This window comes from Nerophis ophidion, linkage group LG21 (assembly GCF_033978795.1).
Source record: "Nerophis ophidion isolate RoL-2023_Sa linkage group LG21, RoL_Noph_v1.0, whole genome shotgun sequence".
NCBI classification, from domain to species: Eukaryota; Metazoa; Chordata; class Actinopteri; order Syngnathiformes; family Syngnathidae; genus Nerophis; species Nerophis ophidion.
Genome location: NC_084631.1, coordinates 22,864,755 through 22,931,166, shown reverse-complemented (window position 1 = coordinate 22,931,166; position 66,412 = coordinate 22,864,755). Strand labels below are relative to the sequence as shown.

Here is a 66,412-nt window from a genome sequence, read left to right as displayed (position 1 = left end):
ACGGCGCAAGCTCTGCTGATCTCCGGTAAGAGGCGACTTTTTACCACAATTTTCTCACCGAAACCTGCCGGTTGACAAGTGGTCGGTAACCAAAAGGCGATTGCATTGGGAGCGATTCAGATGTTTTTAGACACTTTTACTAGGATAATTCTGGGAAATCCCTTATCTTTCTATTGTGTTGCTAGTGTTTTAGTGAGTTAAATAGTACCTGATAGTCAGAGGGGTGTGTCCACGGACGGCGCAAGCTCTGCTGATCTCCGGTAAGACGCGACTTTTTACCACAATTTTCTCACCGAAACCTGCCGGTTGACAAGTGGTCGGTAACCATGTTCGCTTGACCGCTCTGATCCATAGTAAAGCTTCACCTCCGGGAATTGTAAACAATAAAACACAGTGTGTTTGTGTGGCTAAAGGCTAAAGCTTCCCACCTCCATCTTTCTACTTTGACTTCTCTATTATTAATTGAACAAATTGCAAAAGATTCAGCAACACAGATGTCCAAAATACTGTGTAATTATGCGATGAAAAGAGACAACTTTTAGCCGCAAGTGGTGCTGGCTAATACTGTATGTCCCCTCCAACCAATAACGTCACAAACAGGAAACTCCGCGGGAAATTTGAAATTGTAATTTAGTAAACTAAACCGGCCGTATTGGCATGTGTTGCAATGTTAATATTTCATTATTGATATATAAACTATAAGACTGCGTGGTCAGTAGTAGCGGGTTTCAGTAGGCCTTTAACACTGATTAGAAATATTACCGTGTAAAATAGCAGACAGCATTAAAAAAAAAAAAAGATCTTAAATTGAGCTTTGAACATGAACTAGTACCAAAAAGGTCTTGGAGTTGCTGAATTAGATGCGGGTCCGGGGCAAACACTGATAGGAGAGTGGTTTTGAAGAAATTATGTGAAAATGGAAGAACAACTTTTGAATGTCTCGAAGTTCAATCAATAAGCTCCGTGGATGGATGGAGGGAGTTTTGAGACCCTTCGTTCATTCCCCAAGACCGCTTGGGATGAGTGTTGCTATTGTTCTGGAAAACATTGCCAGTTATGTGGAATATAAAGTTATTGTTAATCAGTTTGGAGTGCAGCATGAAGAGGTTTGAGTATGCTTTCTTCTCGGCCTGATACAGTAAACCTGCTTCTCTTCCGTCTCACCCGTTTTTGTTACGCAGTCCGGATGATTTTCTTAGTTACATTTTTAAATAAAGCCCGACTTTTCAAAAGCCAAACAAGATCAGATTAAGGTGTTTCCATGGCCTGTAAAATACTTACTATTCAAGGAATTTGACTAATTTAGTGCATGGATTGGTAGTCCTTGACGTACCATTGCTGCACCAATTAAACTGATTTAAATTCCTTTCAATGGGGAGCGTTGATTTGAGATACAACTGTTTTGAGCTCTGTACTGTGTACAAACCCCGTTTCCATATGAGTTGGGAAATTATGTTAGATGTAAATATAAACAGAATACAATGATTTGCAAAACATTTTCAACCTATTTTCAGTTGAATATGCTACAAAGACAACATGTTTTTTTTTAACAAATAATCATTAACTTTAGAATTTGATGCCGGCAACACGTGACAAAGAAGTTGGGAAAGGTGGAAATAAATACTGATAAATTTGAGGAATGCTCATCAAACACTTATTTGGAACATCCCACAGGTGTGCAAGCTAATTGGGAACAGATGGGTGCCATGATTGGGTATGAAAACAGCTTCCCAAAAAATGCTCAGTCTTTCCCAAGAAAGGATAGGGTGAGGTATACCCCTTTGTCCACAACTGTGTGAACAAATAGTCAAACAGTTTAAGAACAATGTTTCTCAAAGTGCAATTGCAAGAAATTTAGGGATTTCAACATCTACGGTCCATAATATCATCAAAAGGTTTAGAGAATCTGGAGAATTCACTCCACGTGAGCGACATGGCCGGAAACCAACATTGAACGACCGTGACCTTCGATCCCTCAGACGGCACTGTATCAAAAACCGACATCAATCTCTAAAGGATATTACCACATGGGCTCAGAAACACTTCAGAAAACCACTGTCACTAAATACAGTTGGTCGCTACATCTGTAAGTGCAAGTTAAAACTCCACTATGCAAAGCGAAAACATTTATCAACAACATCCAGAAACGCCGCCGGCTTCTCTGGCTCTGAGATCATCTAAGATGGACTGATGCAAAGTGGAAAAGTGTTCTGCGGTCTGATGAGTCCACATTTCAAATTGTTTTGGGAAATATTCGACATTGCTTTTGTTTCCAGACGAAAAAACACACATCTATTCCAAGAAGTCAGAAGTATGTTGCTAGGCAAACAAAAATAAATGCGCTAAGGAAAGATGTTCCCGTATTGCTTAAATTAATTAAAATACAGTAAATATAGTACATATTACATATTGTTATGATCGTGTTTGTTACTACATTATATGTACTCTATATTATATACAGTACAGGCGAAAAGTTTGTACACATCTTCTCCTTATTCAATGAGTTTTCTTTCTTTTCATGACTATTTACATTATGAATTATTACACTATGAAAGAACACATGTGGAGTTATGTACTTAACAAAAAAGGTGAAATAACTCAAAACATGTTTTATATTCTAGTTTCTTCAAAATAGCCACCCTCTGCTCTGATTACTGCTTTGCACACTCTTGGCATTCTCTCGAGGAGCTTCAAGCACACCTGTGAAGTGAAAACCATTTCAGGTGACTACCTCTTGAAGCTCATCGGGAGAATGCCAAGAATGTGCGAAAAAGTAACCAGCGCAAAGGGTGCCTAATTTGAAGAAACTAGAATATAAAACATGTTTTCAGTTATTTCCCCCTTTTTTGGTCAAGAACATACAGTCGTGGTCAAAAGTTTACATACACTTATAAAGAATATAATGTCATGCCTGTCTTGAGTTTCCAATACTGATAATGAAAATACTAAAAATATGACCAAATGGTCACATTTTCAGTAGACCCATAATAAATTCATAAAAGAACCAAAATTCATAAATGTTTTTTGTGACCAAGTATGTGCTCCAATCACTCTACCACAAAAAATAAGAGTTGTAGAAAGTATTGAGAACTCAAGACAGCCATGATATTATGTTCTTTACAAGCGTATGTCAACTTTTGATCGCGACTGTATATATACATCCATCCATCCATTTTCTACCGCTTATTCCTTTTTGGGGTCACGGGGGGCGCTGGCGCCTATCTCAGCTACAATCGAGGGGAAGGCAGGGTACACCCTGGACAAGTCGCCACCTCATCGCAGGGCCACCACTATATACAGTGTGTATATAAAAGGTTGTTTTCGAGGGCTTTGAAGGCGACAACGGCGACTCACATTAGCTGCCTTTTTGCAAGCACTTTTATAATCTTTAGAATCCGAAAAAAAGACAACTAAAAAACTGTTCTTGTCCCTCATAATGATTGTGAACGATAGGCGGAATTCCACAAACCTGTGATTTCCAAAGCTCTTGGTTAAGATGAGAGCATTGAGCGTGTATCTTTTATACTCTGTCCTGAGTTACAGTTAGTGACAACTTTTTTTTCTTCCCCTTTTTATATGTCACCGTTCCATTTTATTTTCTTGCAACACACCAGGTATTGCAATCTTGCCCCTTTTTTTTAAATTGTTTTAAAAAATCAAACGTTCCCGTGTGCACAGGGCTTTATTCCTTCGTTCAACTACAGCAGGGGTCGGTACCCCAAAATGTTCAAAGAGCCATATTGGACCAAAAATACAAAAACATATCTGTCTGGAGCCGCAAAAAATTAAAAGCCATATTACATACAGGTAGTGTGTCATGAGATATAAATTGAATTATGAGAACTTAAAGGCCTACTGAAATGAGATTTTCTTATTTAAACGGGAATAGCAGGTCCATTCTATGTGTCATACTTGATCATTTCGCGATATTGCCATATTTTTGCTGAAAGGATTTAGTAGAGAAAATCGACGATAAAGTTCGCCACTTTTGGTACTTCCTGAAAAAGCCTCGCCTTTACCGGAAGTCGCAGACGATGACGTCGCATGTGTGGGGGCTCCTCACGTCCTCACATTGATTCTAATGGGAGCCTCCAACAAAAACAGTGATTCGGACCGAGAAAACGACAATTTCCCCATTAATTTGAGCGAGAAGGAAAGATTTGTGTTTGTGGATATTGACAGCGACGGACTAGAAAAAAAAAAAGAGTTAAAAAAAAAAAAACGCGATAGCATTAGGACGTATTCCGATGTTTTTAAACACATTTAGTAGGATAATTCTGGGAAATCCCTTATCTTTCTATTGTGTTGCTAGAATTTTAATGAGTTTAATATTACCTGCTAGTCGGAGGTGTACATCCACGGGTGTGTTGACGCCAATGTCTCACGGGTGTCGACGGCAGCTGTACGAACGACACATGCTCAGCTGATATCCAGTAAGTGGCGACTTTTTAACCACAATTTTCTCCCCGAAACCTGCTGGTTGACATTCGGTTGGGATCCATGTCTGCTTGACTGCGCTCTGATCCATAGTAAAGTTTCAGCTCCGGTAATTCTAAACAAGGAATCACCGTGTGTTTGTGTGGCTAAAGGCTAAAGTTTCCCAACTCCATCTTTCTACTGTGACTTCTCCAATATTAATTGAACAGATTGCAAAAGATTCAGCAACACAGATCTCCAAAATACTGTGTAATTATGCCGTTAAAGCAGACGACTTTTACCTGTGTGTGTGCGTAGCGCTCATACTTCCTAAAAACGCGTGACGTCCTGCGTATACGTCATCATTACACGACGTTTCCAAGACGAAACTCCCGGGAAATTTAAAATTGTAATTTTGTAAACTAAAAAAGCCGTATTGGCATGTGTTGCAATGTTAATATTTCATCATTGATGTATAAACTTTTAGACTGCGTGGTGGGTAGTAGTGGGTTTCAGTAGGCCTTTGAAGGAAACTATGAGCTCAAATATACCTAAAAATGAGGCATAATGATGCAATATGTACATACAGCTAGCCTAAATAGCATCGATTAGCTTGCAGTTATGCAGTGACCAAATATGTCTGATTAGCACACTCCACATAAGTCCGTAACATCAACAAGACTCACCGTTGTGCATTCATGCGCAACATTATAAGTTTGGTGGACAAAATGAGACAGAAAAAGAAGTGGCATAAATCACGTCTTAGAAAGTCGGAGAAAATAATGCATGTAAACAAACTAGGGTGAGTTCAAGGACCGCCAGAATTAGTAGGACAAAACAGTGCTCGCCAAATACTCGAATCAGTGAAGCATGTTTAATATAAACAGTGTGCTTTATAGCAATTAGAGAGGTTTGTGTCATGTTTGTCCTCCTACAGAAACCAAATTAAAACAAATAATATGTTTTTTTTCCCCTCATCCTTTCCATTTTTCATATATTTTTGAAAAAGCTCCAGAGAGCCACTAGGGCAGCGCTAAAGAGCCGAGGGTTGCCGACCCCTGAATTACAGGCTTTAGTCATTTCCGTTCGTTCAGGGCTGGGCTGAGTCCTGCCTACTGACATCATGAGCCGGGAGTCATTTTCATTTCAACAACAAATTAAACAAAAAGTGATCACAGGAGAATGCATACCTGCCCAGAAGGAACCATACAATCTAATAAGGCAAAAATGTGGAAGCTCTGCTGAGGATAATTGCAGCCAGGGAATCCCCAACCCTGCCCTACTGCCAGCTTTACTCGGAACCCCTTAAAAGTGTTGTGCTGATGAGTGAACAGCGGAGGGAGAAACATGAATTCCGGCCATTGCTCACCCTGATCCCTGCTGGATTTGCAGCCCGAGAAATACGGCGGAAAACCCAAGGGCTCCTTTAGAGTGAGGAATGGGTATGTCAATAGCCCGCCTCAAGAGTTGATTATGTGCCGCATGCGTTAACAACCCGGAGCCGCAACATTGGCTGTTAGGATAAATGAGACGCTGGCGCCCAGGTTTTGCTCAGCCTTTTATTTGCAACCCAGGCGTGGCAATGGTCTTAAATGCAGTGGTAGATGACAAAGGGGCGAGACGTGGCCATTGATTGTTCCGTCACGCCGCAAATATTGCTTGAGATACAGTCAGAACACACAACAGGCGTCAGGATCCCGCGCAGGAAGAACTGGAGAGAGGCGGTGAGGTCACCTCTGCACATGGATTTACGGAAGTGGGGAGGGGGGGTTACATGGATTGTGACTCATGCGAGCCTCCCCCCTGCTGCACTGATGACCTCACTAAATCTCGCTGAGGTTTTTGCAGAGTCTGCACAATCAAACTGGTTAGCTGGATCAAAGAGTGTGTGTGTGTGTGTGCATATTTAAGCCTGCATGTGTGTGTGTTTATCATGTGTGGGAGGAACCCTCCCATAAATACTGGGAGACAATCAACATGAGACCAGAGGGGGAAAAGTCTCCTTCCTTCCATGGCGAAGCTAATTCTGCTTGAACCACCAACAAAGATCTGTGTTACTGATAAACAAGGATTCCACTTTAATGCAACGTATGGTCTCCTGCCCGGGACTCGTTCTGGCTCCCACCTGAAGACCGTAGGCCAGGGGTGTCAAACTCAAATACAGAGTGGGCCAAAATTTAAAACTGAACAAAGCCGCGGGCCAAGGTTGAACAAATTAACCTTTTAATAGGGACCCAAACAAGTTTTGCATTGAATATTAAACGAGCAAGACTTATATAACTTTATAGTCACATACAAAATTGAGTTTCAAATTATAATAATGAGTAAAAAATATCAATGGCATATCAAATAAAATGTAAATAAAAATTGGGGGAGCGGGGATGTATATTGTATGGTCCCGGAAGAGTTAGTGCTGCAAGGGCTTCTGGGTATTTCTTCTGTTGAGTTTATGTTGTGCTACGGTGCGGATGTTCTCCCGAAATGTGTTTGTCATTCTTGTTTGGTGTGGCTTCACAGTGTGGCACATATTTGTAAAAGTGTTAAAGTTGTTTATACGGCCACCCTCAGTGTGACCCTTATGGCTGTTGATCAAGTATGCCTTGCATTCACTTGTGTGTGTTAAAGCAGCATATATTATGTGACTGGACCGGCACGTTGTTTGTATGGCAGAAAAGCGGACGTGACGACAGGATGTAGAGGACACTAAAAGCAGTGCCTTTAGCGTCCCCGAATATTGTTGTCCGGGTTGAAATCGGGAGAAATTCGGAAGAATGGTTGTCCCGGGAGATTTTCGGGAGGGGCACTGAACTTTGGGAGTCTCCCAGGAAAATTGTGAGGGTTGGCAAGTATTAGTATCAGCGGTGAATGCAGTGTTACAGAGGCATCGCCGCTGTATAACACCGGCGGGCCAGCTCTAATCTTAATTTGATATTACCTCAAGGGCCAAATGAAATTACACGGCGGGCCAAATTTGGCCCGCGGGCCAGAATTTCACACCCATGCCGTAGGCCAAGAGTTTTCAATTCGAGTTCAGTTTAAAACTGGGGAGACTAACATTTTTGCAGAAAAATTCCTAAAAAACACTGTAGTGCTCCTGTTTGTACAGAGCAGTGTTTTTCAACACTTGTGTACCGTGAGATATTGTTTGCTGTGCCGTGGGAAATAATGTAATTTCACCTCATTGGGTTAAAAATATGTTTTGCAAACCAGTAATTATAGTCTGTGCTGTCAAGAGTTTGGCAGAGTAACGGTGTAATACTCTTCCATATCAGTAGATGGCAGCAAGTACCGTATTTTTCGGAGTATAAATCGCTCCGGAGTATAAATCGCACCTGCCGAAAATGCTTAATAAAGAAGGAAAAAAACATATATAAGTCGCACTGGAGTTAGGGTTGGGTATTGTTTGAATTCGAACGATTCCGATTCTTTGTTTCGATTCCGATTCCTGACGGTCTAACATTTCCTGTCAAAGTGGACCATCTTTGCAGATTATGTCCTCATCCCTTTACTGCAGAGGTGAGAGGCATGATTAAGCATTTAGAATTAACTTTCAGGAGCTCCGAGGCCAGGGAGCAGCTCTCCAGCTGATGACGTCAATATAGCAGCATAAAGAAGTTGGCTTTCTGTGACAATGGTCCGCTAATAATAGGTCCTTAATGTTAGCGCTTATAATAAAAAATATCACTAATACTCGGTTAATATTCAGGTCACAAAATGTAAATGGAGTATTATTGGCGGTTTTTAGTAGGACCTCCCACTGACTCCGCTGGAAGCAGAATTTTATTTACGTTTATTTACGATTTAGAATGCATTAAAAAAAAATGTGTGGTCTTGTTCCTCATAAAGATTGTGAATTATAGGCAAAATTCCAAACAAGTTAAAGGCCTACTGAAATGAGATTTTCCTATTTAAACGGGGATGGCAGGTCCATTCTATGTGTCATACTTGATCATTTCGCAATATTGCCATATTTTTGCTGAAAGGATTTAGTAGAGAACACAGACGATACATTTCGCAACTTTTGGTCGCTAATAAAAAAGCTTTGCCTTTATCGGAAGTAGCAGACGATGACGTCACCGGTGTGAGGGCTCCTCACATCCTCACATTGTTTCTAATGGGAGCCTCCAGCGGCAAGAGCTATTCGGACAGAGAAAACGACAATTTCCCTATTAATTTGAGCAAGGATGAAAGATTTGTGACTGAGGATATTGATAATGAAGGACTAAGAAAAAAAATTAATTAAAATAATAAAGTTTAAAAAAAAAGGCGATTGCATTGGGAGCGATTCAGATGTTTTTAGACACATTTACTAGGATAATTCCGGGAAATCCCTTATCGTTCTATTGTGTTGCTAGTGTTTTAAGGAGTTAAATAGTACCTGATAGTCGGACGGGTGTGTCCACGGGTGTCTTGACGCCAGTCTCTGAGGGAAGTCACGGCAGCTGCTCCGGTAAGAGGCGACATTTTACCACAATTTTCTTACAGAAACCTGCCGGTTGACAAGTGGTCGGGAACCATGTTCGTTTGACCACTCTGATCCATAGTAAAGCCTCACCTCCGGGAATTTTAAACAAGGAAACACTGTGTGTTTGTGTGGCTAACGGCTAAAGCTTCCCACCTCCATCTTTCTACTTTGACTTCTCCATTATTAATTGAACAAACTGCAAAAGATTCAGCAATACAGAAGTCCAGAATACTGTTTAATTATGCGATGAAAAGAGATGACTTTTAGCCGCAAGTGGTGCTGCGCTAATATGTCCCCTCATTCCGCGACGTTTTCAACAAGAAACTCCGCGAGAAATTTCAAATTGTAATTTAGTAAACTAAACCGGCCATATTGGCATGTGTTGCAATGTTAATATTTCATCATTGATATATAAACTATCGGACTGCGGGGTCGGTAGTAGTGGTTTTCAGTAGGCCTTTAAGTTTTATCAAAAACATTCGTAACATAAATTTATGAACACAGCTTGAACAAAATATCTTGAACTGTTACAAAATGAGGAAGAATATCCAAATATTATGTCATAGCTTCTTTGTCTTTGTGCTAGTACCTGCTATAACAGATAAGACCAACGTTGCATTAAACTGGAATCCGCCTTTAACTGGAACTGACGATTTGTACATATAACACCAACAGACACGTTTCTGCATAATTATCAACATATAGCATATTGTACAATACACAACTGACATGCATTGTATTTGGAGGATAGGATCTTTTTATACATTAGTTGCATTTGTTAACCAACACTTGGTGGGTCCAAGAGACCAGGTAGTTTGGTTGAAATAGGACTGAACAGTGAATACCGACCCTCCGCTGTTGGCATGGAACTAGACAAAGCTGCTTGCTGCTGCCAACCGGCAGAATTACTTTGCTCATTAATGACAGTATTAGGTCAGTGTGTTCTCCTACAGTTAAAAGTGCCTCAAAGAACATCAAGTCTGTTGGTTAATATTTCACTGAAATTTCACAACAAGCTAAAGTTTCTTCATTGACAAACACTCGAGTTCCAATCGATCAAGAGCTTAGTTATGGTGAGAACATGGATGGTAGTTTGGGTCCAAAAGTATCCTTTGGACCATGAAAATCAAGCATCACTGGAATGGTCCAGAGCCAAAACTCTTATCCCACTGAGAACACTGTTGCTCTAACTGGTCCAGCAGTTTGTCGACCGAGTCTTCCTTGTTCTCCAATTTCAGGTACCGTCGCCCAATGCCAAGGTCTAACCGAGGCCAGCTTTGGTGAGTCTGCTCCTCCGTGACATCCATAACCTGCCCGGGAATGTTAATGCAATGATCTCGTCTTAAAACCGCTGGTTTTTTGGTAAATCCCTCCTCCCTAATGAGTGTTTTCTCCGTAGACCAAACCGTTCGAGCCATGGAAGGTTTAGTCCTGTAGCTCATGCTATGGCAGCGTCGAGGCTGAGCAGCTGGGATATCCACATCGTCCATCCCAAGGGTGGACATGGAGCTGGCAGACATCAGGCAATTACTGAGCTTTCCGAACTGTTCTGGTCGGGTTTTGAAACTGGAACCAAGCTCAGTTTCAAATTGTGTGTTGATGTCAGTCTGGCTGGAGTTGCACGGGGACAAGTTGGTTGAAGTCGGAGGCACCGACTCTTGATGGTGGAGGGCTTCTGTCTGCAGGACTGCTTGCTGGTAGACGCCCTCCACGCTGTCCCTCTGGTTGTTACCAGGTCTGGTCTGCAGCAGGGGTTCAGAACTTGCCAACTGCTCCCGACAGAAGCTGTGGAGTTGGGCAGCCGGTAAACTGCTCACCCACTGATTTTTCGCCATCGAGTTGGCTGCCGCGATATCTTGTAGGTCTGCTGAGGGAACGGCGGCAGACACAGAGCAGATGACACTGCGCATCTGGGCCATCAACATCTGAGTCTCTCTATCACGATTCTCATACAAGACTGTGTTGGCACAGATGAGAATGAAGAGTCCAACTCCCATTATGACCGGGCCCAGCAGCTTCATCCGCTCACTGTGGATCAAGCTGACTGTCGACAGGAAGCTCTTAGACCCCATACCCCACTTCCTCTGCGGCTCAGAAACATGGTTCCTCTCTGTGGCTCCCAGGATGGAAAAACGTGACATTCGGTATCCCGCCACAGCCAGAGCGATACCCACCATGACCACAATGACCCCCAACACCAGGAAAGCTCCAGCAACGGAGCGTAGGCGAAGCTTGCCCCGGATCACTCCGCTCTTCTTCTTCCGTCCACATAAGGTAAAACGAGGCTTCCGCCGGAGGGAGGGTGGTGACGACGTTACGCCTCTGGCCTTCTGGGTCATCATGGTGTGGGTCACTCCAGAGCCTTTGCTCCAGGTGACACCCAGTCAGAGACCTTTAGGAAGCAGAGAAAATTTGAGGTTAAAAAAATACAATACAGCACGGTTGCCAAAGTCAAAGGTTAAAGTCATCGGACACAACGTGGCCTGGATATAATATTAAATACACTAAGTGATGCTCTATGTCAGGGGTATGGAACCTATGGCTCGTGAGCCAGATGTGGCTCTTTTGATGACTGCATCTTAGCTGACGTTGCTTAATAAACGATAAGTAATGAATAATTACACTTGTAATCAGAGTGTTAAAAATAAGGTTCAAAATATAAAACATGCTAATGCATTTGAATCCATCCATCCATCCCTCCATTTCCTACCGCTTATTCCCTTTGGGGTGGCGGGGGGCGCTGGTACCTATCTCAGCTACAATCGGGCGGAAGGCTGCGTACACCCTGGACAAGTCGCCAGCTCATCGCAGGTCCAACACAGGTAGATAGACAACATTCACAAACTAGGGACCATTTAGTGTTCCCAATCAACCTATCCCCAGGTGCATGTCTTTGGAAGTGGGAGGAAGCCGGAGTACCCGGAGGGAACCCACGCAATCACGGGGAGGACCAGCAAAGTCCACACAGAAAGATCCCGAGCCCGGGATTGAATCCTAACTACTCAGGACCTTCGTATTGTGAGGTAGATGCACTAACCCCTCTGCCACCGTGAAGCCCTGCATTTTAATCTATCCATCCTTTTTTCTACCGCACTTGTTCAAGAAGTTGCATTAAGGGTAAGAAGTGATTTATTTATTATTGATTAGTGTGGGGTTGGCCCTCCTGGGGGTTCTTCAGACCACCAAGCACCGACATGAGAGCCTGTTTCAGGGTTACAATATGTTTTTATTTTCCAATAAGTCTCTCAGTTGCTTTCCAGCAATTGTCTTTTTCTCTTTCGTTCTCGCTCGCACTCTGGCTCCAGCCCCAACCCTGTCTCTCCTTCTGGCTGCTGCTTATAAACAGAGCGACAGGTGATTAGATAACAAGGCCCAGGTGAGCCATCTACGCACCTGTCGCTGATTTCAAGGCCGGTCCTGTCAACACCCCGCTTCGCTGCAGGCCCGCAGGCCACGCCTCCTCCACAGTTAGCTTCAGAATAACAATGTTATTACAAAGAATAAGAGACCTATTATACTCTAGAAATGTTGGTCTTACTTAAAAATGCATGCGTTTAGTTGTGTTCAGTGTTGAAAAAAATATTATATGGCTCTTATGGAAATACATTTTTAAATATTTGGATTCTTGGCTCTCTCAGCCAAAAAGGTGTGCGACCCCTGCTCTATGTCCTAGGTGTCAAAGTCAAGATCCGGCCCGCAACTGAATTATTTATGGCCCCGGGAGGATTTTGATTAGTATTAGAATTGTCCTGCAGGCCACAGTTGCCTGATTCTGTTTTGCATGCATTAATACTCCATTCCCCACAATGCAACGGTAGCCCGCCAACTCACTGAAGCGCCGCAAGTTGACCTCGGTTCCATTATTCATCATCATTCAGGGCAGATGTCAACTTTCAGCAACCCCCCGCCCCAATAATGGCTAAACGGAAGGTGGACGGTGAGAACAGGGGGTTTAAAGCCAGGTGGGAGGCAGAGTACATGTTCACCGAGGTAAACGGCAAACCTGTGTGGAGAAAGTGTGGCTGTAATGAAAGAATATAATCTAAGGAGGCACTATGAAACGTTTAAGAAACACAAAGACAAAGACACGGAAGAAAGGTTACAGAAGGTGGAAGAATTAAAACGAGGTCTTAAGTCTATTCACAAAAAATACATCACAAAGCTATGGTGTCGTTTTGATTACAGACACCATGTTTAATTATAATTGTGATACAAACCCCGTTTCCATATGAGTTGGGAAATTGTGTTAGATGTAAATATAAACGGAATACAATGATTTGCAAATCCTTTTTAACCCATATTCAGTTGAATATGCTATAAAGACAACATGTTTGATGTTCAAACTGATAAACTTTTTTTTTTTTGCAAATAATAATTAACTTTAGAATTTGATGGCAGCAACACGTGACAAAGAAGTTGGGAAAAGTGGCAATAAATACTGATAAAGTTGACGAATGCTCATCAAACACTTATATGGAACATCCCACAGGTGTACAGGCTAAATGGGAACAGGTGGGTGCCATGATTGGGTATAAAAGCAGCTTCCATGAATTGCTAAGTAATTCACAAACAAGGATGGGGTGAGGGTCACCACTTGGTAAGCAAATTGTCGAACAGTTTTAGAACAACATTTCTCAACGAGCTATAGCAAGGAATTTAGGGATTTTACCATCTACGGTTCAGAGAATCTGGTGAAATCACTGCACGTAAGCGATGATATTACGGACTTTTGATCCCTCAGGCGGTACTGCATCAAAAACCGACATCAGTGTGTAAAGGATATCATCACATGGGCTCAGGAACACTTCATAAAACCACTGTCAGTAACTACAGTTGGTCGCTACATCTCTAAGTGCAAGTTAAAACTCTACTATGCAAAGCGAAACCCATTTATCAACAATATCCTGAAACGCCGCCGACTTGGCTGGGCCCAAGCTCACCTAAGATGGACTGATGCAAAGTGGAAAGGTGTTCTGTGGTCTGACGAGTCCACATTTCAAATTATATTTGGAAACAGAGGACGTGGTGTCCTCCAGAACAAAGAGGGAAATAACCATTAGGATTGTTATAGGCGCAAAGTTCAAAAGCCAGCATCTGTGATGGTATGGGGGTGTATTAGTGCCCAAGGCATGGGTAACTTACACATCTGTGAAGGCACTATTAATGCTGAAAGGTCCATAAGGTTTTTGGAGCAACATATGTTGTCATCCAAGCAACGTTATCATGGACGCCCCTGCTTAACTCAGCAAGACAAGTGTTACAACAGCGTGGCTTCATAAAAAAAGAGTGCAGGTACTTTCATGGCCCGCCTGCAGTCCAGACCTGTCTCCCATCCAAAATGTGTGGCGCATTATGAAGCGTAAAATACGACAGAGGAGACCCCAGACTGTTGAACAATTGAAGCTCTACATAAAACAAAAATGGGAAATAATTCCACTTTCAAAGCTTCAACAATTAGTTTCCTCAATTCCCAAACGTTTATTGAGTGTTGTTAAAAGAAAAGGTGATGTAACACAGTGGTGAACATGTCCTTTCCCAACTACTTTGGCACGTGTTGCAGGTAGGAGCTTGGTTTAATATACAAAAACAAAAGAAAACTGATGCAAAACAGACAAAAGAAAAGGCGTGCCTGCGCACGGGAAGCTAACGCTTACTTAGCAGGGGAGTCCAGAAGTCCAACAGTAACGTGCCGAGCGCACGCGAAGCTAAGGCGAAACTTAGCACTAGCATAAACACCGACGAAAAACCAACATGAGTGTTGCATGGAGCAAACAACAAACCAAGAACGAACTTAAGTCGAATGCAGGCTTAAATACTAAAGCAAACATTTACCACAGGTGTGCGTCAAAAAGCATAGCAGGTGGAAAAAATGCGAAACCATGGTAACAAGGTAAAACAGGAAGTGCAAAAACTAAGAACAGGAAGAGTCCAAAACGATCGACAAAACACAAAAGGACTTAAAAACCAAAACAATAAATATGATCCGGGCGGCGGATCTTAATAAAATTATTCTTAATTTATTCCGAAATTACTTATAATAATTGTAAAGGGTTGAAGTTAAAACTGTCCTGATAAGAATCGAATGAAAGACCAAGAGCCGGTGCAGTTGGTTAACTGCTGCAGTTCAGTCATATTTTTTTTTAGGGGGGGGATTTATTTCATTTTGAATTGGTCACGTAACGTGCTGGGCTACTGTGCTGAATTGATCGCGGGGACAATTGCCAATGACACATTCAAGTCCTGACTCAAAGCTGCAGATCTGCACTATGACGAGCAGCAATCGGCCTTCTGCTGTAATTTCATACTCTGGCGATATTTTACCCAAGTAAGAAGGATGGCAAACTTTGGGCACCTTACAATTCAGGGATTACAATAGGATTATACATTAATTGTTTATTTATCTTTAATTATCAGTTTGTTTTTAGTATTTCTATTATCATTATTTATACAACATGTAAGGCTTCTCCTTCGACTATTGGTATGTACAAAACCCCCAAAAATCAGAATACAATGATTTGCAAATTATTTTCAACCTATATTCAATTGAACAGACTGCAAAGACAAGATACTTGACGTTCGAACTGGAAAACACTATTTTTTGCAAATATTAGCTCATTTTGAATTTGAAGCCTGCAACATGTTTCAAAAAAGCTGGCACAAGTGGCAAAAAAGATTGAGAAAGTTGAGGGATGCTCATCAAACACTTATTTGGAACATCCCACAGGTAAACAGACTAATTGGGAACAAGTGTGTGCCATGATTGGGTATAAAAGCAGCTTCCTTAACATTCTCGGTTATTCACAAACAAGGATGGGGCGAGGGTCACCACTTTGTGAGCAAATGCATGTCAAAATTGTCCAACAGTTTAAGAACAACATTTTTCAACGAGCTATTGCAAGGAATTTAAGGAGTTCACCATCTACGGTCTGTAATGTCATCAAAAGGTTCAGAGAATCTGGATAAACCACTGCATGTAAGCAGCAGTGCCCATGACCTTGGATCCCTCAGGCGGTACTGCAATAAAAAGCGACATCATTGTATAAAAGATATCACCACATGGGCTCAGGAACAGTTCAGAAAACCACTGTCAGTCACTACAGTTCGTCGCTACATCTGTAAGTGCAAGTTAAAACTATACTATGCAAAGTGAAAGCCATTTATCAACAACACCCAGAAACACTGCTGGCTTTGTTTGGCCCAAGTTCATCTAAGATGGACTGATGCAAAGTGGAAAAGTGTTCTGTGGTCTGAAAAGACCACATTTCAAATTGTTTTTGGAAACTGTGGAGGTTGTGTCCTCCATACCAAAGAGGAAATTAACTATCCGGACTGTTATCGGCGCAAAGATCAAAAGCCAGCATCTGTGATAGTATGGGGGTTTATTGGTGCCCACGGCATGGGTAACTTACACATCTGTGGAGGCACCATTAATGCTGAAGAGTATATACAGGTATTGGAGCAACATATGTTACCATCCAAGCAACATATTTTTCAAGGAAGCCCCTGCTTATTTCAGCAAGACAGCGGGGCTTCATAGTAAAAGAGTGCGGGTACTAAACTGGGCTGCATGTAGTCTAGACCTGTCTCCCACTGAAAATGTGTGGCACATTATACAGAGTAAAATACCACTAAAGAGGTGCGTTTATATTTATGTTCAGTATGTATATATATATATATATATATATATATATATATATATACATATATATGTATATATATATATATATATATATATATATACATATATACATATATATGTATATATATATATATATATATATATACACATATATATATATGTGTGTGTGTGTGTGTGTGTGTATATGTATATGTATAAATGTATGTATTTTTGTTTATATTTATATATATATATATGTATGTATGTCTATGTATATTCATATATATTTGTATATATATGTACATATATAAATATACATACATATATATATATATATATATATATATATATATATATATATATATATATACATATGACCACCCTCGACCCCAAAAAGGGACAAGCGGTAGAAAATGTATGTATGTATGTACAAACCCCGTTTCCATATGAGTTGGGAAATTGTGTTAGATGTAAATATAAACGGAATACAATGATTTGCAAATCATTTTCAACCCATATTCAGTTGAATATGCTACAAAGACAACATATTTGATGTTCAAACTGATAAAAAAAAATTGTGGGGCAAATAAACATTAACTTTAGAATTTGTTGCCAGCAACACGTGACAAAGAAGTTGGGAAATGTGGCAATAAATACTGATAAAGTTGAGGAATGCTCATCAAACACTTATTTGGAACATCCCACAGGTGTGCAGGCTAATTGGGAACAGGTGGGTGCCATGATTGGGTATAAAAACAGCTTCCCAAAAAATGCTCAGTCTTTCACAAGAAAGGATGGGGCGAGGTACACTCCTTTGTCCACAAACGCGTGAACAAATAGTCAAACAGTTTAAGAACGTTTCTCAAAGTGCAATTGCAAGAAATTTAGGGATTTCAACATCTACAGTCCATAATATCATCAAAAGGTTCAGAGAATCTGGAGAAATCACTCCACATAAGCTGCATGGCCGGAAACCAACATTGAATGACCGTGACCTTCGAACCCTCAGACGGCACTGTATCAAAAACCGACATCAATCTCTCAAGGATATCACCAAATGGGCTCAGGAACACTTGGGAAAACCACTGTCACTAAATACAGTTCGTCGCTTCATCTGTCAGTGCAAGTTAAAGCTCTACTATGCAAAGCAAAAGCCATTTATCAACAACATCCAGAAACGCCGCCAGCTTCTCTGGGCCCATGATCATCTAAGATGGACTGATGCAAAGTGGAAAAGTGTTCTGTGGTCTGACGAGTCCACATTTCAAATTGTTTTTGGAAATATCCAACATCTATTCATCCAGACCAAAGGGGAAGCGAACCATCCAGACTGTTATCGACGCAAAGTTCAAAAGGCAGCATATGTGATGGTATGGGGGTGTATTAGTGACCAAGGCATGGGTAACTTACACATCTGTGAAGGCACCATTAATGCTGAAAGGTACATACAGGTTTTGGAAACAACATACTGTTTGCTGCCATCTAAGCGCCGTCTTTTTCATGGACGCTCCTGCTTATTTCAGCAAGACAATGCCAAGCCACATTCAGCACGTGTTACAACAGCGTGGCTTCGTAAAAAAAAGAGTACGGCTACTTTCCTGGCCCACCTGCAGTCCAGACCTGTCTCCCATCGAAAAATATGTGGCGCATTATGAAGCATAAAATACGACAGCAAAGACCCCGGAACTGTTGAACGACTGAAGCTCTACATAAAACTATAATGGGAAAGAATTCCACTTTCAAAGCTTCAACAATTAGTTTCCTCAGTTCCCAAATGTTTATTGAGTGTTGTTCAAAGAAAAGGTTATGTAACACAGTGGTGAACATGTCCTTTCCCAACTACTTTGGCAAGTTTTGCAGCCATGAAAGTCTAAGTTAATTATTATTTGCAAAAAAAATTACGTTTATGAGTTTGAACCTCAAATATCTTGTCTTTGTAGTGCATTCAATTGAATATGGGTTGGTAAGGATTTGCAAATCATTGTATTCCGTTTATATTTACATCCAACAAAATTTCCCAACTCATATGGAAACAGGGTTTGTATATATATATATATATATATATATATATATATATATATATATATATATATATATATATATATATATATAATGTATGTGTATATATATGTATATATGTGTATATACGTGTATATACGTGTATATATATGTGTATATATGTATATATGTGTATGTATATGTGTGTATGTATGTATGTGTGTGTGTGTATATGTATATATGTGTGTATATATGTATGTATGTGTGTGTGTATATGTATATATATATATATATATGTATGTATGTATGTACACATGTATATGTATATATGTGTATGTATGTATGTATGTATACATGTATATGTATATATGTGTATGTATATATATGTGTATATATGTATATACAGTATATGTGTATATATGTTTATATATGTGTATATGAATGTAAATGTGTATACATATGTATATATGTATGTATATATATATATATATATATATATATATATATATATATATATATATATATATATTATTTTTTTTTTTTTTGTTCTTGTCTGGTGCTCTTAGTTTGGTTTGGTTTCCTGTTTTGGTTTGCACTTCCTGCAGCTGCTTGACCGCTGCCTCAAAAGGCTATTAGGTGCACCTGATTTGTGTTAGTAATCAAACAGCCTTCTTGAGCCAGCCTTGAGCTTTAGTCAATGCTGGAGAATTGACTGCTGTGACACGCTGACTCCTTCCATTCTGCTCTCCCTATGAATGTTCCCTAGTTTAGAGTTTCCCCATTAGTCTTTTTGTACACTCTGAGACACATTAGTGTTTTGTTTTACGTGCACTTTATTGCAAGGGCGTGTCTTGTGTTGCTTTTGCCTACTCGTGAATGAAAATTATCTTTTACCCGTAAGCTCCATTCCTGCATCTTGATCACGACAACTACCGCCAACATGACTTTTATGTTATGTTATGTTGGATAAAAAGGATGATAAAAAATAAAGGCTTGACACATCTCACTTTGCATGTAATGAGTTCATACCTCTTTTTAGTTTCACAATTGAAGTTATATATATATATATATATATATATATATATATATATATATATATATATATATGTATATATATATATATATATATATATATATATATATATATATATATTAGAGATGCGCGGATATGCAATTATATCATCCGCAACCGCATCACTAAAGTCGTCATCCACCCGCCATCCACCCAAACCAACATTTTATCAGAACCGCAACCGCTCGCCACCGCCCGTTTTTATATATCCGGAGTCGGTGACCTTTACCACTAAAAGAGCTGGTTTGACCCATGTCACAAAGTAAAGAAGGTAATGGGAGCTGCAAACGTTCTCACGAATATCCGATGGTGCTCATTCAGATAACGGGAATAAGGGCGTGCTGTGAAGCCATTGCCTTTGACACCTTCAGCAACATGTACAAACCGTTTGCCAGTCCAGCAACATATTGTATGCAGCTTCCGCAGATACACGTACAAGATTGAAGGGGATACTGGGTGAAACAGAGTACACTGATGGTTGTGATATAAATAATTGTATCACTCTTACTAATATGCGCCACGCTGTGAAGCCATTCCAAACAAGAATGACAAACACATTTCGGGAGAACATCCTCACAGTAACACAACATAAACAGTACCACAACAAATACCCAGAATCCTTTGCATCCATGACAATTCCTGAATATACTTTACACCCCCGCGCCCCCAACTCCGCCCACCTTACCGACGCAGGAGGGGTGGCGGGTTTTGCTGCTAATGGGGTGTATAATATAGTCAGGAAGTGTCATGGATGCAAAGGATTCTGGGTATTTGTTGTGTTGCATTTATGTTGTGTTACTGTGAGGAGGTTCTCCCAAAATGTGTTTGTCATTCTTGTTTGGTGTGGCTTCACAGCGTGGCGCATATTAGTAAGAGTGTTAAAATTGTTTATATCACAACCATTAGTGTACTCTGTATCACCCAGTATGCCTTGCAGTCGTGTGCGTGTGTCAGTGGAAGTCACACACAACATATCGCTGGACATGCAAGTAAATTGTACATGTTATAGAAGGCGTCAAAGGCAAAGGGTTCAAAGCACGCCCTAATACTTATCAACTGGGTGACTGTCAGCAGACATACTTGAGAATGTTCATGTCAACTAATGTCTTCTTCGCTTTGTGACACGGGTCCAAAATGGCTCTTTGAATGGTAAAAGTTACCGATCTCTGAACCAAGTATATCATATATTTCCAAATGGTTCAACCGCCATCCGCCCGAATCTATTTAAAATCTATTTTTTCGTCATGTCACCCGCCCGACCCGCGGATGAGACCGCAAACCGCGCATCTGTAATATATATATATATACATATACCGTATTTCCTTGAATTGCCGCTGGGGCGCTAATTAATTTAAAACCTCTTCTCACTCCTGCGCTTACCAAAGGCATGCGCTAATTATTTTAAAACCTCTTCTCACTCCGACACTTACCAAAGGCATGCAGTAAAAATTTGAGAGTGATGTAAGCTTTGACCTTGAATCCTACTGAATAGCTCTTAATCTTCTTCCCTTTATGCTATTTCAAATTACCAGTATTGAAATCAGCCTCCTCCATTTTGAAAATGATGACAGGGGAAGTGTCACTCGTGACATCACAAGTTTGACCAGGCAGTGATACTAAGCATGCGCTAATTATTTTGCGAAGCGAGTTGGACCCGGCAGTATTTCAAGGCAGGCGCATACTATATGCCCTGCTGCAATTCAAGGAAATACGATATATATATATATATATATATATATATATATATATATATATATATATATATATATATATATATTTATATATATATATATATATGTATAAATATATATATCACTGAACAAAAAAAAAAGTAATATGTCCGCTGATGTTTAAAAACTCTACACTCAGGGTCTATTTTGCGTTTCCTCAAAAATGTCGCCATTTTTTTCCCTTGTGCACTAATCGATTGAAAGAGCGTGCACGTGATGGCGTGACCTTATCGATGAGAAAATGCATTTTTAGAAAATAGTATTTGCCTGAGCAGCGAAGAGACCCCGGGACTAACAAGTGGTACAACATGGAATGATGGATGAGCTAGAAAGGACAGATAAAAACAATTATTTAAAAAAATGATAAAATTATTTTTTTTAATTGGGACTACCCGCGGGTTGGATTTTGGACCATGTTGGGCCATATCTGGCCTGCGGGCCGTAGTTTGGAGACCCCTGGTCGACAGCATCAAAACCAAGTAGTCTTGTATTTCAGTACGTACAGCTTGTTTGTTACAATGTGGCAAGCTTACGCATTTATTTATTTAGCAAATGCACACGTTTCCTTTAGCAAGTGTAATATTTTTATATTCTTCATAGTATAATAAAATGTTATGTTGTCGCCTTGTCGGTACTTTGTTCATGATTGGGATCCGTCATTTGCTGCTAGGGATGGAATGATGTTAAAAAAAAAACATCACGGTTATTGTCACCAAAATGATCACATTATCAATATTTACCGGTATTTTTGAAAGATCTCAAAAAGTAGTCATCCACACTTATAAACCAAGTGTTGTAGTGTTTATTAAATACAATGCATACAGTGCATCCGGAAAGTATTCACAGCGCTTTACTTTCCCCATGTTTTCTTATGCCACAGCCTTTTTCCAAAATGGAATAAAAAAAATGTTGTCCTCAAAATTTTACAGACATTACCTCATGACGACAATGATTTTATTTTTAGGGGGAATTTGCCAACTTATTAAAAATGTAAATACATATATTGTTAACCAGCTCCGTAGTATGGCTTATCCCACATCTTCAATGTTTGGTTAAGCCGGTAAACCAGGGGTGCCCATTACGTCGATCGCGAGCTACCAGTCGACCGCGGGGGGTGTGTCAGTCGATCTCGAGCCAGGCTTTTAAAAAAAATAAACCTAAAAATTAGTGATCATCAATCTTCACCAAGACGTCACTTAAATGACATTCACGGTACCGGAGGGTGTTGTGAGATGACGCTGGCTGCTGCAAGATCATTATTATGAAAATATGACCGAGAGGAAGGCGAGAAACACTTTTTATTTCAACAGACTCTCGCGCCGTACCTTCCGTCAAAACTCTAAAGGCCGACTGCACATTTCCTGTCTTCACAATAAAAGCCCTGCTTCATGCTGCCTGCGCTAACTAAATACAGAGTCTCGGAAAACTGGCGTGCACAAGCGATCCCTCAGAAAGCTGGCGTGCACATCACTTGTGCACGCCAGCTTTCCGAGACTCTTATTTTGTTAGCGCAGGCAGCATGAAGCAGGGCTTTTATTGTGAAGATAGGAAATGTGCAATCGGCCTTTAGATTTTTGACGGAAGGGACGGCGCGAAAGTCTGTTGAAATAAAAAGTGTTTCTCGCCTTCCTCTCTGTCATTTTTTCATAATAATGAACTGGCAGCAGCCAGCGTCATCTCACAAGACCCTCGGGTGCCGTGAATGTCAATCAAGCAAGCTACGGAATTTGCCGCCAATGTTTTTCTTGTAAAGTGTATGGAAGCTGGATGAATTAGATGCCAAAAACCAACCACTTTCATGTGGTATTGTACAGAAAGGACAACTTTTTTTCTCCTCCATTTGAAAATGTGGCCGTTATCATCATTACTGTCTGATTCCAATCAATGCAAGTCATCAGAATCAGGTAATACACCAACTTATATTCTTGTCTTCGTGAAAGAAAGACATCTATATGTGTTACACATGCTTGTATTATCATTAAACACATTTAACTTGTTTACAAAAATGTCTCTTTCATAAATAAATAAATATAAATGATATATATAAATGAGGTAGATCCCTTCGAGTTGGTCAATTGAAAAGTAGCTCGCCTGCAGAAAAAGTGTTAGCACCCCTGCGATAAACAAAGAGATTCTAGATAACAAACGTGATAGCACAGTAATGCTCACAAGAGGGCATTTTTACTTTAATGGCTGTCGGAGGGGTTGCTCCTTTGCATCTCAAAAGTTGTACAAATAGAGCCAAACCATCCTTGCCTGAGAACACCCTCCTCTTGTTAGAGTATAAGTTGTTGGGGTGTTGGCACCAGTATTTAGATGAGATCTGATCAATCCGAGTCTGTGAGCCATATCTGATGAAGCATGCTTGGATGAGAGGCGAAACATCTTCTAAAACAAACTGAACAGTCCGGTTGCGATCGATAGAATGCCCTGAGAATACCATGACCTGGATGAATGAGAACATCCATACACATGGTGCAGTAATGTTAGATTGAAGGAGCAGTCAGCATTTTTATCTACAAAACCCAAATACAGTGAAGGTTGCACATTGTGTAAATTATAAATAAAAACAGAATACAATGATTTGCAAATCCTATTCAACTTATAATCAATTGAATAGACTGCAAATACAAGATACTTAAAGGCCTACTGAAACCCACTACTACCGACCACGCAGTCTGAGAGTTTATATATCAATGATGAAATATTAACATTGCAACACATGCCAACACGGCCTTTTTAGTTTACTAAATTGCAATTTTAAATTTCCCGTGAGTTTTTTCTTGAAAACGTTGCGTAATGATGACGTGTACGCTTGACGTCACGGACTGTTAGGAAATATGAGCGCTGCACACACACACACAGCTAAAAGTCGTCTGCTTTAACGGCATAATTACACAGTATTTTGGACATCTGTGTTGCTGAATCTTTTGCAATTTGTTCAATTAATATTGGAGGAGTCAAAGTAGAAAGATGGAGTTCAATCAATCAATCAATCAATGTTTATTTATATAGCCCCAAATCACAAATGTCTCAAAGGACTGCACAAATCATTACGACTACAACATCCTCGGAAGAACCCACAAAAGGGCAAGGAAAACTCACACCCAGTGGGCAGGGAGAATTCACATCCAGTGGGACGCCAGTGACAATGCTGACTATGAGAAACCTTGGAGAGGACCCCCCCCCCCCCCCCCCCCCCTCTAGGGGACCGAAAGCAATGGATGTCAAGCGGGTCTAACATGATACTGTGAAAGTTCAATCCATAGTGGCTCCAACACAGCCGCGAGAGTTCAGTTCAAGCGGATCCAAGACAGCAGCAAGAGTCCCGTCCACAGGAGACCATCTCAAGCGGAGGCGGATCAGCAGCGTAGAGATGTCCCAACCGATACAGGCGAGCGGTCCATCCTGGGTCCCGACGAGCGGTCCATCCTGGGTCTCGACTCTGGACAGCCAGTACTTCATCCATGGTCATCGGACCGGACCCCCTCCACAAGGGAGGGGGGGACATAGGAGAAAGAAAAGAAGCGGCAGTTCAACTGGTCTAAAAAGGAGGTCTATTTAAAGGCCAGAGTATACAGATGAGTTTTAAGGTGAGACTTAAATGCTTCTAAGTTGGGAAGCTTTAGCCTTTATCCACACAAACACACGGTGATTCCTTGTTTAAAATTCACGGAGGTGAAACTTTACTATGGATCACAGCAAACATGGATCCCAACCAAATGTCAACCAGCAGGTTTCGGGGAGAAAATTGTGGTAAAAAGTCGCTTCTTACCGGAGATCAGCTGAGCTTGTGCCGCCCATAAAGCTGCCGTCGACTTCGCTGAGACACTGCGCGTCAAGACACCCGTGGATACACCCCTCTGACTATCAGGTACTATTAAACTCACTAAAACACTAGCAACACAATAGAAAGATAAGGGATTTCCCAGAATTATCCTAGTAAATGTGTCTAAAAACATCTGAATCCGTCCCAATGCAATCGCGTTTTTCCATCCATCCATCCATCCATCCATCATCTTCCGCTTATCCGAGGTCGGGTCGCGGGGGCAACAGCCTAAGCAGGGAAACCCAGACTTCCCTCTCCCCAGCCACTTCGTCTAGCTCTTCCCGGGGGATCCCGAGGCGTTCCCAGGCCAGCCGGGAGACATAGTCTTCCCAACGTGTCCTGGGTCTTCTCCGTGGCCTCCTACCGGTTGGACGTGCCCTATACACCTCCCTAGGGAGGTGTTCGGGTGGCATCCTGACCAGATGCCCGAACCACCTCATCTGGCTCCTCTCGATGTGGAGGAGCAGCGGCTTTACTTTGAGTTCCTCCCGGATGGCAGAGCTTCTCACCCTATCTCTAAGGGAGAGCCCCGCCACACGGCGGAGGAAACTCATTTCGGCCGCCTGTACCCGTGATCTTATCCTTTCGGTCATGACCCAAAGCTCATGACCATAGGTGAGGATGGGAACGTAGATCGACCGGTAAATTGAGAGCTTTGCCTTCCGGCTCAGCTCCTTCTTCACCACAACGGATCGGTACAACGTCCGCATTACTGAAGACGCCGCACCGATCCGCCTGTCGATCTCACGATCCACTCTTCCCTCACTCGTGAACAAGACTCCTAGGTACTTGAACTCCTCCACTTGGGGCAGGGTCTCCTCCCCAACCCGGAGATGGCACTCCACCCTTTTCCGGGCGAGAACCATGGACTCGGACTTGGAGGTGCTGATTCTCATTCCGGTCGCTTCACACTCGGCTGCGAACCGATCCAGCGAGAGCTGAAGATCCCGGTCAGATGAAGCCATCAGGACCACATTTTCTGCAAAAAGCAGAGACCTAATCCTGCGGTTACCAAACCGGAACCCCTCAACGCCTTGACTGCGCCTAGAAATTCTGTCCATAAAAGTTATGAACAGAATCGGTGACAAAGGACAGCCTTGGCGGAGTCCAACCCTCACTGGAAATGTGTTCGACTTACTGCCGGCAATGCGGACCAAGCTCTGGCACTGATCGTACAGGGAACGGACCGCCACAATAAGACAGTCCGATACCCCCTACTCTCTGAGCACTCCCCACAGGACTTCCCGAGGGACACGGTCGAATGCCTTCTCCAAGTCCACAAAGCACATGTAGACTGGTTGGGCAAACTCCCATGCACCCTCAAGAACCCTGCCGAGAGTATAGAGCTGGTCCACAGTTCCACGACCAGGACGAAAATCACACTGTTCCTCCTGAATCCGAGGTTCGACTATCCGACGTAGCCTCCTCTCCAGTACACCTGAATAAACCTTACCGGGAAGGCTGAGGAGTGTGATCCCACGATAGTTGGAACACACCCTCCGGTCCCCTTTCTTAAAGAGAGGAACCACCACCCCGGTCTGCCAATCCAGAGGTACCGCCCCCGATGTCCACGCGATGCTGCAAAGTCTTGTCAACCAAGACAGCCCCACAGCATCCAGAGCCTTAAGGAACTCCGGGCGGATCTCGTCCACCCCTGGGGCCTTGCCACCGAGGAGCTTTTTAACTACCTCAGCGACCTCAGCCCCAGAAATAGGAGAGTCCACCACAGATCCCCCAGGCACTGCTTCCTCATAGGAAGACGTGTTGGTGGGATTGAGGAGGTCTTCGAAGTATTCCTTCCACCTATCCACAACATCCGCAGTCGAGGTCAGCAGAACACCATCCGCACCATACATGGTGTTGATAGTGCACTGCTTCCCCTTCCTGAGGCGGCGGACGGTGGTCCAGAATCGCTTCGAAGCCGTCCGGAAGTCGTTTTCCATGGCTTCCCCGAACTCTTCCCATGTCCGAGTTTTTGCCTCCGCGACCGCTGAAGCTGCACACCGCTTGGCCTGTCGGTACCTGTCCACTGCCTCCGGAGTCCTATGAACCAAAAGGACCCGATAGGACTCCTTCTTCAGCTTGACGGCATCCCTCACCGCTGGTGTCCACCAAGGGGTTTTAGGATTGCCGCCCCGACAGGCACCAACTACCTTGCGGTCACAGCTCCGATCTGCCGCCTCGACAATAGAGGTGCGGAACATGGTCCACTCGGACTCAATGTCCAGCACCTCCCTCGTGACATGTTCAAAGTTCTTCCGGAGGTGGGAATTGAAACTTTGTCTGACTGGAGACTCTGCCAGACGTTCCCAGCAGACCCTCACAATGCGTTTGGGCCTCCCAGGTCTGTCCGGCATCCTCCCCCACCATCGCAGCCAACTCACCACCAGGTGGTGATCGGTAGAAAGCTCCGCCCCTCTCTTCACCCGAGTGTCCAAAACATGAGGTTGCAAATCCGATGACACAACTACAAAGTCGATCATGGAACTGCGGCCTAGGGTGTCCTAGTGCCAAGTGCACAAATGGACACCCTTATGTTTGAACATGGTGTTTGTTATCGACATACTGTGACGAGCACAAAAGTCCAATAACAAAACACCACTCGGGTTCAGATCCGGGCGGCCATTCTTCCCAATCACGCCTCTCCAGGTTTCACTGTCGTTGCCAACGTGAGCGTTGAAGTCTCCCAGTAGGACAAGGGAATCACCCGGGGGAGCACTTTCCAGTACTCCCTCGAGTGTTCCCAAAAAGGGTGGGTACTCTGAACTGCTGTTTGGTGCATAAGCACAAACAACAGTCAGGACCCGTCCCCCCACCCGAAGGCGGAGGGAGGCTACCCTTTCGTCCACCGGGTTGAACTCCAACGTACAGGCTTTGAGCCGGGGGGAAACAAGAATTGCCACCCCAGCCCGTCGCCTCTCACTGCCGGCAACGCCAGAGTGGAAGAGGGTCCAATCCCTCTCGAGAGAAGTGGTTCCAGAGCCCTTGCTGTGCGTCGAAGTGAGTCCGACTATATCCAGCCGGAATTTCTCGACTTCGCGCACTAGCTCAGACTCTTTCCCCCCCAGTGAGGTGACGTTCCACGTCCCAAGAGCTAGCTTCTGTAGCCGAGGATCGGACCGCCAAGTGCCCTGCCTTCGGCTGTCGCCCAGCTCACAATGCACCCGACCTCTATGGCCCCTGCTATGGGTGGTGAGCCCATTGGAGGGGTGACCCACGTTGCCTCTTCGGGCTGTGCCCGGCCGGGCCCCATGGGAACAGGCCCGGCCACCAGGCGCTCGCCATCGTGCCCCACCTCCGGGCCTGGCTCCAGAGGGGGGCCCCGGTGACCCGCGTCCGGGCGAGGGAAATCTGGGTCCATGATTTTTCATCTTCATAAAGGTCTTCGAGCTGCTCTTTGTCTGATCCCTCACCTAGAACCTGTTTGCCTTGGGAGACCCTACCAGGGGGCTTTATGCCCCCGGACAACATAGCTCCTAGGATCATTGGGACACGCAAACTCCTCTACCACGATAAGGTTGCAGCTCAGAGAGGAAACAATCGCGTTTTTATTTTATTTATTTTTTTTTCTAGTCTGTCGCTATCAATATCCTCAAACACAAATCTTTCATCCTCGCTCAAATTATTGGGGAAATTGTCGTTTCTCGGTCCGAATAGCTGTTTTTGTTGGAGGCTCCCATTAAAAACAATGTGAAGATGTGAGGAGCCATCAACATGTGACGTCATCGTCTGCGACTTCCGGTAGAGGCAAGGCTCTTGTCTTAGCACCGAAAGTTGCGAACTTTATCGTGGATGTTCTCTACTAAATCCTTTCAGCGAAAATATGGCAATATCGCGAAATGATCAAGTATGACACATAGAATGGACCTGCTATCCCTGTTTAAATAAGAAAATCTCATTTCAGTAGGCCTTTAACGTTCAAACTGTAAAACTGTTATTTTTTGCAAATCTTAGCTCATATGGAATTTGATGCCTGCAACTTGTTTCAAAAAAGCTGGCACAATTTGCAAAAAAAGACTGAGAATGTTGAGCAGTGCTCATCAAACACTTATTTGGAAAATCCCACAGGTGAACAGGTGAATTGGGAACAGGTGGGTACCATGATTGGGTGTAAAAGCAGCTTCCATGAAATGCTTTAGTCATTCACAAACAAGGATGGGGCCAGCGTCACCACTTTGTGAACAAATGCATGAGAACATTTTCCCAACAGTTTAAGAACAACATTTCTCAACGAGTTATTCAATCAATCAATCAATGTTTATTTATATAGCCCTAAATCACAAGTGTCTCAAAGGGCTGCACAAACCACAACGACATCCTCGGCAGAGCCCACATAAGGGCAAGGAAAAACTCACACCCAGTGGGACGTCGGTGACAGTGACAATGATGACTGTGAGAAAACTTGGAGAGGACCGCATATGTGGACAATCCCTCCTACCCCCCCTATTGCAAGGAATTTAGGGATTTCACCATCTACGGTCCGTAATATCATTAAAGGGTTCAGAGAATCTGGGGAAATCACTACACGTAAGCAGCTAAACTTGGATCTCTTAGGCAGTACTGCATCAAAAATTGACATCAGTGTGTAAAAGATACACCACATGGGCTCAGGAACACTTCAGAAAACCACTGTCAGTAATTACAGTTTGTCAAAAGGTTCAGAGAATCTGGAGAATTCACTGCACGTAAGCGGCATTCCCGTGACCTTGGATCCCTGAGGCGGTACTGCATCAAAAACTGACATCAGTGTGTAAAGGATATTTCCACCTGGGCTCAGGAGCACTTCAGAAAACCACTGTCAGTAACCACAGCTGGTCGCTACATTGGTAAGTGCAAGTTAAAACTCTACTATGCAAAGCGAAAGCCATTTATTAACAACACCCAGAAACGCCGCTGGCACAAGTGGCAAAAGACTGAGAAAGTTGAGGAATGCTCATCAGACACTTGGAAAATCCCACAGGTGAACAGGCTAATTGGGTAAAGGTGGGTACCACCAAAGAGTGCATTCTGCAGTAAACAAAGTCAAATTGGTGTACTGAAGACTGCAATACTTTTACTTCAAGTTAACATTGATTAAACAACACATTAAAATGGTAAATTATTAGTCTTCTTTAATGACTTGTATACATCAATGCTTCTCGCCAGGGCTTTGGCAAATGGCAAGAGTTTTTAAAACTCAAATACTGTAGTATATAGTGAATAAAATTACATTAAAATTAAGTCTGAATTTGAAAATAATATTTTCCAACACATAAAACAAGTTTAAGGAACATTTCAGGAACAATATGTTTTTCATCCACAAACTCAAAAACGATTTGAACACAAAGTGTAAGTTTTTTTTATTACATGTTATATCAGAGGAGTTGAATAACATAAACAAAAATTCTGATGAAACTTTAATGACACTAAAGTCACTGCTCCTTCTAAATGTTATTTCAACTTCAATGTTAGTGTAGTGTCAGGCTTGGACAAAGGAATGAACTCAGATGCAGAGTATGAATACTTATTAGGGCTTTTATTTTGACGGCTCTTTCACCTCCAGAGTCAGAGCAGTACAATATCTACAGTAACAAAAACTGTCGGCGAAAAAGGTTCCAAAAAAAAGGAACAACCGACAATCGCTCCTTAAAGGAGGAAAATACAATAACAAAAACGAACTATAATTTGCGCCGTATCTGCTATAAAACTTCCATCCGTCCATTTTCTACCGCTTATTCCCTTTTGGGGTCGCGGGGGGTGCTGGCGCCTATCTCAGCTACAATCGGGCGGAAGTCCGGGTACACCCTGGACAAGTCGCCACCTCATCACAGGGCCAACACAGTGATTGCCAATCAACCTAACATAAAACACTCCGACAGGAGGAAGAAAACAATGACTATGAAAATTTTTACACTTAATCTAAATGTCAGGCTTGCCCATGACAGTTTGTTTATGTTTTACTTTTTCCTCTGTGTGTGTAGTATTTCCTGTCTTTAGTCCCTGTCAGCGCTCTTATTTTGTCTGTTTCCTGTCTTTCTCCCTAAATGCTGTGTCCCCTCAGCTGCGGCTGATTGGCAGCTGGCCACACCTGGTGTCAATCAGCCCACTCCTATTTAGACCTGTCTTCCCATCCAGTCAGTGCTGGATTATTGTCACTTCTCAATTGTCGCTCCTGTCGTGTCGTGTCGTGCCATTGCAGCGTAGCAGTAAGCTATATTTTAGTAGCAGTTTGTAGCTTACTGTCTTTTGTTCGCTGCTTTCAATTAGTCTTTGTACTACACGTAACGACTTCTGTTATCCTGCTCGCTACCCGCTAACTTCCACGCTAGGCCCTTTTGTTTTTGCTAGCTTCCATGCTAAGTCCTTTTGTTTTCTAGCTCCCATGCTAGCTCTTTTAGTTTGTTATCAGCCTCGTGCGCGCTTTTTGTTGTACCCATTTTGTTTGGTTTTGTCTTAGTGTTTTATTAAACCATGTTTCCTTACTCAATACCTGCCTCCTTCTCTGCATCTTGGGGTTCGTCACAAACTAACTGTGACACTAATAATGGTTAACAAAAAATCACTAGAAAAAATTTGAGGAAAGAAAGAATTGTAGGAAAAAATAATAACTCACCACTTCGGTTGAAAAAACTAAATACCAAAATTCACTCTACTGAGGAGGAGAAACGTCAAACTCAAAATAGCAGCGTGGGAATTCAGGATCCAGGACTCTTAAGCATTGGACGAGGCAAGGCATGGTCATGGAAGCGAGACAGGCACAAAAACTCTAGACTGTCTGGCACAGAACAAGGGGAGGTGTGGGCTTATAAGACACATGAGGGTAATGGTAAACAGGTGGAAACAATCAGGGGTCACGGATGACCTCAGCCTGATTACACAAGAGGAAGGGCAAGTGATCTGAAACAAGAGGAGTTATTTTTCAAAATAAAACATGCAATTCACAAGACAAAAGAAACCAAGACAAAACATCCCTCACCGCGGGGTGACATGTTGGTCCTATATCTTTATTTTTGTTACTCTAGGCTGCAATTTCGAGCTGTGTAAGGGGACGAGGCACAAAGTTGGTTGAAAATTAATTGATTTTCCGGACGGGAGGTCGCGCACGTACACGGACACAATTACATATACACACATTCACAGACACACACAGGGTCGCTGTCATAAAAGGTGCATTGTTACGTTTACTATTTTGGTATTTTCTAAAAGACAGTTCCGCCATTTTTTGATTGAGGAAATATGTTAACAGCTGATCATCCTGGTTGGACTCAAGTTAATCGCGATCATGATCAAATTTTAGTTTAGTCTTTGTTTGAAGGGACAATGCACAGAAACATTGAGCTCAAAGACAGATATGTTGTGTACCAGATTGTAGCTAAATAGCTCATTTCCATCTGCTGTCCCTGGCTGCCTAAATCAAAGGGATACAAAAATCCTGCAATAAATGTATGACAATAAAATGTAATCAAATTAAGAAAAGTCATAAAATGCCCTTTCATTGACACATACTTGATATACAATACAACCACACCTCCTTTACATCATCACACAAAGACAATAAATGCTCTTGTTCACATCTGTCGTCATTTGTAAAAACAACCATGATTTTAGCAGACACACCTCACAGTTTACAACAAAATGCTCTCATGGATAAATGTAATACACATTAAGTTGATGTGTCAATAGTAGTGTCCACCTTATTGACCGGGTGAGCAGCTTTGATTGCTCCAAAGCCACTTTTTAACTTCAATTGTGAATGAATCGTAATCTGTTAGCGTTTTCAAGTTTGTTATGAGGTCGTTCCATTCCATCCATCCATTTTCTACCGCTTGTCCCTTTTGGGGTCGCCACCTCATTTATCGCTCTATATGAAAAGGCTGATTGTGCAAAAGATGTTTTCCTGCCGGGTACGCTACACCGCCCCCTGGTGGAGGCTCATGTGTCTCAAGTTGTCACGGCAGATGTAAACTGGACAAAGTGCTTTAGTGGCGCCGGAGCAATGTTATTTAGGATTCGATGGGCCATTCGTATTGATGCTAATCTTTGAATGTCAGCTAAATTTAACAGTCTATATTTTTGGAGAACTAAACAGTGTTGATGGTGTTGTGGTTTTCGGTCAAGGATTTTGAGCGATTGTTTGTGCAAAGTTTCGAATGACCTCAGTGTCAATTTGCTAGTCTGCAACCAACATGATATACAATAATAAAAACGAGACATAATCAGTCTTCAGTAATGCGGACGTTGTATCGATCCGTTGTGGTGAAGAAGGAGCTGAGCCAGAAGGCAAAGCTCTCAATTTACCGGTCGATCTACGTTCCCATCCTCACCTATGGTCATGAGCTTTGGGTCATGACCGAAAGGATAAGATCACGGGTACAAGCAGCCAAAATGAGTTTCCTCCGCCGGGTGGCGGGGCTCTCCCTTAGAGATAGGGTGAGAAGCTCTGGCATCCGGGAGGAGCTCAACGTAAAGCCGCTGCTCCTCCACATCGAGAGGGGCCAGATGAGGTGGTTCGGGCATCTGGTCAGGATGCCACCCGAACGCCTCCCTAGGGAGGTGTTTAGGGCACGTCCAGCTGGTAGGAGGCTACGGGGAAGACCCAGGACACGTTGGGAAGACTATGTCTCCCGGCTGGCCTGGGAACGCCTCGGGATCCCCCGGGAAGAGCTAGACGAAGTGGCTGGGGAGAGGGAAGTCCAGGCTTCCCTGCTTAGGCTGCTGCCCCCGCGACCCGATCTCGGATAAGCGGAAGATAATGGATGGATGGATGGATGGATGGATGGACATAATCATTGCATTAAGATAAGTTTGAGCTGCCTCCATTGTTAATGGATTCCTGATACATTTGAACATTTTTATGTTGTACTTAAAGGCCTACTGAAATGAGATTTTCTCATTCAAACGGGGATAGCAGGTCCATTCTATGTGTCATACTTGATCATTTCGCAATATTGCCATATTTTTGCTGAAAGGATTTAGTAGAGAACATCGATGATGAAGTTCGCAACTTTTGGTGCTGACAAAAAAGCCTTGCCTTTACCGGAAGTAGCAGACGATATGCGCGTGACGTCACGGGTTGTGGAGCTCCTCACATCTGAACATTGTTTACAATCATGGCCACCAGCAGTGAGAGCGATTCGGACCGAGAAAGCGACGATTTCCCCATTAATTTGAGCGAGGATGAAAGATTTTTAGATGAGGAAAGTGAGAGTGAAGGACAAGAAAAGAAAAAAAAAGGACAAGAAGGCAGCGAGGGAGCGATTCAGATAGGGAAGATGCTGTGATAGGCGCCGTGGCAGCCGTTGGGGTGGCAGGACCGATCGGCCAGGCCCAACCGCAACAAAGGATAGAGCCGGCGCTGACGGTGACGGTCAGGAGGACGCATATTGACGCTGGAGTAGCACACGACGTAGATCGCCTTCAGAATACATCCATCCATTTACTACCGCTTATTCCCTTTTTAGGGTCACGGGGGGCGCTGGCGCCTATCTCAGCTACAATCGGGTGGAAGGCGGGTTACACCCTGGACAAGTCGCCACCTAATCGCAGGGCCAACACAGATAGACAGACAACATTCCACTCACATTCACACACTAGGGCCAATTTAGTGTTGCCAATCAACCTATCCCCAGGTGCATGTCTTTGGAGGTGGGAGGAAGCCGGAGTACCCGGGGGGAACCCACGCATTCACGGGGAGAACATGCAAACTCCACACAGAAAGATCCCGAGCCTGGGATTGAACCCAGGACTGCAGGACCTTCGTATTGTGAGGCCGACGCCTCTGCCTTCCGAATACAGAATGGTAAAATGTTTTTTTATTAATACACATAATGTACTGTACTTTGTGTGTGTGGTCCAATCCAACCGTGTTCGCTTGACATCTCTGTTCCATAGTAAAGCTTCACCGTCATCTTTCTGGAATGTAAACAACGAAACACCGGCTGTGTTTGTGTTGCTAAAGGCGGTCGCAATACACCGCTTCCCACCTACAGCTTTCTTCTTTGACGTCTCCATTATACATTGAACAAATTGCAAAAGATTCAGAAAGACAGATGTCCATAATACTGTGGAATTATGCGATGAAAAGAGACGACATATAGCTGTGAACGGTGCTGGAACAAAATGTCCTCTACAATGCGTGACGTCACGCGTCATTATACCGCGACGCTTTGGGGCGAAATTTAAAATTGAAATTTAGTTAAGTAAACCGGCCGTATTGGCATTTGTTGCAATGTTAAAATTTCATTATGATATATAAACTATCAGACTGCGTGGTCGGTAGTAGTGGGTTTCAGTAGGCCTTTAAGACTCGGGCACATCTGTTTGATATTTTTTTTAAAGCCAAATGTTGGGTCTAAAATGACACTCAGGTAACGATAGTCACTAACATTTTGTATAATCGTCCATCCCTAATTTGACCTGTCACCTTTCTGTAAGACCATTTTATATTTTCATCGTAGCCGCATTGAGTCATGATGACCTTCAATGGACCCTGAGAATTCCTGACTAATTCCAACCACTTTAGGTTAACTCTGTGTTGTTTTTTTTTTGTTTAGTTTTTTTTAACCACACTCATTGGACGTTAATCACCACTGAAAATGATTAGAGTGAAACTCCTTGAGCTGTTCCAAATGTTCCCTCTCTGTGGGAAGCTTGTAAAGTCAACTTAACAGGGGAAACACATTCAGTTGGCTTGATTTTAAGGGTCCTGAACCCCGTTATCAAAAATCTTGTGTTTGTATTGTGGACGTATCATCATGAAAATAAATTCAGTGTTGATTAATTTTTTTTTGTTATTGATAAAATCCCCTTTTATTTCATTTATCATTAACACCGAGCTCATAATGATAACTGTGCTTTCCGGTTATTGCACTTCAAGTCTCATTTACAAGGATTAATAGAAGACTTTGCATGCAGTTGCAATTCCAAGATGTTAGGTGGCAGTATTGTATAGGCTCAGTTGGAACCCACATCTTTTGAAGTGAAGTGAATTATATTTCTATAGCGCTTTTCTCTAGTGACTCAAAGCGCTTTACATAGTGAAACCCAATCGCTAAGTTACATTTAAACTAGTCTGGGTAGCACTGGGAGCTGGTGGGTAAAGTGTCTTGCCCAAGGACACAACGGCAGTGACTAGGAGGGTGGAAGTGGGAATCGAACCTGCAACCCTCAAGTTGCTGGCACGGCTGCTCTACCAACCGAGCTATGCCGGTTGTAGTTTTGATTACCAATTTTGCAGGTTTTGAAATTGACATGCAAAATCGCTAATGCTAATCAATAGCATGTACAAAACCCAAAACCAGTGGTGTTGGCACGTTGTGTAAATCGCAGAGGTGGGTAGTAACGCGCTACATTTACTCCGTTACATCTACTTGATTAACTTTTGGGATAAATTGTACTTCTAAGAGTAGTTTTTATGCAACATACTTTTACTTTTACTTGAGTATATTTACAGAGAAGAAACGCTACTTTTACTCCGCTCCATTTATCTACAATCAGATCGTTACTCGCTACTTTTTTTTTTTATCGATCTGTTAATGCATGGTTTGTTTGTTTTGATTTTGTCAGACACGCATTCAAAGTAGGAACTACGCATGCCTGCGTTTCACCAATCAAATGCAGTCACTAGTGACGTTGGACCAATCAAACAAAACCAGGCGGTCACATGACCGTCACACGTCGAATCCGACCTAAAAAGTTTAAACACTTATTGGGGTGCTACCATTTAGTGGTCAATTGTGCAGAATATGTACTGTACTGTGCAATCTAATAATAAAAGTTTCAATCAATCAATCAATCAAAAGTCTAAAGGAAAAAAGACACTTTTTATTTCAACCGTACTTCCCGTCAAAAGCCTAAAGACTGATCGCACAGTTCCTGTCTTCACAATAAAAGCGCCGCTCCATCGCGCCTGTGCTAACAAAATAAGAGTCTCCGAAAGCCAGCGCAAACAAGCGAGTAAGCTACGGAGTTTGCCGCCAATGTATTTCTTGTAAAGTGTATAAAAACGAATATGGAAGCCGGACAAATAAGATGCCAAAAACTAACGACTTTCATGTGGTATTAGACAGAAAAGAGGAACTTTTTTTCTCCTCCATTTGAAAATGTGGACATTATCAGCACTATACTGTCTGATTCCAATCAATGCAAGTCATCAGAATCAGGTAATACACCAACTTATATTCTTGTCTTCATGAAAGATAGGAATCTATATGTTAAACATGCATGTATAGTCATTAAAACACCTTTGACATGTCAACAAAAACGGCAAAATAAAAAACTATAAATGATATACTGTATATATATATATATACATATATATATATGATATGTGTGTGTATGTATATATGAGGTATATCACCTCGACTTGGTCATTTATTAATTGATTAACGTTGAAAAACTTATTGGGGTGTTACCATTTAGTGGTCAATTGTAGGGAATATGTACTGTACTGTGCAATCTACTAATACAAGTTTCAATCAATCAATCAATGCCTACTGAGCCTATGGTGCTGTTAAGTTATTGTGGCTCAATTTGCCTTATTTTTTTATTTTAATGTATTATTATTTAATATATACTATTGTTTTAGTTGCTTAAGAGATATTCCTGGCTCTGAATTTGCTCATTGCTATTTTTATGTTTTTGTGCATTATCTGTTGCCGTAATTATTAAAGGAACAGGTTACTCATCAGTTACTCAGTAATTGAGTAGTTTTTTCACAACATACTTTTTACTTTTACTCAAGTAAATATTTGGGTGACTACGCCTTACTTTTACTTGAGTAATAAATCTCTAAAGTAACTGTACTCTTACTTGAGTACAATTTCTGGCTACTCTACCCTCCTCTGGTAAATCGTAAATGAAAACGGAATACAATGATTTGCAAATCCTTTTCAACCTACATTCAATTGAATAGACTGCAAAGACAAGATACATAATGTTTGAACTGGAAAACTTTGTTATTTTTTGCAAATATTAGCTCATTTGGAATTTCATGTCCGCAACATGTTTCAAAAACGACTGCTCATCAAACGATTATTTGGAACATCCCACAGGTGAACGGGCTAATTGGGAACAGGTGGGTGCCATGATTGGGTATAAAACCAGCTTCCATGAATGCACAGTCATACACAAACAAGGATGGGGCGAGGGTCACCATTTAGTGAACAAATGTGTGAGCAAATTGTCCAACAGTTTAAGAACAACATTTCTCAAAGAGCTATTGTAAGGAATTTAGGGATTTCATCATCTACGCTCTGTAATATCAGAAAATCTGGAGAAATCACTGCACGTAAGTGGCATGCCCGTGACCTTCGACCCCCCCCCCCCCCCCCAGGCGGTACTGCATCAAAAACCAACATCATTGTGTAAGGGACATCACCACACGGGTAAAGAAGCACTTCAGAAAAACACTGTAAGTAACTACAGTTCACACTCACATTCACACACTGGGGTCAATTTAGTGTTGCCAATCAACCTATCCCCGGATCAATATCATGATGCCACTAATACTTTTGCAGTTTTGCTCTAATCCTTTTACAGGAATTCAACTATTTTGAATAGAACATGACATGCACAAACACCTTTAAAGTCCAGTCTTAAGAATTTTTACTGTCCATTGTGCCTCTCTTGGCTTTCTTCAGCTGGGTTTTTGTTTTTTTGAGTGGGTCACACTATGACACTTGCTTCCTGAAGCTGTCATCATTTGATAAACTTGACCTTGACCGGTCTTGTTTTTGTTTACATGACTGAAGATTCTCTCACAACCTGCTTTGCAGTGGTAGATGACCAACACTGACTTTGCAACCTTGAACAGAGCTCCCCGGTAGCTTTGTCCTTCAGTTTTGCAAGTTCATGGCACGCACTGTCGACTCTTTAAGCGGAGAGAGGGAGTCCCACTGGTACATGAGAAACTCTTCCTCAACATTTTGCTCAAAAAGTGTGCTTGCCATTCAATGAAGAATCTCACCACATTGTTGTCCATCCATCCATTTTCTACCGCTTATTCCCTTTCGGGGTTGCGGGGGGCGCTGGCGCATATCTCAGCTACAATCGGGCGGAAGGCGGGGTACACCCTGGACAAGTCGCCACCTCATCGCAGGGCCAACACAGATAGACAGACAACATTCACACTCACATTCACACACTAGGGCCAATTTAGTGTTGCCAATCAACCTATCCCCAGGTGCATGTCTTCGGAAGATCCAGGCTCGGGATCTTTCTGTGTGGAGTTTGCATGTTCTCCCCGTGAATGCGTGGGTTCTCTCCGGGTACTCCGGCTTCCTCCCACTTCCAAAGACCACATTGTTGTCCGTTGTGAATATCGAAAAATCTGGTATTCACCAGCACTGGATCACCGAATTGGAAAGAAGCAATCATGTAGCTACTGTACAACCTTCTGACACAGTTCTCTCCATGAACTGACAAGCAGCCCTTGCGTTCTGAGCCAATGTAGAGGTCAGACCTGGGCAAATTAAGGCCTGTTAACCTTTTTAATCTGTCCCGCCGGACATTCCCAAATAAATGTTTTAGATCTTTAAGACGGAAATTGTAGCCGCCATTATGATGTGCGGTGATGTTTTCAAATGACCGTAAGTCTTGAACTATACAAAGTATTTCAATGGTTGGAATCTGCCCTTTTGCATGATATACTAGGTACTATGGTCATCTAAGTCACAGCAGCTCACACGAGGCACCAAGCAGTGTGGGTGGGGAGCGTTTCCACAGAGTGTTTCCAGAGCGGCCAGCCTGAAATGCGGGTGTCAGGTACAGACACGGAATGAGATTTTTAAAAGAAAGTTCTAAAGCTTAGTTATATTGTAAGGGGGGGTTTAACCATTGCGTAATTATTTTGCTGTGTTTGTTGCATTTTTGTTGTGTTTCGCTTGATTGTAAAAAATGTCAATTGAGAGGGGGTGTGACGTTCATACGTTGTCAATATTCAGTGTTTTATCGTTCATAGTTAATATTGTAAATCCCACATTATTCATTTTCATGTACAATCTGGGTGTCTCATTCAGTAAAAAAAAAATGCAAAATTAGATTCCGTTTTTTAAAGGGGAACATTATCACCAGACCTATGTAAGCGTCAATATATACTTTGATGTTGCAGAAAAAAGACCATATGTTTTTTTAACCGATTTACAAACTCTAAAATGGTGAATTTGGCGATTTAAACGCCTTTCAATTGTTCTCCTGTCGGAGCAATGACCTTTCATCCGTGACGTCACGTCGTGAAGCGACCCGCCATTTTCTCAAACACATAACACCCCAAGTCAAATCAGGTCTGTTATTTTCCGTTTTTTCGACTGTTTTCCGGTACCTTGGAGACATCATGCCTCGTCTGTGTGTTGTCGAAGGGTGTAATAACACGAAAAGAGACGGAGGGTGAAACAACACGAACAGAGACAGATTCAAGTTGCAACAGTGGTCAAAAGAAGCAAAAGTCCCTCGTTTGTTCTGCACACTTTACCGACGACAGCTATGCTACGACAGAGATGGCAAGAATGTGTGAATATCCTGCGACACTCAAAGGAGATGCATTTCCAAAGATAAAGTCAACAAAATCAAGAAGGTGAGTTTTGTTGATGTTATTGACTTATGTGCTAATCAGACATATTTGGTCACGGCATGACCGCAAGCTAATCGATGCTAACATGCTATTTAGGCTAGCTGTATGTACATATTGCATCATTATGCCCCATTTGTAGCTATATTTACATCCAGCCTTTCCCTCCATCCACATTTATTGCCAAACAAACACATACCAATTGTTGGTTAGAAGGAGATCGCCAAATTCGTCCGCGCTTCCTCCCGTGCCGCTGTCTGTCGTGATATGGCTCAAAAGCTTCTGTTTCTTCTTTAATTTCATTTTCGGTACCTGCCTCCACACTCCAACCATCCGTTTCAATACATGCGTAATCTGTTTAATCGTTTACGGCGCTGAAGTCCGAGTCTGAATCCGAGCTACTATACTATACCTTTCTGTGCTATCCGCCATGTTTGTTTCTGGTGGCTTCACACACTGACGTCACAGGACAATAGACGGGTGGAATTAGGCACTTTGAAGCCGTTTTTCGGGATATTGCGTGATGGGTAAAATTTTGAGAAAAACTTCGAAAAATAAAATATGCCACTGGGAACTGATTTTTTATTGGTTTTAACCATTCAGAAATTGTGATAATGTTCCCCTTTAAGGCTTTATGTCAAGACATTTTTAGCATTCAGACATAATTGTGAGGTTTTGTATTAGTGTTCCTAAAAATAAATATACCGGCCCCCAGACACATTTTGTCTCTAAATTTTGCCCCCCAAGGCAAAATATTTGCCCAGGCCTGGTATGGGTCTTTCTCATCTTTCTGATTGTCAGAAAAGTCTGAAGCAGTTGTCACGATGTTGGGTTTAATCGATCTCATTGCTATTTTGCCAAACTGTGTACACGGAACAGTGTGCAAAAAACATGACTGCAGCGTAATCAGCAGCAAAGCAGAGCAAATTCTGCCAAGAACGTCATTTGAGTCCATTTCTTCGGCAATAATCTTGTATCGTATTTTTCAGACAATAAGGCACACTTAATATCCTTTAATTTTTTTTTCAAATGGACAGTGCGCCTTATAACCCAGGGCGCCAAATGTACGGAATAATTCTGGTTGTGCTAACCACCCTCAAAATAATTTTATTTGGTAAATGGTGAAATGATAAGTGTGACCAGCAGTCACACATAAGCGATACGTGTAGACTGCAATATGACGCCAGTAAACAACACCAAAACTTGAAATGTTCCATTGAGGATATAGAGCATTACACACGCCGCTCAAAAATCTGTCTAAATGTTTTACAACGACTTTGAAGCCGCACCGCTTGATGGATTGTCGGCCCATTATGGGTACCGTACTCAAGAGATACAAGTATTACTTTGGTGTGCGTAAAATGGTAACAATTAGCAGAAACATTATCTGCCGTTTTGTTTCACAATATCATGCAAAATCAACTTCTTCTGGTACCTGCTGATCTGTATTTGAGATCTGCATAAGACCTGAAAATTTGCGCATGTTCGTCACTGTAGTCTGTGCCGATTAGGTAGTTGATAAGCTTCTTTTTTCTCCATCTTCTTGTTACGGGACATTCATCCTCCGCTGTTGCCATTTCTAATACAAACTAGTGTAAAGTTCTAACTTATATCTGTCAGTAAACTTGCTACGAAAGCGCTAAAACATACCTGTGTAGTGAGTTTACATTATTCATCCAGGGAACTTTAGTTATTAGAGCATTCCGGTCGGACGGTTTTTCACAGGACAAATTTCCGGTGTGCTTGTTTCCGGATGAGTAAATGATGCTCCGTTATTGATTGAAGTAAAGTCTGAATGTCTTCAAAACAGTTAGCTCCATCTAATGACACTTCTTCCACTCCCGTCCTTGCACGCTACCCTGCTACAACAAAAATGACGGGGAGAAGACGCTGCCCAAGGTGAGCCACGTAAATAAGAGCGCCCACAAAACGGCGCATCCTGAAGCGACTGTCAGAAAGCGGCTTGAAGATGATCTGTAAAACATAATGTATGTAAAATTTTGACCAAAGAACCACCATTACATATTATGTAGACCACGAGGAAGTGTTTTCAGTTCAGAAAAAAATTTAAATAATATGACTCCTTTAATGCTCTTTATAATCCGGTGCGCCTTTTGTATAAAAAAAACCCTGACTAGACCCGCTCATCGGCAGTGCGCCTTATAATCCGGTGCGACCTATGATCCGGAAATTTACGGTACATATTTTCGCTTGTTGAAGCCGTGTTGCATGCTCTCAATGACAGAAGTACTGACAAAACTTTTCCGATATTTCCGTCATCGAAATAGCGACATACGAAACGAACCTGACTTGATGACATTGACTATTTGTTTAGATGATTCTGTGCCAGGACACTGAGTTATGTTCGAGGTTTTTGTTCGAGGCGTGGTTTCATGTGCAGTCTGGGAACGCTTCCAGAATCTAATATTTTGCAGGCAGACTCAAAAAAACAGGTTATAAAAGTGAAAGAGGAGCAAAATTTACACAAAAGATGTCTAGTACATAACCTTTTTCATTTCAGGATCAATTTTTCCTCTAGACGGGGCCCCGAGGCCTACTCAAACACGGACACTGAATTAGTAATCTTGCTAAAAAAATAAATAAAAAAAAGTACTCACTAAATATACTGCATAAGAAGGAACTCAAAAAAATAAAGTTCCATACAATTGAAAATGAAGAGAAATAATTATGAACATGTTTAACTAACCTGTCAATAAAATAAAGTAAAAACAAAAATACAGCTTAACACTTTAGCCATGCTTTTTGCACTTAAGAAACTTCTCAATTTTTTTTGCTTGAGATAGTCATTACTGCCACAAGTGGTGGAAAAGTGCATTGCAACTGAGTATTGCTGTGGCACATAAGGACCACAGCTGAGAAACAGATATTATTGCGCAGTCGCAGCCCAACAATGGTCCACGGCCCTATAGTTAATTAAGACTGATCGAGACCAGGGGTTTTTCACCTTTTTCAACTTGGGTCTCTACTATACCACTACGAGGGGCCCCGGGGCCCACTGGAATATTAACACTGAACTAACCTTGTCACTTGATATGAAACCATGAGTTTGTCATGCCTGGTAATCAGATTTACATTTGATCATGTTTATGTTTTGTTTTTGGACTCTTGTTTCCCGTTTTGTTTGTTTCCATAGATACTCATTAGTTTCCACCTGGTCTCCAAGTCACGCCCCTGTCCTCAGCCTCACACCTGTCACTCATCATCATAGTCATTATTTAAGCCATTCTATCCCTGTCCTCGTCCTGGGAACTTTGCATACTGCTTGCTTTACCTACCGGACTTTGTATCAAACCCTCAAGATAGATAGATAGATAGATAGATAGATAGATGGATAGATAGATGGATAGATAGATAGATAGATAGATAGATAGATAGATAGATAGATAGATAGATAGATAGATGGATAGTACTTTATTGATTCCTTCAGGAGAGTTCCTTCAGGAAAATTAAAATTCCAGCAGCAGTGTACAGAGTTGAGATCAATTTAAATAAAAGTAAAAAGTAAATAATGGGGGTTTAAATGGAAACAAAATAGAGAAATATTACAATAAGAATAAAAACTAAAAAGCAACAATGGGAATAAAAATATAACAGTAAAATAAGAATATAACAAGACAAAGTAGGCAGTAGTGACCATGTTATGAAAACCACGCACCTACCTTTCCTTGCCATTCTGATTATTGTTTTGACCACGCCATGTTAGATCTTGTTCGTATTTATGCCTCTGTGCAATTTTTTGGTTTGTTTTATACCATTGATTGTATATTTTGTTTATTTGTATATAGTCATGCCATAGTGCTGTTTTGTTTGGAGTTTAGTATAGATTATTATCCGCCACTGACCGCGCCCTTTGTTTTCCCTTTTTCTTTGTATTATAGTGTGTATATAAATTAATCATGTACTCACATTCACACCTGGCTCATTCCAAATATTCTCTGCATCGAAGAAGCAAAACAAATCCAAGTCAAAGTCCTGACAGAGTTAATATTATCAAGGCTTAAGTCAGACTAATCACAAAAATAAATACTGACCAAATATACTGCAAGTTGGACTCATAAAAACTGATGAAAAATAAATGTATACCCAATTATGCAGTGCTAATAAATACATTCTAACTAAATAATAACAAATAATGATTCTTAAATAAACTGCAGATACATTTTAAATGCAACTGAAAAAATGGCTTTACGATTTAAGTCATCATTTTTTGTGCTCAAAAAGTCTCTTTGACTTTAGCTCCAGACTTCTTCTGTTTCTAATATTTTCATTACCGCCACAAGTGGTGGGAAAGTGTATTACAACTGAATACCGCTAGCTGAGAAACAGATATTTTTGGGCGGCTCCCAGGCGTTCAGAAACACTGATGTAGACCACCGGGAAATGTTTTAAATGCAGATCAAAATCATCAAAGGTCCTCTGTAAGTTAGTTTGTGGCAGCAAACTTAATTATTTTATTTTTTACAAGCATTTCACATTTGGATAATGCAGCAATAAATAGAAAAAAAGTTGTGGTCCCCTACTTTATTTGTTTTTTAGTTTCTACTGTCCGCCTGACATGTCAGCTCCTAGACACAAAAAAATACTGGGTTATTTTACCAACCCAATTTATGACTTGCGAGTGTTGGGTTAAATTTTGGATTTATTTTTATAAAGAGCAATGTATTTTTTGGGTTATAAGGGTATTATTTTAACTCAATTTCAGTTTTTTCAAACTATGAACCATTTTTGGGTTGTTTTTCAATCAGTAATGCATTTTTGGGTAAAAGGCTTTTTTTTTCTTGAAGTGAATTTTATTAACGATTAATCTCATTAACATTTTTTAAAATCACAAATTTTATATACATGAAAATATTTGAGCAAGCTGATTCAGTTCTTGTAAACAACTCCTATCTTGCTTTTGAGTATATTTGAAAGGAATAACAAAAAATGTATCAGTTGTTGGGGAGGAGTAAGACCAACCAGCAGTAAAATCTATAGTTTTTAACCAACTATTGGGTCAAGGAGCGCTAAATTGTGCAACCCAATATTTGGCTTGCGAATAACCCAACATTGTAGTGAGCATAACTCAGCTTTTGTGTTAAATACATTCAACCCAATAGTTGGGTTATGAATCAATCCACATTGCGTTAGCATAACACAACTTTTGGGTTAAATAATTCAACCCAACATTGGGTTGAATTTATACATTTATACTTTATTATTTGTTATAATTGGATTCATATTTTTATAATCAACATTCCCTCTAAGGCAGTGGTCCCCAAACTTTTTGTAGCTGCAGACCGCTTCAAAATTTGTCCCATGGACCGGGGGGCGGGAGGGTTTTTTGTTTTTTTTCCATAAAGTATTACAATAAGGTGTGCTTACGGACTGTATCCCTGCAGACTGTATTGATCTATATTGGTATATAATGTATAGATTGTGTTTTTTACGTTGATTTAGTAATTCAAAAAATATATATATAATACTTTTTTATTTTTTATTTCTTGTGCGGCCGGGTAGCAATCGGTCTGGTGGTTGGGGACCACTGCTCTAAAGTACGCGCCTGTGCAATTGCACACTACTCACACGTCCTCTGCGCATGACAAATCTAGGCCGTGCACAAAATCGAATAAAAAGAAAAACCGCATAACAGTGTGCACGTCTGCCGTCGCTCACATGTGCGCCACTGAATGCTCAAGAAGTTTTGCTTTTTGCTCACACATATGAAAAATTAGAGGGAAAATTGTTTATAATATTAACTTATTTAACACAAACGTTGAGTTATGCTCATTAGAGCACAACTCAACGTTTGTGTTAAATAAATTCAACCCAATAGTTGGGTTATGAATCAACAAACACAACATTTTTGCTTTTATTTTTAGTTAAATCAACATAAAAAAACACAAGATACACTTACAATTAGTTCACCAACCCCAAAACCCTCCCTCCCCCATTTATACTCATTCTCACTTATTGACACTCATTCACACAAAAGGGTTGTTTCCTTCTGTCATTAATATTCTGGTTCCTACAATATATATCGATACAGTCTGCAAGGGATACAGTCCGTGAAGAACACATGATTGTGTGTGCTGCTGGTCCACTAATAGTACTAACTTTTAACATTCCATTGTACTCATTTTCATTCATTAATATTTTCTATGTACCGTATTTTTCGGATTATAGGTCGCTCCGGAGTATACGTCGCATCAGCCGAAAATGCATAATAAAGAAAAAAAAACATATATAAATCGCACTGGAGTATAAGTCGCATTTTTGGGGGAAATTTATTTGATAAAACCTAACACCAAGAATAGACATTTGAAAGGCAATTTAAAATAAATAAAGAATAGTGAACAACAGACTGAATAAGTGTACGTTATATGACGCATAAATAACCAACTGAGAACTGGCCAGGTATGTTAACGTAACATATTATGGTAAGAGTCATTCAAATAACTATAATATAATAGAACTTGCTATACGTTTTCCAAACGATCTGTCACTCCTAATCGATAAATCTGATCAAATCTTCTTCCTCGATGTCTCTTCTAAACAACTCTGCCAACTCCAAAGGTATGCGCCGCTTCCTCTTGTCGTTTTCTGCTGCATGTTTCACAACGTCCAGCTTGTAATCTGCAGTACATGATCACCTTTTTGGTGCCATTTTTGTTCAGCCCTTCTCAGTTTTTAAAAGTTACCGCCAATGTTGAAATGATCCGTTGTAATAGCTACGGCAGTAGCGTATAGCAGTTAGCATCCCATGACCCTCCCCTGCCGAATTCTTATTGGTTGATGAGTGTGTGTGACGATTGCTGACATTTTCTTCGTCTCTTCCGCGAATGAGATAAATAATAATATTTGATGTTGTGTAATCTGCAGTACATGATAACCTTTTCGGTGCCATTTTTGTTCAGCCCTTCTCAGTTTTTATAAATTACCGCCAACGTTGAAATCATCCATTTTAATAGCTACGGCATTAGCATATAGCATATAGCAGTTAGCATCCGATGACCCCGAATGCACTTCTGCCATGACCCTCCCCTGCCGAATTGTTATTGGTTGACGTGTGTGTGACGATTGCTGACATTTTCTTCGTCTCTTCCGCGAATTAGATAAATAATAATATTTGATGTTGTGTAATCTGCAGTACATGATAACCTTTTCGGTGCCATTTTTGTTCAGCCCTTCTCAGTTTTTATAAGTTACCGCCAACGTTGAAATGATCCATTTTAATAGCTACGGCAGTAGCATATAGCAGTTAGCATCCCATGACCCACATTGCACTTCTGCCATGACCCTCCCCTGCCGAATTCTTATTGGTTGACGAGTGTGTGTGACAATTGCTGACATTTTCTTCTTCTCTTCCGCGAATTAGATAAGTAATATTATTTGATATTGTCTAATCTGCAGTACATGATTTCCTTTTCGGTGCCATTTTTGTTCAGCCTTTCTCAGTTTTTATAAATTACCGGCAACGTTGAAATGATCCATTTTAATAGTTACGGCAGTAGCGTATAGCATATAGCAGTTAGCATCCCATGACCCACAATGCACTTCTGCCATGACCCTCCCCCGCCAAATTCTTATTGGTTGACGAGTGTGTGTGACGATTGCTGACATTTTCTTCGTCTCTTCCATGAATTAGTTAAGTAATATTATTTGATGTTGTGTAATCTGCAGTACATGATTTCCTTTTCGGTGCCATTTTTGTTCAGCCCTTCTCAGTTTTTATGAGTTATCGCCAACGTTGAAATGATCCATTTTAATAGCTACAGCAGTAGCATATATCAGTTAGCATCCCATGACCCACAATGCACTTCTGCCATGACCCTCCGCCGCCAAAATCCTATTGGTTGACGTGTGTGTGACGATTGCTGACATTTTCTTCGTCTCTTCCGCGAATGAGATAAATAATCTTATTTAATATTTTACGGTAATGTGTTAATAATTTCACACATAAGTCGCTCCGGAGTATATGTCGCACCCCCGGCCAAACTATGAAAAAAATTGCGATTTATAATCAGAAAAATACGGTAACTGTTTTTATTTTTATTTTAGTTTCTTTTTTGTTCAAGAAAATGTTTTTCATTTATATATTTTTTTATCTTTTTGGTTGGGGAATAACCCAACATTAAGTTATCATAACTCAACTTTTTGGTTTAATAATTCAACGCTAAAGTTGGGTTGAAAAAATTAACCCAAAATGTCGAGTTAGAATAACTCCAATGAGGGGTTCGTCCTTTTCTGAACCAGCTGTTGGGTTAAATTCGGGTTATTTTTGCAACCCGGCATTTTTTTGTGTATAGTGAACCTTTACCGCCCTAGTGGCCCTAACTGACTCATCATTTTTATTCCATTGACATGAGGCGATGATAAACCATCCCTCCAATCTCTGCCCGGCAACAAGTGAATATGTGACACGAAAAGGAAAAAAGAAACCTCGGAATTTTGTCTCCAATGTTGCTGCAGCTGCAAGATAAAAATCTTCAAAGTACTCTCGCCTACTTACGCGATTGGCATCTCATTTTTTTTTTTTTTGCACTGCTGATCCGCAGGAAAACTGGACGACTGCCAGATCTCATTTGAGAAGCCACCAGTTGATGCTTCACAAGGGGGGAGGAGGGGAACAAACAGAAAGCATGAAGGCTATAGATCACGCCTTACGGGATGTGAAGGTTAAGGAGAGCAAGGTCAAGTGGAAAGTGTTTGACAGCATGCATGCTGCTCATATCTCCCAATATGTTAAATACTGCATTTTAAAACTAGGATCCAGTCAGACCTGAATAGTAGAAGAACAACTTTGCAGGACCAAGGAGGGACATACTTGCATTAATATGTGTCGCCATGCACAGTCCACGTTAATTCAACATTATGGTGAACAAAAAGGTTGCGTAAATACTCAGAGTCACATTCAGTCGTCTCCGGTCCAACACTTCTGTCAACTTGCCTGTTTCTCCCGAATCCTGTTGCTGCCTGTTCATAGTTTGAGGGCACATGAGGAGATCCTGCTCATTTTAGGGGTGGACCGTCTCCTAAAAAGCGTGTAATCCAGATGCGGGATTTTATTTCTTAACTCCCCCAGGAACCCCCTACCCTAAGCACATTCACAGCCCAAATGGCGGAGAAGGACAAAGAGTTTGGTCCAGCATCGTCCATCCGCGACGTGTGACACACGCAGCTGGTCTGGTCCCGAGGAGGCGGTCATGCAGCATGGGAGCCGCGCTCAAGTCTGCCTGCGCCCGCAGCCGCCTCCATCCAGCAGTCTGAAGGCAAGGCGAGCCTTCACAATAAAAGCGGTGGTCTTTCAAAATAGCGCAGTGCCAGTGATCTGCGAAAACGCACAAAAAAAGAAAATATAGGGTTATTTTGATAACCCAATTAAAGGGTTGTTAGTGTTGGGTTAAATTTTGAGGTTATTTCTATGAGGAGCAATGCATTTTTGGGGGTTATAAGGGTATAATTCTAACTCAATTTCTGTTTTTAGGGCTCGCATGGCCCATTGCGGAGTACTTTTGCAATGGGCCAAAGGACCTATTGAATTTCGTGCGTTTTATTATTCTTTCTGTTGCGATCCGCTACTTGGATCACCACATATTACTGTTGATACTTCCAGTTGTTGTATGACTAAGTCGTTCTACACTCTTACTTCCTGTTTAGTCAGTCACCATGGTTGCTCATTGATCCCACCTGCTAATCACGATTTCTACACACCTGTCACTTTTGATTACTTCCCTATTTAAGCCCGTCTCTTTTCATTACTCTTTCTGGGTTCATGATTTGCTTTTCACGCAACGAGTTACGCTTGCAACACTTTCATGTATGTATATTCTCGCTAAGCTTTGCACGCTAGCCATTGTTCATTCCAGTTCTCATGCTGAAGGTTTTGTTTTCTCTTTTGTGCCTACGGGTCAGTTTAGTTTGTATTTTGTATCACCTAGTTCTCATACTAGCGTCTTTGGTTTCCTTTTGTTAGCTCCAGTGTTTTGTTTCTTAGATCCTTGTTGTAGAAAAAATCTGTTAAAACTTACCTTTGCTGTATTCAATTTTGACGCATCCTCGAGGGAATCGAACCCGGTACCACGATGCCACACCGGCGTAACACTTTCTTTATTATTCCGCACCTATGCGCTGTAATTCGACCCCCTTAACATGCTTCAAAACTCACCAAATTTGACACACACATCGGGTTGGCAAACCATCCATCCATCCATCCATCCATCATCTTCCGCTTATCCGAGGTCGGGTCGCGGGGGCAACAGCCTAAGCAGGGAAACCCAGACTTCCCTCTCCCCAGCCACTTCGTCTAGCTCTTCCCGGGGGATCCCGAGGCGTTCCCAGGCCAGCCGGGAGACATAGTCTTCCCAACGTGTCCTGGGTCTTCCCCGTGGCCTCCTACCGGTTGGACGTGCCCTAAACACCTCCCTAGGGAGGCGTTCGGGTGGCATCCTGACCAGATGCCCGAACCACCTCATCTGGCTCCTCTTGATGTGAAGGAGCAGCGGCTTTACTTTGAGTTCCTCCCGGATGGCAGAGCTTCTCACCCTATCTCTAAGGGAGAGCCCCGCCACACGGCGGAGGAAACTCATTTCGGCCGCTTGTACCCGTGATCTTATCCTTTCGGTCATGACCCAAAGCTCATGACCATAGGTGAGGATGGGAACGTAGATCGACCGGTAAATTGAGAGCTTTGCCTTCCGGCTCAGCTCCTTCTTCACCACAATGGACCGGTACAACGTCCGCATTACTGAAGACGCCGCACCGATCCGCCTGTCGATCTCACGATCCACTCTTCCGTCTCAATCGTGAACAAGACTCCTAGGTACTTGAACACCTCCACTTGGGGCAGGGTCTCCTCCCCAACCCGGAGATGGCAATCCACCCTTTTCCGGGCGAGAACCATGGACTCGGACTTGGAGGTGCTGATTCTCATTCCGGTCGCTTCACACTCGGCTGCGAACCGATCCAGCGAGAGCTGAAGATCCCGGTCAGATGAAGCCATCAGGACCACATCATCTGCAAAAAGCAAAGACCTAATCCTGCGGTTACCAAACCGGAACCCCTCAACGCCTTGACTGCGCCTAGAAATTCTGTCCATAAAAGTTATGAACAGAATCGGTGACAAAGGACAGCCTTGGCGGAGTCCAACCCTCACTGGAAATGTGTTCGACTTACTGCCGGCAATGCGGACCAAGCTCTGGCACTGATCGTACAGGGAACGGACCGCCACAATAAGACAGTCCGATACCCCATACTCTCTGAGCACTCCCCACAGGACTTCCCGAGGGACACGGTCGAATGCCTTCTCCAAGTCCACAAAGCACATGTAGGCTGGTTGGGCAAACTCCCATGCACCCTCAAGAACCCTGCCGAGAGTATAGAGCTGGTCCACAGTTCCACGACCAGGACGAAAACCACACTGTTCCTCCTGAATCCGAGGTTCGACTATCCGACGTAGCCTCCTCTCCAGTACACCTGAATAAACCTTACCAGGAAGGCTGAGGAGTGTGATCCCACGATAGTTGGAACACACCCTCCGGTCCCCCCTTCTTAAAGAGAGGAACCACCACCCCGGTCTGCCAATCCAGAGGTACCGCCCCCGATGTCCACGCGATGCTGCAAAGTCTTGTCAACCAAGACAGCCCCACAGCATCCAGAGCCTTAAGGAACTCCGGGCGGATCTCGTCCACCCCTGGGGCCTTGCCACCGAGGAGCTTTTTAACTACCTCAGCGACCTCAGCCCCAGAAATAGGTGAGTCCACCACAGATTCCCCAGGCACTGCTTCCTCATAGGAAGACGTGTTGGTGGGATTGAGGAGGTCTTCGAAGTATTCCTTCCACCTATCCACAACATCCGCAGTCGAGGTCAGCAGAACACCATCCGCACCATACACGGTGTTGATAGTGCACTGTTTCCCCTTCCTGAGGCGGCGGACGGTGGTCCAGAATCGCTTCGAAGCCGTCCGGAAGTCGTTTTCCATGGCTTCCCCGAACTCTTCCCATGTCCGAGTTTTTGCCTCCGCGACCGCTGAAGCTGCACACCGCTTGGCCTGTCGGTACCTGTCCACTGCCTCCGGAGTCCTATGAGTCAAAAGGACCCGATAGGACTCCTTCTTCAGCTTGACGGCATCCCTCACCGCTGGTGTCCACCAAGGGGTTTTAGGATTGCCGCCCCGACAGGCACCAACTACCTTGCGGCCACAGCTCCGATCTGCCGCCTCGACAATAGAGGTGCGGAACATGGTCCACTCGGACTCAATGTCCAGCACCTCCCTCGTGACATGTTCAAAGTTCTTCCGGAGGTGGGAATTGAAACTTTGTCTGACAGGAGACTCTGCCAGACGTTCCCAGCAGACCCTCACAATGCGTTTGGGCCTCCCAGGTCTGTCCGGCATCCTCCCCCACCATCGCAGCCAACTCACCACCAGGTGGTGATCGGTAGAAAGCTCCGCCCCTCTCTTCACCCGAGTGTCCATAACATGAGGCCGCAAATCCGATGACACAACTACAAAGTCGATCATGGAACTGCGGCCTAGGGTGTCCTGGTGCCAAGTGCACATATGGACACCCTTATGCTTGAACATGGTGTTTGTTATGGACAATCCGTGACGAGCACAAAAGTCCAATAACAAAACACCACTCGGGTTCAGATCCGGGCGGCCATTCTTCCCAATCACGCCTCTCCAGGTTTCACTGTCGTTGCCAACGTGAGCGTTGAAGTCTCCCAGTAGGACAAGGGAATCACCCGGGGGAGCACTTTCCAGTACTCCCTCGAGCGTTCCCAAAAAGGGTGGGTACTCTGAACTGCTGTTTGGTGCATAAGCACAAACAACAGTCAGGACCCGTCCCCCCACCCGAAGGCGGAGGGAGGCTACCCTTTCGTCCACCGGGTTGAACTCCAACGTACAGGCTTTGAGCCGGGGGTAAACAAGAATTGCCACCCCAGCACGTCGCCTCTCACTGCCGGCAACGCCAGAGTGGAAGAGGGTCCAATCCCTCTCGAGAGAAGTGGTTCCAGAGCCCTTGCTGTGCGTCGAAGTGAGTCCGACTATATCCAGCCGGAATTTCTCGACTTCGCGCACTAGCTCAGGCTCTTTCCCCCCCAGTGACGTGACGTTCCACGTCCCAAGAGCTAGCTTCTGTAGCCGAGGATCGGACCGCCAAGTGCCCTGCCTTCGGCTGTCGCCCAGCTCACAATGCACCCGACCTCTATGGCCCCTGCTATGGGTGGTGAGCCCATTGGAGGGGTGACCCACGTTGCCTCTTCGGGCTGTGCCCGGCCGGGCCCCATGGGAACAGGCCCGGCCACCAGGCGCTCGCCATCGTGCCCCACCTCCGGGCCTGGCTCCAGAGGGGGGCCCCGGTGACCCGCGTCCGGGCGAGGGAAATCTGGGTCCATGATGTTTCTTCTTCATAAAGGTCTTCGAGCTGCTCTTTGTCTGATCCCTCACCTAGAACCTGTTTGCCTTGGGAGACCCTACCAGGGGGCTTTATGCCCCCGGACAACATAGCTCCTAGGATCATTGGGACACGCAAACTCCTCTACCACGATAAGGTTGCAGCTCAGAGAATTGGCAAACCTTCCCAACGTATTTAGCAACCAAACCCCAAAAATATAAATTGCGCTCTAGCGCTCCCTAGGAAAAAACTCAGACAAAACTGCTTGTAAATTCCGTTAGGAATGTCGTAGCGACATTAAACGAAAACCTATATGCAGGGCTGACTTATACCTACATTTCATTATTTACATTTTAGGGCAAAAATCAACAAAAATTTTGCAAAAACCCTTCAAAGCAAAATTTGCCTAAAAAATGCTATTTTTGCCTCTTTGCACTGTAATTTGACCCCCTTAAAATGCTTCAAAACTCACCAAACTTGGCACATACATGAGGACTTGCAAAAATTGCGATCTAAAAAAAAAAAAAAAAAAACAACACTCAAAATTGCGCTCGAGCGCAATTTTTGACTAAAACACAGAAAAAACTGCTCCTAGGAAGAAAACACAGACAAAACTGCTTGTAACTTCCGGTAGGAATGTCGGAGAGACATGAAACAAACACTTCTATGTAGGTCTCGCTTAGACCTACATTTTAATAATTGACATACTTCAGCAAAAATCCACAGAAAGTTGGCAAATACCCCTTCAAAACAAAAGTTTTGTGAAAAACCCGTAACCTTTTTTCAAAAATGATTTCCTCTGAGCGCCTTTGTCATGTCGGCTTCAAACTCGCACAGGAGAGAGATTGAACCCTTTTGATTAAAAGTTATCGAAATAGTTTTGATTACTGCTCCGGTTTTGATTTTACGTGCCTTCAAATAACCCCTGCGCAAAGTTTCCTAAATTTTTTTATTTTTGCCTCTTTGAGCTGTAATTTGACCCCCTTAAGATGCTTCAAAACTCACCAAACTTGGCACACACATCAGGACTGGCAAAAATTGCGATCTGATAAAAAAAAACATAACCCAAAACTCAAAATTGCGCTCTAGCGCCCCCTAGGAATACAAGACAGACAAACTGCTCCTAGGAAGAAAACACAGACAAAACTGCTTTTAACTTCCGGTAGGGACGTCAGAGAGACATGAAACAAAAACCTCTATGTAGGTCTCACCTACACCTACACTTTAGTAATTGTTATCCTTCGGCAAAAATCAACAAGAAGTTTGCTATTCCCACTTCCCTTAAACAATGCTATAGAGTCTCAAAATGGCGGCACCAAGGCATCCTTATAAAAATGCCCAAGCCACTTTACAACTGTTATTAATATGAGATTGATGTATAACACATGAGTACTTTTTCTCTGTGTAATAATCCATCCATCCATCTTCTACTGCTTATCCGGGCTTGAGTCGCGGGGGCAGCAGCCAAAGCGGGCCCGACCAACGCTGCTTGCAGCTTTAATTTGTTTTTTTTTTGTTTTTTTATTTAAAAAGTTACTTTTTTTCTTGAAGGGAATTTTATTACGGACTAATCTAATTAACATTATTTACAAACATACATCTCATGTACAGGAAAAAATATTTGAGCACGCTGTATAGGACTACTATGAACATACAGGGCAATTCTTGTTAAAAAAAAAAAAAAGAGAGAGAATTGCTCACAATATCTTGCTCTTGAGGATATTTTAATGGAATAAAAATTGTTTTGATCAGTAGTTGGGAAGGAGTCGGACAAACCAGCGGTAAAATGATTAATTTGTAACTAACTAATGGGTCAAGGAGCGCTAAATTGCTCAACCCAATAGTTGGGTTGGGAATAAACCAACATTGTAGTGCGCATAACTCAGCTTCAGTGTTAAATAAATTCAACCCAATAATTGGGTTATGAATCAACCCACATTGAGTTAGCATAACTCCACTTCTGGGTATATATCCATCCATCCATTTTCTACCGCTTATTCCTTTTGGGGGTCGCGGGGGGCGCTGGCGCCTATCTCAGCTACAATCGGGCGGAAGGCGGGGTACACCCTGGACAAGTCGCCACCTCATCTGGGTATATAATTCAACCCAATAGTTGGGTTGGGAATAACCAAACATTGCAGTGGGCATAAGTCAGCTTTTGTGTTAAATACATTCAACCTAATAGTTGGGTTATGAATCAACCAACATCGAATTAGCATAACTCAACTTTTGGATTAAATAATTCAACCCAATAGTTGGTTTGGGAATAACCCAACATTGTAGTGCGCATAACTCAGCTTTTGTGTTAAATAAATTCAACCCAATAGTTGGGTTATGAATCAACCAACATCGAGTTAGCATAACTCAACTTTTGGGTTAAATACAGTAATTCAACCCAATAATGGGGTTGGGAATAACCCAACATTGTAGTGAGCACAACTCAACTTTTGTGTTAAATAAATTCAACCCAATAGTTGGGTTATGAATCACCCAACATTGAGTTAGCATAACTCAACTTTTGGGGAAATAATTCAACCCAAAAATTGTTTGGGAATACCCCAACATGGTAGTGGGCATAACTCAGCTTTTGTGTTAAATAAATGCAACCCAATAGTTGGGTTGGGAATAACCCAACATTGTAGTGAGCATAAGTCAGCTTTAGTGTTGAATAAATTCAACCCAATAGTTGGGTTATGAATAAACCCACATTGAGTTAGCATAACTCCACTTTTGGGTAAATAATTCAACCCAATAGTTGGGTTGGGAATGACCAAACATTGCAGTGAGCATAAGTCAGCTTATGTGTTAAATACATTCAACCTAATAGTTGGGTTATGAATCAACCAACATCGAGTTAGCATAACTCAACTTTTGGGTTAAATTATTCAACCCAATAGTTGGCTTGGGAATAACCCAACATTGTAGTGAGCATAACTCAGCTTTTGTGTTAAATAAATTCAACCCAATAGTTCGGTTATGAATCAACCAACATCGAGTTGGCATAACTCAACTTTTGGGTAAAATACAGTAATTCAACCCAATAATTGGGTTGGGAATAACCCAACATTGTAGTGAGCACAACTCAGCTTTTGTGTTAAATAAATTCAACCCAATAGTTGGGTTATGAATCAACCAACATTGAGTTAGCATAACTCAACTTTGGGGTAAATAATTCAACCCAAAAATTGTTTTGGGAATACCCCAACATTGTAGTGAGCATAACTCAGCTTTTGTGTCAAATACATTCAACCCAACATTTGGGTTATGAATCAACCCACATTGAGTTAGGATAACTCCACTTTTGGGTAAATAATTCAACCCAATAGTTGGGTTGGGAATAACCCAACATTGTAGTGAGCATAACTCAGCTTTAGTGTTAAATAAATTCAACATAATAGTTGGGTTATAATTCAACCCACATTGAGTTAGCATAACTCCACATTTGGGTAAATGATTCAACCTAATAGTTGGGTTGGGAATAACCCAACATTGTAGTGAGCATTACTCAGCTTTTGCGTTAAATACATTCAACCCAACATTTGGGTTATGAATCAACCCACATTGAGTTAGGATAACTCCACTTTTGGGTAAATAATTCAACCCAATAGTTGGGTTGGGAATAACCCAACATTGTAGTGAGCATAACTCAGCTTTTGTGTTAAATACATTCAACCCAATATTTGGGTTATGTATCAACCAACATTGAGTTAGCATAATTCAACTTTTTTGTTAAATAATTTAACCCATAGTTGGGTTGAGTTACCCAACATTGTAATGGGCATAACTCAGCTTTTGTGTTAAATACATTCGACCCAATATTTGGGTTATGAATCAACCCACATTGAGTTAGCATAACTCCACTTTTGGGTAAATAATTCAACCCAATAGTTGGGTTGGGAATAACCCAACATTGTTGTGCGCATAACTCAGCTTTTGCGTTAAATACATTCAACCCAATATTTGGGTTATGAATCAACCAACATTGAGTTAGCATAATTCAACTTTTGGGTTAAATAATTTAAACCATAGTTGGGTTGAGAGTTACCCAACATTGTCTTGGGCATAACTCAGCTTTTGTGTTAAATACATTCAACCCAATATTTGAGTTATGAATCAACCAACATTGAGTTAGCATAACTCAGCTTTTGGGTTAAATAATTCAACCCAATAGTTTGGTTAGAAATAACCCCTCATCGTAGTGAGCATAACTCAGCTTTTGTGTTAAATACATTCAACCCAATAGTTGGGTTATGAATCAACCAACATTGAGTTAGCTTAACTCAATTTTTTGGTTAAATAATTGTACCCAATAGTTTGGTGGGGAATAAACCAACAACAAGTTATCATAACTCAACGTTTTTGTTAAGTAATTCAACGCACAAGTTGAGTTGAAAAAATTAACCCAAAATGTTGAGTTAAAATAACTCAAATAAGGGGTTTGATCCTTTTCTGAACCAGCAGTTGGGTTTAAACTTTTTTTTGTGTGTGCACATTTTTTTCCAAAGTATTTTTATTGTCAGTTATCTTAATAGTTGAAACATCTGTGTTGCTGAATCTTTTGCAATTTGTTCAATTAATAATGGAGACTATAAATAAGAATGCTGTTGGTGGAAAGCGGTGTATTGCAGCTGCCTTTAGCACCAAAACACAGCCTGTGTTTCTTTGTTTGTTGTGAAGCTCTAACACAGAGCGGTCAAGCGAACATGTTTCTGTATGTCAACCAGCAAGTTCTTTAATGGGAAAATTGTAATATTAAGTCGTCTCTTACCGGAGACTTCAGTGGATTACGCGACCTCATCCTGCAGCTCAAAAAGGCAGCTGTGATCTTGGCTCCTCGGCTACTCTGAGAGACACTGGCGTTCACCGCAGCCATCCGACTTTCAGGTATGTCTTTACAATCTCACTAAAACACTATTAAAACAATAGGCAGATAAGGGATCTTCCAGAATTATCTCAGTAAATGTGTCTAATTACATCTGAAATGCTCACACTGCCGTCGCCTGGAGCCGTCGCTTTTTCTTTTTTTTTTGGTGCTTTACTCTAACTTTCCTCATCCACGAATCTTTCATCCTCGCTGAAATTAATGGGGAAATTGTCGCTTTGTCGGTCCGAATCGCTCTTGCTGCTGGAGGCTCACATTATAAACAATGTGAGGATGTGAGGAGCCCTCACACCGGTGACGTCACGCGCACATCGTCTGCTACTTCCGGTAAAGGCAAAGCTTTTTTATTAGCGACCAAAAGTTGAGAAATGTATCGTCCATGTTCTCTACTAAATCCTTTCAGCAAAAATATGGCAATATCGCGAAATGATCAAGTATGACACATAGAATGGACCTGTTATCCCCGTTTAAATAAGAAAATCTCATTTCAGTAGGCCTTTAATATACACTCTCCAAAATGACTATAAATGGTATAATTGTCTATAAAATTGTGATAACTATACCTCTGTATAACACTGTAAGCTCATTAACAATAAAGGAAGCAACACACTGGTCTTTCCTTGTCTTCCAACGTGGGTTCAGTGAAGCCAAGTGCTACATACGCTTCATTATATTCTGGTACGGCAAAAAAAAAAGCATGTTCCCCGAGGTCACATGCGCTCCCTCCCAGGGGGGCACACCCCAGTATTTGAAAAGGAATGCATTAAGTTCAGAGTTTCTCAGCTGTGTTATACAGTCGAAAAGCGAACCCACTAACCATTCCCAGATCGAGCTGTCAGGCACCGCTCTTTGAGAGGTGTCTTGTTTGGCATACAAGATGTAGGAAGAATGCAGGAACTCGGAGGGAGAATAGAAAACAATTCATCCGACTGGCCCCCCACGATAGCAATAGGTCCTGGGGTCCGAGCTTCCCTGATCGAAGAGGTTTTTAGGGGTCTACCACATCTGGTTTTCGTTCACGGTTTTCGTTTCCAGACATGTTGACGCCGAGACGTAAACAAAGGGGCTGATGTACAGTAATCAACCCAAGGCTATATAAAAATAAATATTTGTATTTGGCTTGCATCTCCTTCAGGTTTGTTGCAGCATCTGTAATAGTGAGGGCTTGTTTAATAATAATACATTTTATTTATAAGGCGCCTTTCTGGGCACTCAAGGACACCGTACAAAATCAAAACAATAAAATCAAATTGGATAAAAACAACAATAATAACAATAAATCAAATAATCAATCAAAATAAAAGCTTTTGTACAATGATTCCTCCCCGGCCTCATCTTTGATCCATTCACACCACCAAGTCTTCCTCAGGTCCGGACAAGGATGGCAAGAATAACAATACACATCAGCATCTTTATAAACTTAGGTGGCAGCAATGTTTAAACATTATAAATTGTTCAACCAGGAAGTACAGTATAAGTGTTAGAGATGCGCGGATAGGCAATTATATCATCCGCATCACCAAAGTCGTCATCCACCCGCCGTTCGCCCGGATCACCATTTTATCAGGACCGTACCCGCCCGCTGAATTACATCAGAGGTTGTCCGCCTTTACCACTCACAGAGAAATTAAACCTGTTTCACAGAGTAATGATAACAATTGGAGCCGCTAACGTTCCCGCGACAATCCAATAGCGTTCATCTTGATGACAAGAATGTGGACATGATGTGAAGCCATTGCCTTAGACACCTTCAACAACATGTACGAACCGATTGTTGGTCCGGCAACATGTTGTGTGCAGCTTACGCAATTACACGTTCAAGATTGAAAGACATACACCGGGTGATACAGAGTACACTGATGGTTGTGATATAAACAACTTTAACACTTACTAATATGCGCCACGCTGTGAAGCCACACCCAACAAGATTGACAAACACATTTCGGGAGAACAACTTCACAGTAACACAACATAAACGCAACACAACAAATACCCAGAATCCTTTGTATCCATCACAATTCCTGAATATATTTTACACCCATGCGCCCCCAACCCTGCCCACCTTACCGACACACGGGGGGCGGGGTTTGCTGCTAGCAGTGTGTATAAAATAGTCAGGAAGTGTCATGAATACAAAGGATAATGGGTATTTGTTGTGTTGCATTTATGTTGTGTTGCGGGGGCGGGGTTTTCTGCTAGCGGGGTGTATAAAATAGTCAGGAGTGTCATGAATACTAAGGATTATGGGTATTTGTTGTGTTGCGTTTATGTTGTGTTACTGTGAGGATGTTCTCCCGAAATGTGTCCGTCGTTCTTAATTGGTGTGGCTTCCCAGCGTGGCGCATATTACTAAGAGTGTTAAAATTGTTTATATCACAACCATTAGTGTACTCTGGGTCACCCAGTATGCCTTGCAGTCGTGTGCGTGTTGCCGCGGAAGCCACACACAACATAATGCTGGACTGACAAGCAGATCGTACATGTTGTAGTAGGCGACAAAGCCCATGGCTTCATAGCACGCCCTAATACTTATTATCTGGGTGACTGCCGGCAGTCATTCAGGAGAATAATAGCGTCTCTTATTGTCTTATTCGCTGAATGACACAGGTCCTAAATGGCTCTTTGAATGGCAAAGGATACCGATCACAGAACCATGTATATCAAATATTTCCGGATGGTTCAACCGCCACCCGCCCGAATCTAATTAAAATCTATTTTTTCGTCATGTCAACCGCCCGACCTGCGGTTTATCCGCGGACTCCGCGGATGAGACCGCAAACCGCGCATCTCTAATAAGTATACATATTCCTTTGTTTGGATATAAATTCCCTGCGATGAGGTGGCAACTTGTCCAGGGTGTACACTGCCTTCTCCCCGATACGCAGCTGAGATAGGCTCCAGCGACCCCTCATGACCCTGAAAGGGACAAGCTGTAGAAAATGGATTGATGGATGGATATACATTCCTTAAGTAGAGATGTGCAGATCAGTAGCGGCCAATGTTTATGAAAAATTAATTAATCCCATTGCCGATTAATGCTTTTTAATGGCGATCAAAAATGCCAATTCTCTTTTGGCTAATATTTTATTGTTCTCAGTCCCCTTGGTCAGTGGTTCTCAACCTTTTTTCAGTGATGTACCTCCTGTGAATCTTTTTTTAATTCAAGTACCCCCTAATCAGAGCAAAGCATTTTTGGTGGGGGAAAAAAAGATAAAGAAGAAAAATACAGCACTATGTCATCAGTTTCTGATTTATTGAATTGTATAAATTGTATAAAATATTGCTCATTTGTAGTGGTCGTTCTTGAACTATTTGGAAAAAAAGATAAAAATAACTAAAAACTTGTTGAAAAATAAACAACTGATTCAATTATAAATAAAGATTTCTACACATAGAAGTAATCATCAACTTAAAGTGTCCTCTTTGGGGATTGTAATAGAGATCCATCTGGTTTCATAAACTTAATTCTCAGCATTTCTTCACAAAAAAATAAATCTTTAACTTCAATATTTATGGAACATGTCCACAAAAAATCTAGCTGTCAACACTGAATATTGCATTGTTGTATTTTTTTTTCAGTTTAGGGACTTACATTCATTTTTTTTTAAAGTATTATTCAATAAATGTACTTATAAAGGATTTTTGAATTGTTGCTATTTTTAGAATATTTTTTAAAAATCTCACGTACCCCTTGGTATACCTTTTAGTACCCCCAGGTGTACGCGTACCCCCATTTGAGAACAACTGCCCTGGGTCACAAACTCGCAGCTAACTGTGCATCTCCATTCACAGTGTGGACATTCTCAGTGCATACTTTCCGGATGCACTGTAGGGGGAAAAAATAAAACATTTTAAAACACATGTACCTAAGTATTCCCTGCCTGTGTTCAATACATTGTTGATGCACCTTTGGCAGAAATTACAGCCTCAAGTATTTTTGAATACAATGCCACAAGCTTGGCACACATATCTTTGGGCAGTTTCAACATTGGATGGGAAGCATTGGTTTTCATCCAGAATGTCTCTGTTTTTGCTGCATTCATCTTTCTATCTATCGCAGACCTGGGCAAATTAAGACCTGGGGGCCACATGCGGCTTTTCAATCTGGCCCGCCGGACATTCCCAAATAATTTTTGGGGATCTTTAAAGGGGAACATTATCACCAGACCTATGTAAGCGTCAATATATACCTTGATGGTGCAGAAAAAAGACCATATATTTTTTTAACCGATTTCCGAACTCTAAATGGGTGAATTTTGGCGAATTAAACGCCTTTCTGTTTATTGCTCTGGTGGCGATGACGTCAGAACGTGACGTCACCGAGGTAATACTGCCGCCATTTTCATTTTCTACACATTACACACACGGGACTCAGCTCTGTTATTTTCCGTTTTTTCGACAATTTTTGGGAACCTTGGAGACATCATGCCTCGTCGGTGTGTTGTCGGAGGGTGTAACAACACTAACAGGGAGGGATTCAAGTTGCACTGAAGATGCGAAAGTGTCTGCCGCCAGACCCCCATTGAATGTGCTGTAGTGTCTCCACATTTGACCGGTGATGACAGACATGGCACAGAGATGTATGGATAACCTGCAGATACATTTGCAATGATAAAGTCAATGAAATCACAAAGGTGAGATTTGTTGATGTTGACTTATGTGCTAATCAGACATATTTGGTTGTGGCGTGACTGCCAGCTAATCGATGCTAACTTGCTATGCTAATCGATGCTAACATGCTACGCTAATTGATGCTAACACGCTATTTACCGGCGATGAATGACATGGCACAGAGATGTATGGATAACCTGCAGATACATTTGCAATGATAAAGTCAACGAAATCACAAAGGTGAGTTTTGTTGATGTTGACTTATGTGCTAATCAGACATATTTGGTCGCGGCGTGACTGCCAGCTAATCGATGCTAACATGCTATTTACCGGTGGTGCTAAAGCAGACATGGCACAGAGATGTATGAATAACCTGCAGATGCATTTGCAACTATATTACGTTTCCTTCCACCCACATTTAATCCGAAAAAAACACTTACCAATCGACGGATTTAAGTTGCTCCATTATCACAAAATGCGAAAGTCCTGATCGTTTGGTCCGCACATTTTACCGGCGATGCTAAAGCAGCTATTCGGCCATGCTATGGCTATGAATAGTGTCCATAGCTATTCGCTCAATAGCTTCAGTTTCTTATTCAATACTTTCATACTCCAACCATCCGTTTCAATACATGCGTAATCTGTTGAATCGCTTAAGCCGCTGAAATCGGAGTCTGAATCCGAGCTAATGTCACTATATCTTGCTGTGGTATTCACCGTTGTTTGTTTACATTGGCAGCATCGTATGACATCACAGGGAAATGGATAGTGGTTTCGAAGATAGCGAAAATAAGGCACTTTAAAGCTTTATTTAGGGATATCCCGGGACCGGTAACATTTTGAAAAAAATTTCAAAAAATACAACAAGCCACTGGGAACTGATTTTCATTATTTTTAACCCTTTTGAAATTGTGATAATGTTCCCCTTTAAGATGGAAAATGTAGCTGCGATTATGATGTGCAGTGATGTTTTCTAATGACCGTAAGTCTTCAACTATACAAAGTATTTCAATGGTTGGAATCTGCACTCATGGATGATATACCAGTTACTATGGTCATCTAATTAGTTACTATGGCAATGTAAGTCACAGCAGCTCAGACGAGGCACCAAGCAGTGTGGGCAGGGAGCGTTTCCACAGACGCCGAAGGAGATTTTCACAACAAAGTTCTAAAGCTTAGTGATGTATCATGTATTTCAGTTTGTAGTGGGGTTTATTTTGTACCCTTCGCGTTCATATTTCACGGTTTGTTGCGTTTCACTTGACTGTAAAATGTGTCGATCGAAAGGAGGTGTGACGTTCATATTTTGTAAATATTTAGTGTTTTATCCTTCATAGAAAAATGTAAAATTCCATTATGTTTTTTAAGGCGGTCTGTCATAACGTTTTTAGCATTCAATCAGACATTATTGTGACGTTTTGTATTAGGGTTCATACAAATAGATATACCGGCCCCCAGACACATTTTTTTTCTCTAAATGTGGCCCCCGAGTCGAAATAACTGCCCAGGCCTGATCTATCATGACTAGTTTCCCACTTTCTACCATTAAAAAACATCCCCACAGCATGATGTTGCCACCACCATGCTTCATTGTAAGGATTGTATTGGCGAGAGGTGCTTGGTTTCCTACAAACATAACGCCTGGCATTCACGGCAAAAAGTTCAATCTTTGTCTAATCAGAGCAGAGAATTTTGTTTCTCGTGGTGAGACCCCACCTTACGCTGCCAGAAAGTCCCGAGGGGCCCAGAGAATCCCTGCACCTGTACAGTAAGGCTTAAACATAAATATTGGAAAAAGTGAAACTCAGGGAATACTTTCTGGTCAAATTAACTGCATTTCTTAATATCATTATCAAGTATTTTGCAGAGTATTAGGATTGTCAATAGCACTCAACATAAGTAAATTGAACAACTTGCACTTAATACATGTGATCGGTATCGGACGATCTGGTTCATAGACGATCAGAGTTGGCATCATAAATCCCTAATCGGAACATCCCCCATCTTTAATTAGAATCAACTCTTTATTTGGAACAAGTGCTAGTTAAACACTTGCTTGACACATACTAAATTAAGGTTTTACTACTTACGTATAAAATACTACACGGTCTAGCTCCAGCCTATCTTGCCGATTGTATTGTACCATATGTCCCGGCAAGAAATCTGCGTTCAAAGGACTCTGGCTTATTAGTGATTCCCAAAGCCCAAAAAAAGTCTGCGGAATATAGAGCGTTTTCCGTTCAAGTTCCAGTACTCTGGAATGCCCTCCCGGTAACAGTTCGAGATGCTACCTCAGTAGAGGCATTTAAGTCTCACCTTAAAACTCATTTGTATACTCTAGCCTTTAAATAGACTCCCTTTTTTAGACCAGTTGATCTGCCGTTTCTTTTATTTTCTTTTACTCCTATGTCCGATGGCCATGGATGACGTACTGGCTGTCCAGAGTTGGGACCAGAGTCGGGACCCAGGTTGGACCGCTCGTCTAGAGTCGGGACCCAAGATGGACCGCTTGCCTGTGTATCGGCTTGGGACATCCCTGCGCTGCTGATCCGCCTTTGCCTGGGATGGTTTCCTGCTGGCTCCGCTTTGGACTGGACTCTCGCGGCTGAGTTGGATCCACTATAGATTGAACTTTCACAGTATCATGTTGGACCCGCTCGACATCCATTGCTTTCGTCGTCTCCAAGGTTCTCATAGTCATCATTGTCACCGACGTCCCACTGGGTGTGAGTTTTCCTTGCCCTCATGTGGGCCTACCGAGGATGTCGTAGTGGTTTGTGTTGTGGTTTGTGTAGCCCTTTGAGACACTAGTGATTTAGGGCTATATAAGTAAACATTGTGTCAGGCTT

General features: G+C 42.0%; 1 protein-coding gene across 1 annotated transcript; it reads right to left on the bottom strand.

Annotated features, from left to right (window-relative positions):
* Window positions 1–5,899: 5,899 nt before the first annotated feature.
* Window positions 5,900–49,996, bottom strand: tmem200b (transmembrane protein 200B). The gene is made up of 2 exons (XM_061882188.1): window positions 49,623–49,996; window positions 5,900–11,273 (listed from the first exon to the last, which is right to left on the bottom strand). The coding sequence occupies exon 2, from the start codon at window positions 11,221–11,223 to the stop codon at window positions 10,015–10,017; it is 1,209 nt and encodes a 402-aa protein (XP_061738172.1). The 5' UTR covers window positions 11,224–11,273; window positions 49,623–49,996; the 3' UTR covers window positions 5,900–10,014.
* Between the last annotated feature and the right edge of the window lie 16,416 nt (window positions 49,997–66,412).

What these genes read in the sequence shown, in the direction of transcription:
- tmem200b (XM_061882188.1), bottom strand. Translation starts at nt 11,223, where the DNA reads ATGATGACCCAGAAGGCCAGAGGCGTAACGTCGTCACCACCCTCCCTC.